Source organism: Salvia splendens, chromosome 3 (genome assembly GCF_004379255.2).
Source record: "Salvia splendens isolate huo1 chromosome 3, SspV2, whole genome shotgun sequence".
Lineage (NCBI taxonomy): Eukaryota > Viridiplantae > Streptophyta > Magnoliopsida > Lamiales > Lamiaceae > Salvia > Salvia splendens.
In genome coordinates, this window is record NC_056034.1 from 4,767,646 (window position 1) to 4,827,875 (window position 60,230).

General features: G+C 37.3%; 5 protein-coding genes and 1 pseudogene across 9 annotated transcripts in view; 2 read left to right on the top strand and 4 right to left on the bottom strand.

Annotated features, from left to right (window-relative positions):
• The window catches only part of LOC121794488, a 3,891-nt gene extending 1,058 nt beyond the window's left edge, over positions 1-2,833 (bottom strand). The window contains exons 1-2 of one of the 4 annotated variants that reach the window (XM_042192670.1): positions 2,659-2,833; positions 1-1,869 (exon numbers count right to left, since the gene is read on the bottom strand). The exon at positions 1-1,869 is cut by the window's left edge and continues 1,058 nt beyond it. In XM_042192670.1, coding sequence (XP_042048604.1) covers positions 1-445 — 445 coding nt within the window. In that variant the 5' untranslated portion in view covers positions 446-1,869; positions 2,659-2,833. The other 3 variants (XM_042192668.1, XM_042192669.1, XM_042192667.1) reach the window with 3 other exon arrangements.
• A 7,815-nt stretch (positions 2,834-10,648) lies between these two features.
• On the top strand, positions 10,649-17,405 carry LOC121794489 (annotated as a pseudogene).
• Positions 17,406-19,779: 2,374 nt separating this feature from the next.
• On the bottom strand, positions 19,780-23,820 carry LOC121794685 (cell number regulator 6-like). The gene is made up of 4 exons (XM_042192965.1): positions 23,499-23,820; positions 21,742-21,856; positions 21,077-21,345; positions 19,780-20,195 (listed from the first exon to the last, which is right to left on the bottom strand). Exons 1-4 carry the CDS (start codon positions 23,601-23,603, stop codon positions 19,968-19,970), a joined length of 717 nt encoding a protein of 238 aa, XP_042048899.1. The 5' UTR covers positions 23,604-23,820; the 3' UTR covers positions 19,780-19,967.
• A 12,047-nt stretch (positions 23,821-35,867) lies between these two features.
• Positions 35,868-37,786, bottom strand: LOC121795758 (non-structural maintenance of chromosomes element 4 homolog A-like). Its single transcript, XM_042194351.1, has 7 exons — positions 37,711-37,786; positions 37,549-37,629; positions 37,081-37,330; positions 36,909-37,020; positions 36,518-36,731; positions 36,348-36,439; positions 35,868-36,275 (listed from the first exon to the last, which is right to left on the bottom strand). The coding sequence occupies exons 1-7, from the start codon at positions 37,784-37,786 to the stop codon at positions 36,117-36,119; spliced, it is 984 nt and encodes a 327-aa protein (XP_042050285.1). The 3' UTR covers positions 35,868-36,116.
• A 2,837-nt stretch (positions 37,787-40,623) lies between these two features.
• Positions 40,624-43,293, top strand: LOC121793644 (octanoyltransferase LIP2, mitochondrial-like). 2 transcript variants are annotated; one of them, XM_042191683.1, is made up of 4 exons: positions 40,624-40,778; positions 41,266-41,321; positions 41,571-42,301; positions 42,868-43,293. In XM_042191683.1, exon 3 carries the CDS (start codon positions 41,574-41,576, stop codon positions 42,279-42,281), a length of 708 nt encoding a protein of 235 aa, XP_042047617.1. In that variant the 5' UTR covers positions 40,624-40,778; positions 41,266-41,321; positions 41,571-41,573; the 3' UTR covers positions 42,282-42,301; positions 42,868-43,293. The 2 variants fall into 2 exon arrangements, with proteins under 2 accessions (XP_042047617.1, XP_042047616.1); XM_042191682.1 differs by lacking the exon at positions 41,266-41,321.
• A 5,393-nt stretch (positions 43,294-48,686) lies between these two features.
• Positions 48,687-51,074, bottom strand: LOC121795759 (G-type lectin S-receptor-like serine/threonine-protein kinase LECRK3). The gene has a single exon (XM_042194352.1). It carries the CDS (start codon positions 51,072-51,074, stop codon positions 48,687-48,689), a length of 2,388 nt encoding a protein of 795 aa, XP_042050286.1.
• Between the last annotated feature and the right edge of the window lie 9,156 nt (positions 51,075-60,230).

Below are 60,230 nucleotides of genomic sequence, written 5' to 3' on the forward strand. Positions count from 1 at the left end.
CAATATCAAGGTTTTCCCAAACTCTTCCTTCTTCACCAGAACTCGGATTAACATTGTGGGTGCTCTGTCCACCCGAATCTCCTTGAGGCATGCCAATCTGTACCATGCTAGTTCGTGTGTTTGTGTGATTTGCATGATCTGTCGTCACTGTCAGGTCCAAATTCCCACTCAAAACAGAGTCATGACTACCTTCAGATGCCAAACTAGTTGCAGACAAGTTGTCTACATTTTCCTCTTTCAGTTTTTTAAAACGATCCAAACAATTTGAATGCCTATAGCTAGTATCACATATGTACGAGCGGCAACTCTTAACATGGGAACTGCAAATGAGAAGAACAGCATTGTGGGGGTGGTCCATGCATATGGGACATAAGGCTTCATCCAATTCCTTGTACAGATGAGACACATCTGAATCATGTGACATGCTTCTTTTCCTACTAGCCATTTATGTGCACTGCGATATATTACTAATATCGATTGCATTAGCACACAATTTTTAATGTACAACAACAAAAAAACACACACTGAAGACAACATTATGAAGTGTAAGTATTGATGCAAATAATTATCATTTCATAAAACAAATGGGAGTTTCAACTGAAGTGAAAATGAGGGTACACACACACACTGAGGGAGGGAGAGGAATGAACTATTGCAGGCATCCAGCTTAATTCTAGATAGCGATTAATTTTATACTAGTATCTCTTACTGAATTATCATTTCATCAGGTCATACACAAATAAGCATCAAACTCTATGTTATCCCAACCTCCAAAAAACTCAACTTCATAGCTGTAAGACCACAATTCATCTACTCTACATGTCATTACCAAATCCACAAAAAGAATAAAGATACTCAATAGATCTAAAAGAAAGCCCAAGAGGAACCTCTTTTTCAAATGAGGTATGTAGATATACAAAAACTTAAATTTTAATTTTAGTAGAGTGCCTCAATTACACAGAAAATAAAGGAAAAAGAACAGGACAAGAACAAGTTTATTAAGTTAGTTAGACATGTTTTATTCCATGCTGAAACATTGTGAATTAAACAAAATTACAAATTCAAACATTATTGGTCATCATCCAAAACACATAGCTGCAGTAAAATCAGACCATCTTTAAAAGAGAGATCATAATTTTACATTTCGCTATGACCCCTAACAGCAGGTAAGATATATGTGAACATATCACAAGTTTGCAAGGAATGATTCTTAGTGATCTGCCACTAGCAACGCATCTCTATATTGCATGCACCAAAATCACTAAACGAGTCCTCATAGGGGTAACAAACCAAAAGAGGTAACTACTTACCAAAAAATAATTACCACTCATCATCCCTTACTGATCTGAAACAGTTAAGGACTGGGATCTGCTTCATACACTCAATCCAAACCCCACCCCGGATTCCCAGACCATTCATAGGTAAAAACAAGGAGCACTGTGTTTATTTTAAACCACTACACAGTTTCAGCTGATATATAAATTTGCAAATATTCATATGGCACGGAATGTCACGTAATCCCATCATGTAACATAACTTGAAATGTTATGAAGGTAATAGCGCATTCCTGTACACATTGATATCAGCCATATTATGTTTACTCACCGCTAAAAGGCACTGAGATTTCTCTTTTACTGGCAGCTTCAGAACCTTAAAACAGAGGGTCTGAATCTTATAACGTTCTGATTTAGCAAATGACACAAAACAATATCTTTAGTTGACTTTATAGCATATCGGATGGCAAGCCTTGGTGAACTTTTCAAACAACTATTCAGACAAGCAGTGTCCTAAAATTCTTGGAGTAGTTAGGCGTCAAGTTAAGAATTATTGCATATTTGTGGATCCACAATCACCAATGAGTCCCACAACCTGCAGTTGTATTATGGAACAAAAAAGGTCATTTGCATAAGATCCAACTTTGCAATTAAAACAATGGCAAGGAAATATCACTCATAATTTATATAGATAAGGAACAAAGAAATGCAAACATTGAAACCAGAATGCAGCAACATCAAACACGCCAACAAAAGCTTGGTTCACTTGCTGAACTAAATCTAACCCAACTGTTACCATTCAGCAAAATTGCATCACATCTCATCTACAGATCTACAAACTCAGTAGCAAAGAAAGCAAACGCAAGTCCCCGTTCAATGCTACCGTTATCTTGTTCAAGGAAACATATTACAGGGGGGAGAAAGCCCATAAATCCTCTTCAAAATCATGAACTACGACTTCACCGACCTGAATTCAGCTCGGCATCTTGATTAAACTCTTCAGATTACTAACTTGCTTCAAATTAAACTTAAGTAAGGCGTTGGATGGTCATAAAATACTACGATTGTACGAGTTGTGCACCGATTCGGTAAAAATTTACCAATCCCCAACAAGATTCCAGAAACTCAAAAACCGAAAAATCTATTTCCCAATCCAACGTCTGTAAAGCTAATAATCTTAAAACTTTAATCAGTAAGATCCTCAGATTACCCATAAATAATAAGAAAAATGAAATCACACGACGTGTCAACAAGTGAGCAGGTAGGATTACAACGATCCGCAACAATTGAACGGGAAACATCAAATTAAGGCAAACTTAACCGAGGGAAGATAAGGGTCGACGTGAAGGGAAAATAAAACGATGAATTAAAGGTGCGGAATTACAGTCGGCGAAATTATAGATGGAGGTGCGATTATCCTTGATTGATTTATTGATTGTGTTGAAAGAGTATAGGCTTAAAAGAAACAGGAAAAAAAATTGGGTGGATTTTACGAGATAAAGTTCGATCAGAAAATAAGAGGGGTTGAATATATATGGCCAAAGACAGAGAGGTTGCGTCCCATATAAGGATTCAGGGTAGGAGCAAATGAAATGCAATGCTAGAGTATTCCGTTACTTATTTAATTTAATTAAAATGTGATAATGTAGTAATATAAGGGTTGTGATCCAGAATTGAGATGCATTATAAAGTCACTCATTTTTATTAAATAAGTGGTCCAAAATTTGTCACATGAAAAATATTTTTAAATTAATTAATTATGAAGTGACATAATGGTAATCTTTTAGTACATTTTATTCAATAAATACTTTTTTTAATTTAAATTTTATTTTAATTATTATTATTATTATTATTATTATTATTATTTTAAATATATTTTTTTGTCAACTACATATATAATTCATGTCAACTACACATATAATGTCAACTATGTGTACAACCCATGTCAACTACATATATAATTCATGTCAACTACATATATCATTCATGTCAACTATAAGTTGTTGACATTCATGTCAACCCATGTCAACTACATATACCATTCATGTCAACTACATATACCATTCATGTGCAGGCTATTGACATTTGATGTGCAGACTATTAACGATAATACCCACGAGTTGACATAATCTACTTGCAGTTGATATTTTGAAAATGTTATGGATGAGTGGCTGAAAATGCTCAATTCTCAATTAAGCTAAAAAATCTCAACCTAACAGAACACAATAATATAATACTAACATGCAAAAAACTATAGGGAAAAGATTTTCGTACATAATTTCTATGTACATATTGCCCTTAATTTTTTAATCAAACCGAACCGGTTTTATTTAAACCGGTTTTAGTATTAATTATATTGTTTATATACTAAATTACCTTTTATTTATTTTAAATCTCAACAGAAAATTAAACTTGATATTTATCTCATCGAATTGAATCTCCATATCTATTATCTTACTCCATCCATATCCGTTATCTACAGCTACGTTGGATCATTTTTTTAAAAGTAAAACGTCTCCTTTCATTTACAAGTTCTGTTCAAAAATTGTAATATGAAATTTTAGTTTTGATTAGGAATACCAAGTTTATATCTTAATTATTAATAAAAAATACACTGACTAATAATAGAGTTTCTTTTTGCAGCTCTCTTCTAAAACATACAGTAAACTACTCCCTATAAAATATTGTTTCAACTTAGTTTCCCATTAAATTTACACAAACTTTCTAATTTTTCAAAAAAGTAGGATTTATAATAATTAAAATTCTAGAAAGTAAAGAATTAAAATTAAAACTAGGACATTCTTAAAATTAAAACCCTAAACTAAATTATTATTAATATATCATATAACAAAATTTAATTAGTTGCATAATATAGTGAATATTTTAGAAATAATAATAGAAAACATTAACTACATTAAAAACATGCGATTTTTTTTATCTAGGTTAGAGGTAACGTTCCAAAAATGCAAAAAATATAGAAATTAAAATTTTGCAAAGTAAAGAATTAAAATCAAAATTATGAAATTCTTGAATTAAAGCCGTAAACACAAGTACTATTATTATATATCAAATTTTAATTTGTTGCATGACATAGTAAATTGAGCTAATAAACTGAGAAAATTTTAATCATAAAGCTTTAAGATACTAAATAAGAGTTAAGAACATTTGAATTTTTTTCGACGAGGCTTGACTATGAGTTTCAAGAATTAAAAATTTAAAGAAACAAAAATTTTGGAAAATAATGAAAGAAAATTAAAATCATAAAATTTTTAAAATAATCGTAAACTCAATTAGTAAGTATTTAGTAATATACTACTCCTCATATATCAAAATTTAATTTATTGCATGTTATAAGGAATTGAGCTAAGAAACAAAGAAAATAAGAGTACAATATAAAATACAAAAAAATACATGAGTTAAGAACATGTGATTATTTCTTGGATCGAGGTTCAATAGTACAAAAAAAAAAGAATTTTAAGAAATTAGGATTTTAGAAAATAAATAAGTAAAATAAAAATTATGAAATCATGAAAGTCAAAACCATAAACTCAAATAGTTTTAATTTGCTCCATAATATACTCGATTTAATTTTTTGCATGTTATAGTGAATTGAGATAGAAACTCTAATATCTTAGAAAGAATAAGAGAACATATTAACTTTATAGCTTTATGTCCAAAGAAAATAAGAGTACAATATAAAATACAAAAAAATACATGAGTTAAGAACATGTGATTATTTCTTGGATCGAGGTTCAATAGTACAAAAAAAAAAAGAATTTTAAGAAATTAGGATTTTAGAAAATAAATAAGTAAAATGAAAATTATGAAATCATGAAAATCAAAACCATAAACTCAAGTAGTTTTAATTTGCTCCATAATATACTCGATTTAATTTTTTGCATGTTATAGTGAATTGAGATAGAAACTCTAAGAGCACCCGCAACGGCACAGCACCCGCAACGCGTGCCGTTGCGGTGCCTTATTTCGTTCCGGAGGAACGGAACCGCGGCGGCACGCGTTGCAGCCGCCCGTTCCGTCGCCATTCCGTGCCGGTGCCGTTCCCGCGAGACGCGGCACGACACGTTCCGCCATGCGCCGAGGCGACGTGGCGGCCTCCCATTCGACGCGTGACGCCCACTCGCTGCCCTGCGAGTGGGCGTCGTCACGGTGACGCAATAATTCGATTTTTTTTAAAAAAAATCGAATTTAATAATTAAAAAAAAATTGCAACGGTATTGTTACCGTTTTTTTGCCGTTTTTTATTTATTTATTTTTTTTTAAATTTATTTACTCTATAAATACTCCTATTTCATACTCATTTCACTCACAAACACACATCTATTCCTCTCAAATCCTCTCTATTTCCACCCCAATTTTCATCTCAAATCAACTCTGTTTTTCTTCTCCCAAATTTAATCAAATTAATGGATCCTTTTGAACAAATGCGTCAAATATTGGAACAATCACTTGAAGAAGATCGACGACGGGAGGCGGAAGAAGCCGCGCCGCCCCAACGACGCTCCCGTACGTACATCCATCGTAACCGGGAGGAAGCCGCCGCAAGGTTAGTACACGACTACTTCTGCGATAACCCGGTTTGGGGAGATACGTACTTCCGTCGCCGTTTCCGCATGGGGAAACCGTTATTTCTCCACATCGCGAATACTTTGGCAGCCCGGGAAGAGTTCTTCCAGGAAAGGTTCGATGCGGTCGGCCGTCCCAGCCACACGACGCTGCAGAAATGTACTGCAGCAATCCGCCAGCTTGCGACTGGACAAACGGCCGACATGTTCGACGAATACCTCCACATCGGAGAAAGCACTGGGCGAATGTGTTTGCTCAAATTCTGCAAAGGCGTCCGGGCAGCCTTCACCGATGAATTTCTCCGGAGGCCAAGCACGACCGATTGTCAGTTCCTGCTCGACCTTCATGAAACAGTGCACGGATTCCCCGGGATGCTCGGCAGCGTCGATTGCATGCACTGGCAATGGAAGAATTGCCCGGTGGCGTGGAAGGGGTCCTACACGAGCGGCCACAAAGGCACCCACCCAACCGTTATACTCGAGGCCGTTGCCGACTACCGCCTTTGGATCTGGCATGCGTACTTCGGGGTCCCCGGGTCGAACAACGACGTAAACGTGCTCCACCAGTCCGACCTCTTGACCGAAGTTTTGGATGGTAAAGCGCCGGCCATCAACTTCGTGAAGACGTGCAGTGGGTCTTCTAACCCAAAGCAGGCTCTTTTTGCGCAGAAGCAGGAGGATGCTCGCAAGGATGTGGAGAGGGCGTTCGGGGTTCTCCAAGCGCGCTTCAACATCATCAAAGCCCCGGCTCGTACGTGGTTCATGGAGAACATGGTCGACATCATGTATACGTGCATAATCTTGCACAACATGATTGTCCAAGACGAAGGACTCGAGGCGGGAAATTGGTTCGACCCCGAATCCCCCGGAAGCTCAACCGCAAGTAGTCCGCCTCGAAGTGGAGCGCATCCGTCTATACAAGAACGATTATCTATTCGTGCAAGGACACACGACTCTAGCACCCACGCCCAACTCCAACAGGATTTAATTGAGCACATTTGGGCAAACTTTGGCGGATGAAATTATTATAATTGTGTAATTTTATTTTTTTAGGATTTTAATTGTGTGCTTTTTATTTTTTTTAAGTTTAAGTTGTAACTTTGTTTTAATGTTGTGTGTTTTTTTATTAAAGTGTGTTTTTATTAATTGAATTTGGTTGGAAATAAAAATAAAAAATGAAAATAAATGAATAGTAATTTAAGGAACGGTTAAGGAACGGAGGGTTGCAGGTTCCGTTCCTTAGTTAAGGAATGGAGTAAAAAAGTACAGTGGGCCCGCAAATAGTAGTTTAAGGAACGGTTTAGGAACGGTATAGGAACAGCGTCGTGGATGGCCTAATATCTTAGAAAGAATAAGAGAACATATTAACTTTATAGCTTTATGTCCAAAATAGACGAGTTTAAAACATATGATTATTTTTTTTAATCAAGGTTCGATGTAATGTTCCAAAAATTAAGTATTTAAAAAATAAAAATATTAGAAAGTGAAGAATCAAAATCAAAACTGTAAACTCAAATATAATTTAATTTATTGCATGATGTACTGGCCTGAGTTAAGAACTCTAATATTCTATAAATCAAAGAGAAAATATTAAGTTTATAGCCTTAAATATTAAATTAGTTAAGAATATGTAATTATTAGTATTTTTATTAAGGTCGACTGGTAAATTGACCTAAAAACTGTAATCTTTTAGAAAGAAAAAAGAAAGTATTAACTTTATAGCCTCAAAATATTAAACGGGTTTAAAAAATATAAACTTTATTTTTTAATGAGCTTGACATCCAAAAATTAATGGATAAAATAAGGGAGAGAAAGAGAATTGAAAATCATGACAACAACTATATCTGGGAATTTTTTATGGAAAGTCATAATACTAAAAAAATGAACTTACAAAATAAATATACATAAATATCAAAAAGAAAAAAATTGAATAATGAAACCAAAATAAAAAATCTGTCTAATTTTAAACTTTATTTATTAATTTTATAATAAAATATTAGTGAGATAAAATTAGTGCAATGTGGGGTCCATTACCAAAAGTGGTAAAAAATAAATGTAAAATTTATTGGTGAACAGATGAAAATGACAAAATAGAAAGTTTATTAGTGGATGAATGGAGTAATTTAAAAAATATTACGTTTTTTGAGAAAGTCTTATTTATTCTAAATCTTTAAATCAAAATGACAGAGGTGATTCATCAAACATTGCATATATTATGATTTTCGAGATCTCATCTACTTTAACTGTTTATTATGATTTTTTCAAAATATTAAGTTTTTCGTGACATCCTCTACATTATTCTCTCTCTTACTTTACTTTCATTATACTTTAGCTATCTATCATGATTTTTTCACAACACGTACGAAAAAAAAATGTGTCACATGAAATGGCACATAGGGGGTACTACTATTTAATTTATTCACTTTGATTTTTCAATTAATAATTTGAATGATATTTAATTACATAAGAAATTATAAATATGATTTGAGATAAAGAAATAAGAATTTCGTATATTTCATTTTGACAGTATAGACTTTTGCATAACAATTAACAAAAATATCAATTATATTTTATCTTGCAATTAGTATAATTAATTAAAATTAAATGTGCTACTGTATTATTTTGTTATGTGTATTATTTTTCTGTATTTGTTCTTAAATATTTTTTTTATTTTGTATATGTTTTATTTATCCTATTTTTTATAATATATTGCACCTTATTCTATGTGTACCGAAATAAACGTTTAAAATATTTATGAGATCTAAACATTTATTGCTTTACTTATATATACCAGTATAACTTTTGTACTTTTAATTTTGATTAAAATTAATTTTACTGATAATTTTATTTATTTTAAAATGCTTTATTATAACAAGAAGATAGATAAAGTTATTATTATTTAAATTTTTATATGTAATTTTTAGATGAATAATATATGTAACTGCGACCTTACATATGTATATATTTTATTTGACGTACGTGTTACCTAATTATGTATTTATTCCGGGCTAGATATATAATTCACTTTATATTAAACGTATATTATAAATTTGGTACTGCATTTATAATTATAACAGTGAATGAAACACAAAATTGGATACAATTATTATTTTTTATTATGTTACTATAACATTATAAAATTTAATTAAACTAATATTACAAATTACACGAAATAAAGAATATACAAAATAGATCTTATATCGTGATTAGACTTTATAAGTAAAGAAAGCATACAAATAATATGTATAACATAATTTGAATTTGCCAGTATTTTTATTTATACTAAGTGAATTTTATAATGTAAGTAGTACAACTTAATTTAATTTCTATAGTGTATGGCAATAAATAAAACACACGAACAATATACAATATCCCAGTTATAATTTTTAAGTATTTTAAATTGCAAGTTTAAATATAGTATTTTACAATATTATAATAACATAAAATAATAAACAAATAAAATGCATCATGCGTTTCATACTCTACTTCTTGCATTTTAAAATGCAGTAGAAGATCTCAGATTATCAGCCCATGGAAGATAGTGGGTGAGGAGAAAGAAGTTGATGAGAGAAAAAAATGTGGAAGAGATAGAGATGGAGAGAAAATATGGAAGAGAGAGATGAGAGAAAACTGCTTGCTCACACGTTTTTAGCAGAAAAATGTGGAAGAGAGAGGGATGAGTTAGTATAGTATAGAATCTATAGATCACACACGTTTTTAGCAGAATGTGGAAGAGAGAGGAGAGGAGTAGCTTTTATGTTCCATATTTATGATAAAGAGAGTAGCTTTTACATCAATCATTCTCTATATATTGAAAAAGAGAATGCAAAATATTAGTAGTAAATTGGTTTCTAATCGATTTGATTTGAGACAAAAGTCCATTTTTTTATACTAGTATATTACTACTATCATTTTGTACATTTTATCTAGAATATTATGTTTTATAGCTTTTGATTTTTAATATTACCAATATGTCTTTTACATAAATATTTTATTAGTAATAAAACACAATTTAATTACTAGTAAAATATTTTTTCTTTAAGTCGTGAATTCAAGTTACACATATAATAGATGAGAAACTAATTATCTTCTTTAGAATTAAAAATATTACAAATAGGTCCATATTAGATCCTAAGGTAAATATGTCGCTAATTTATGATAATCAATTCAATAATTATCCAACTTCGATTGGATAACTAAGATCACGCTTACGACTTATCATCAAAGATATGGTTGTTAAGAGTATTCAAATTGGATAGGCGCATCTCAGGGTCTATCTCATTTATTCCTGTCATATCAGCATTTTACCCATAAATATTTATCTGCAATGGAAGGGCCGCAGAGCCTATCTCACAGCCATTTCTTCAGCCCTATCGCCGCAAGGCCGATCGTGGCCCCATGGAGATCGGTCATGGCTGTTGGAACAACCCTTTGGAGAACGAGAGAGGGCCGATCATCGGTCCCTTTTTCGCAGTGATGGCCGATCTGTGGGCCTATAATGGCTTCGAGAGATCGCCATCCATTAATAATGCTATTACTGGAAGTATGATTTGAACTATTATTTCAATATTTTATTAAAAAATTTCACATATTATATGATGCATCATTCATATTAATTAAAAATTTCACATATTACACTACATGTGAAAATATCTCATAGTATAATTTTTGTGCAATAGCTACCAGACATAGTTACAGTATAATTAAAAAAAGTTTTAAAAAAATTAGATTTGTTAAATGGTTATATAATCCCGTTTTCTAAGCCATTAAAATGACTTGGGACTAAAAAATTACAGGACTCCCACTGAAGCTTTAAACAATGATCCTGTTAACTTTTTTTAAAGAAAAAAAAAATCACACCCCACCACCTGCATCCTCTGATTTCTTTAAAGCTGAAAACAGAAAAACAAACAGATGGTGAGTCCTCCTAGCTCAACCAAAACAGGTTGTGCTGCGTTAATTTCTCCGACGCGCTATCCGTCGCGTTGAAGATTGATTGTTTAGTAGTACAACTTTTTATGCAGTTGTTTTAATTTTGTTCCCACTCTTTTGAACGTGGCTGTGCTCCTAACTCAACACGCATCCCACTCACTCTCACTCTGTTATTCTCCGCATTCGCGCACCGATACCCGCCGGATTGCTTCCGGAAGTAGCCTGGATCTAGATTAGAAGCCGACTCAGTAGGATATGGTAGCGCCGACGATGCCGAAGCCGGATGAGGCAAGTTCTTCTACGAGCTCCGGAGAAGTTTCCGTCAAGTTTGAAGAAGATACTCCGGAGGTTTCTGGTGCGGCATCTGATAGAAGCGCCGATGCTTCCGTCTCCAATGGAGCCGGCAGCGGTTCTTCTGGTGAGTCGCTGTTTTTGCTTCGTGAATTGAGTTGATGAAATGTAGGATTGTGAGTTGTAGTTAATGGTGAAGTTGTGGAGGTTTCAATTTGCAATTGATAGCTTGAATTGTCGTTGCGTTCCAGTTTTTATTAGTTCGGTTGTATTATAAGTTTGTTGATTTGTGGTTAATCGTGATTGATGGTGGAAGGGAATGCGAGAGCTAATTTTCCTACGGGAAATACTATGCCGCCTGAAATCTTGAAATCCGAGAAAATAGAAGTGCCGCAGGGGTTAGAAAGATTGAAAGATAGAGAGGGAGAGATATACTACTAATGTTTGTGCTGACGAGGCTGCTCAGATTTTTGATGAAAGAATTCCTGTGCAGGAGAAGGTTGAGCCTTTTTACTAGATTCATGGTTTTAGTTGATGTTATGCATCATTTTCGATTATTAATGTCATTTCTGGATCCGTTATAGTTTATTCAAATTCTTATTCTAAATATAGAATGATGTCCTCGTCCATTCTAAATTTGGTATCTAAAATTATACTTCAAGTAAAGGAGTGTTTTTCATATCGAACTTTTTTTTGATTTACACACACCCTATGACTTGAACCCCAGACCTATTGGACGGAGGACAAATGTCTTGGTTAGTTTCGTTTCGCTCTCATTGCAAACATTTATAATACTAGTAAAACAATCACATTTTTGTAGTGTCAAATGAAAGTTCTCAAGTTAATACCTGACAGATTACTTCAATGTGAAGAAGTAATTATTTTCTTTATAAATTTTGTCTATAGCTAAGAGACTCTTTATCAGCATGTACTGAAGATTGATCAGTCAATTTCATTATTTAATAATTGCAATTTGTATATCCTTCTGATACCAGTTGCAAATTAGATTTTCATATAGTTGCATTATTCTGGTACATCTTCCGCCGATTGGCTATTCTACTCTGTCTTGCTGCAAGTGTATAAGCTGGAACTGTGCATGAGTGACTTATAAGCAACTTTTGGATTGTTTTGTAATTCTGCTCTTCCTATTCTGGAGCATGTCTCGTACTTGTACAAGTTGAAAGTAATATGGAAAACCCCTAAGACCTAAAAGGATATATTAGTGCAAAAACACATTATGTTGTTCGTCTCATCCGGGTATAAATGTCTTCAATCCATTTGCATCGATGTGTCGCACAGTTTGATGAATATATGCCATTTCTATGCAGAATACTTTTTGGGTGATTATTCAATTATGGTTAAAGTAATGGAATGGTAGAATAATATATCAGACTGTAAACATACCTGGGTTCTTTCGTTAAATATTTAAAACATTGCAGCTCAAATTGTTGAACAGAATTGCTACAGTTAAAGATGATGGAACTGTAGAATTTGAAGTTCCAGTTGATGTTGAACATCGTAGCCTTGGAGCTGGCTCCAATAGCGTATATGCAGAAGTTGATGAGGAGGTTCTTGATGCAACAGACATTCAGTATATTCCACCATTGCAGATTGTAATGCTAATTGTTGGAACTCGTGGAGATGTGCTGCCATTTGTTGCAATTGGAAAGCGACTCCAGGTTGAGTCAATATTGCAATGGAAACTACAGTATTTCCTTATCAATTAATTAGAATCTCATTTAGCAATCAAAAAGCGACATTTGGGTGTCTCAAACTATTTTAATCTGCTGTTTAAAGTTTCAATGCATTTTGGTAAACATATATTTCTGCTTCCACTTAGCCCAAATCTATGAGTGGTAAAAATCAGAGTCCTTTAGTACATGCACCGATTTCCATCCCCTGTTGCTGTATTCATCATTATTCTTCTACTTGATCTTTCTTTTTTGTGTCCGAAAAAAACTCTTTTTATCTCTGTAATCGTCTCTCCACATGTGTGATTCCAGTAGGGAACTGAGCATCTGTTCAAGGCAAAATGTGTATATGTTAGTAGCCCTTCAAAACCCTGGATAAAGATGTTCGACGATGTGTGTTCCGGGTGTAAGATTGTAGTATGCGTCAAGGATTTTTTTCTTTAGTACATTTGAAATCCATCTTATAAAGTTTTTACTGAAGATACTTAGTGCAGGATTATGGCCATCGTGTGAGATAGGCTACTCATTCAAATTTCAAAGAGTTTGTCTTGACATCTGGATTAGAATTCTATCCTCTTGGTGGGGATCCAAAAGTTCTTGCCGAATGTATGTTTCTCTACCTTCATTCTTAAAGCGGGTCTTCTTATTACTTGGGGACTCGGTTGTGGTTTATCTATTGTCAGTGAGACTTTGTTCTCCCCTGCAAAATATGATGCTTGATCTTTTCTTGACTTCAAGTCTTCATAGATTAAAAAAAGCATAGAAGTGTTTCTCTTTGAGTTATGGTCAAGTTGAAGTGACCTTTCTGAATACGAGGCTTGATATAACATCGCCACTAATCAATATATTTTTCCACTTCATTTAGTAGTTGATGTCAGAATGATTCTGTGTTAAGTACTTCTTGCAATGTGAATCTTGATATATGTGGTCTCCCCATGTTATAGTGACATTTGATCCTCTTAATGGGATGCATAAATAATGAATATAACTTCTTTCTTTACAGACATGGTAAAAAACAAAGGGTTCTTGCCTTCAGGGCCTTCAGAAATACCAATTCAAAGAAATCAAATGAAAGAGATAATATATTCACTGCTTCCAGCATGCAAAGATCCTGATAAGGACACTGAGATTCCTTTTAAAGCAGATGCAATTATTGCCAATCCTCCTGCATATGGTTAGATAATGCAACTTAGCATGTCTCGGCTCTCTGAAAACTGGTTTTTCAAGTTTTCATTACATGGTTGCATATTTGCATAATCTTCCTTGCAATTTTTCATGTTTTTGCACTTAATTGTTTGTTTGGTTCACGGAGAATGTTTTATCTCAAAGTTGTGGCTGGGGGGAGGGTTCTGCCTTTATTTAATTAATGGAAATTTTATTTCTCCATTCTGAATGTATATTAATATGCGCTAGATATATCCTGAATTAAGTATCCCCATTTTGAGAGTTGAGTTGGTTTCCATGTTCATGAGTGTATCTCCACCTGTTTGTTGTGTTCTATTAGTGCATGGATACACTGATATTGCTGATGAAATGACCATCTAGATTTGTATCAATTTATTGCAGGTCCCATGTTGCTGAAGCATTGAAAGTACCAATTCATATATTTTTCACAATGCCTTGGACGTAAGTATTTTCTATATCATTTTAAGCCACGGAGAAAATTATTATTATTCTAATTTAGCAAAAAAATAAGATATAGTGGATCTCTTAACAAGTTTGTCCCTCATGCTATCATGTTCACTTACTAAACAATGGTATTTTGCAGGCCCACAAGTGAATTCCCCCATCCTTTGTCTCGTGTTAAGCAATCAGCTGGATACAGAGTGCGTTTTAAGAGTTTGTTTAACTTGTATATCTTGCGGTTTGTGATTTTCTACAAAAATTATGATCAATCTATTTCTTCCTCTCTGATATCCTTTGTTTGAATTGCTTTACAGTTGTCGTATCAGATTGTAGACTCCTTGATTTGGCTAGGAATTCGAGACATGATAAATGATCTTAGGAAAAAAAAATTGAAGCTTCGGCATGTCACATATTTGAGTGGTTCACAAGGGTTTGAGTCAAATATTCCACATTGATATATCTGGAGCCCTCATCTTGTTCCTAAACCAAAAGGTTTTCACTTTCTTACTGCCGTTTACTTTAAGAAAGTAGTTTGTGCCAATGGATCAACCTTTATCATCTGAACATGATACCAATCAGTTCTCTTTCTTATCTTAAAGATCTGTTTCATTTCATCCATACTTGGTACTACTAGTTCTATGTAAATTTAGATAGTGCTACCTGAGTATCGTAGCCATGTTGTCTTGCAGATTGGGGACCCAAGGTTGATGTCGTTGGATTTTGCTTCCTTGAACCGCCTGAGTCACTTGTAAACTGGCTTAAAGCTGGCACAAAGCCTATCTATATTGGGTTTGGCAGTTTGGTTAGTACCCCAAGTTCCTTCACATCCCAAAAGTAAACCCCAGATAAAGAAGAAACATGAGGAAATGTGATTATTGTTCTTTTCTTTAGGGGTGGAGGTATCTTGTGACTGAGATTTTGTTAACATATTTCTTGAAGTTTTCTTCTCCAATATTGGTCTTTGAACTTTCACTGTGGGAACTGTACTAAGTTTTGTGATTCAATGAGAAACCAGTTCATTTTGTTTGAATAGTTTAAACATTCTAATAGGCAATGGTTGGCACTGAGTAATTAATTGGCAAAACTGTTCGCCATAACTGTTCGCGGTTGCAAATCCCCCCCCCCCCCTCCTTCCTGCAACAAAATATGCTGCACATGCAGTAGAGATATCTAAGTTGTGTCAAAGAGAACATTTTTTCATTTCAGCTTGTTTGACTTGGTCCTTTTGTCTCCCTCCGTCCCGCTTAAGATGACACGTTTTCCTTTTTAGTTTGTCCCAACTAAGATGATACATTTCCTTTTTTGGAAACTTTCACTCTCCAATTAATACACCCAACCACTTTTTCTTACTCCTATTAAAATATTCATCTTTCTTTCTCTCTCTATTTTAATACTTACACCCACCTTTTCTCTCTCCAATTAAACACTTTAACCAATAACTCCTAAAATCCCGTGCCGGCCAAGAAATGTGTCATCTTAGCCGGGACGGAGGGAGTAACATTCAATGTGCTGATTTTTTCTTCTTCTATCTCAGCCTGTCGTAGAGCCGGAGAAAATGACAAAGATAATCATTGAGGCTTTAGAAATAACTAAACAAAGAGGAATCATCAACAAAGGATGGGGTGGCCTTGGTAACTGTAAGTTCTCTTTTTCCTGACTTTTCCTGTCAATGATTTTCCAATCGCATATATATATCCTGAAAATTGGCTCATTTGACTAATGCTTCTTGCTTCAGTGGCTGAAGAAAAAGACTTTGCATATCTTCTGGACAATTGTCCTCATGACTGGCTGTTCTTGCAGTGTGCTGCTGTGGTAAGTTGTTCATTAGTAGTATTAGTTTATGCACAGTGGTCCTTTATCTTACTAAGTGCACCATCCTATTTACTGATATTTGTACGAAAGCAACATGTTGATTTTATGTCTTTGTGTTCTGGGGGTGATAAATGTGGTTTTGGTAGTGAAGTTTCCATTAAGTGTAGTAAAACCAGATCATCTAATTTTGCTTAGGTTTTTTGAGCAATAAGGTAATCTTTTTTGTGTACCTATATGTTTGCAGGTGCACCATGGAGGTGCTGGAACAACAGCTGCTGGTCTTAAAGCGGCGGTAGTGGCTTGGCTTGAAGTTTTTGTTGGTTCGACATTTTATGTTGACTCTTTAATGTATAATATTTGTTGGTAATGCAGTGCCCAACAACCATTATTCCATTCTTTGGTGACCAACCATTTTGGGGAGAAAAGTCCATGCCAGAGGCGTAGGCCCTCCACCAATTCCCGTGGATGAGTTTTTTCTCGAAAAGTTGGTTAATGCAATTAATTTTATGCTAGACCCCCAGGTACCACACCTTAGATACTACCATGGTTTCTAGTTGAAATGAAGGATGTGCAAAATTTATTTTTAAGTGTTGGATTGATTTGGAGATCATGTGATCAATCTCTTGCAACTTTTAGCGACGCATAAAGGGAGGAATATCTTATTCGTATTTATCAAATATATCATTATTTGATTTGAATGTCTTGGATATGGACCTTTTTTGCAGGTAAAGGAGTGCAGTTGAACTTGCAAAAGCCATGGAAAATGAAGATGGTGTTACAGGAGCCGTGAAGGCATTCTTCAAACACCGTCCACATAAAAAACTTGACCCCAACCCTGAGCCTACATCATCAAATATCTTCTCCATAAGGAGGTGCTTTGGTTGTTCTTAGGGTGTCCACTATAAGGTGGACGCGCCCAATAGCCCCGCCCCAGTTTTTTGTCCATAGCCCCAATTTTTTGTCCATAGCCCCAAAATTTTGTGTCCGCCACTATAGTGGACACCTCCAATAGCCCCAAATTTTATAATCAACTTTCATTTTATAATATTTCAAGTAATTAAGAACAAATTTATCGGACTCTTAGTGGATTAGAAGAAGCCGACTATACGAATTAAAAATAAAAATAAAAATAAAATACAAATTAAAATTAAAATTAGAATTACACACTAAATTAAAATTAAAATCACACACTACATTGAATCTAGTACAAATCACTACCAAGTTTACACAACGCCACTACCTCCCCTACGTGCCCACCTTCAAGCAAATCGGCCTGCAGTGTGTTATGTGATGTGGTCCTGCGCATATCAGCGAAGCGTTGGATCAAATATTCATTGCTCCGTGGTACGCCCATCTGGATCGGCGCGGAGGCGACACCGTGACTTGTACTTGCACCCTCTTCCGGCGCCCATCGCTCTGCCGCAAATCCTTCATCTTCTATTATCATATTATGCAATATGACACAGACTAACATAATATTCGCGACATCATCTTCGTGCCAAACTCGTGCCGGACACCGTATAATAGCCCACCGTGATTGGAGGACACCAAAAGCCCGCTCAACGTCCTTCCTAGCACTCTCTTGTTTGCGCGCAAAATATTGTTTCTTCGGTCCTACCGGTTGGCGGACAGTCTTCACGAATACTGGCCACCGCGGATATATTCCATCTGCCAAATAGTAGCCCCTACTATACTGCGTACCGTTGGCTACGAAGCTGATTTCTGGCCCCTCCCCCCGGCACTCCTCGTTGAAGAGAGGCGACGACTGAAGAACATTGATGTCGTTGTTCGAACCTGCCACGCCGAAATACGCATGCCAGATCTTCAGACGGTAGTCTGCCACGGCTTCCAGTATCATCGTTGGATGTTTGCTTTTGAATCCAGTAGTGAACTGGCCTTTCCATGCCACGGGGCAGTTCCTCCACTCCCAATGCATGCAATCGATGCTTCCTAACATTCCGGGGAAGCCGTGCACCGACCCGTGCTTATCAAGTAGGCGCTGACACTCATCCGGGTTGGGCTTCCGTAGAAACTCCCCACCGAAAATTTCCCGGATCCCCTTACAGAACTGCCTAAGCACCGTGAGGCTAGTCGTCTCACCCATCTGTAGGTATTCATCGAACATGTCCACTGGTCCAGCGTAGGCAAGCTGTCGGATTGCAGCGGTGCACTTCTGTTGTGTGGACAGCCCGATCCGGCCTGACGCATCACGCCGGAGGGTGAAGCACCGGTAACGCTCCGCCAAATTCGTCGCTATATAGTTGAACAGCCGCTGCGACATCCTGAATCTCCGGCGGAATATCTCGGGTGGATAACGGGGGTTATCCACGAAGTAATCATCCATTAAACGTTGGTGAGCACCGACGTGGTCTCGTGGGATTGTCCGCCGATGAGTAATGGTGCGAGGGATCGGATCCTCCGCATCCTCCGCCTCCTTCGCCAAACGGGCCGCTACCTCCTGGGCGGCCTGGTGTTGCACCTGTTGAATCAGAGCATTCCAGTTGTCTCTCCACAAATTGTTCATTTCCGACCCCAAATTGTAGTGAGAGAAATTTGTATAGATGTTGTGTTTGAATGGTGTGAAAATAATGAATGGAGTGGGGTGTATTTATAGGTGAATTGAAGTGTAAAAAATAAAAAAAAAATTCGCATGCAACCGCCGCGGCTAATCTTCGTGCCACTATAGGCGCGGCTATAGCCACCCCGCCGCGTCCTCGCCCCACTCGCGGCGAAGCCTCGTCCGCCGCCCTCCCCCCCCAGCCGCGTCCACCCTCGCGGCGAACACCCCCTCCACTATAATAGCCGCGCCTACCGCCCCGCTTCCGCCCCGCTCGCGGCGTCCACCTTATAGTGGACGCTCTTAGAGGTCTAGGTAATCTTTGCTTGCTCATGATTTCTATTCTTTATTTGTATTACTGTATGTTATAGTAGTAATGGTTATGACTCGAGTAGTAGTCTTTGTTGTTATTTATCATATTGACAAAATTTTGCTTCGACACAAAATTCCAAGAATTATCAACTCTTTCCTCGGCATCTTATCACTTCTCAAGTTCAAGTTTGTGCATGAATCTGTTGCTTGTATTGCAAATTTATCTGCTGTGTTCAGTAGATTTGGGTTCCTTGGGAAGTTTTAACTGTGATACCAGATGTTCTTTCGAAGCTAGGGAAGGCAGAGAAATGACAAATTTATTATAATAGGCGTTGGTTATAGGAAAAAATGGATTAGTATTTGATGAGAAAGGACCAAGTAGGAAGGACATCAATCATTGATTTAAGGATGGTCATACTCATACGTATCATTGTATCAACTTTCATGTGAAATGCAAAGCCATGTAGGGGTAGCACAAGAGCGTATGTCAGCCAAATTAAAACCTCCCAGCTTGGATGAAATTGGGAAGCAATAAATCTCTCTTTTACATTTTGCCTTGCTGATTATGAGGTATCAGTGGAGTTCAAAACTATAGAACTGTAAAATACAAGCTCATCGGCTCCACATCAGAAAAAGGCCGATCCTCCTTCGTTCTAATGCAATGCATAGATGCCCTTTCCATGCAAATCTCTTGCTCAAAATTGTCTTAAATCTTTATGCAAGTCGAAACTTGTTATAGAGCTCAAACTACCCCAGCTAGACAGAATGCACGACATTGAAAATGTACAATGTCCTGTCCAAAGGAAATGCCAAAACCAGAAAATTCAACTCTTAACAGGCATGATACTGATATATACTTTGTCGTTGTTACATCCTCTATCGTCAAGTCCTATAGAGCCTGCATCTCAATTTTAACTTGCTCAGTTCCATTTGCTGAGGTTGATGCTGGATCCCGACCATTGTCAGCGGCACTCATCTCCTGAACTGGAGGTGGATTGACTACGGTCATTGGTTCGACAGAGACCTCTGATAGGCGTGACCTCATCTCCCGGTGCTCCTGGCACAAGGCACACCAATGCATGCAGCAGTGCACCAAGCAAGGGTCGCATGGCGAATTCTGTAAGAAAATTAAAATAACTGAAGTTAGAAAGCTTCCTAATGACGGGAAAACAAAACTGATCTTCGAAAGCATGACTAAGCTAATTATAGTGGCTAAAATCATCATAGCTTTCTGCCCCAAAAGAACAATATGACAAGAGTATCAAACCAGCTCAGAAAAGCTCATTGGTTAGTACAATAGTTTGTACAGACAAGAATAACTTCTTTCCCTTCTTGGACCCCCTTTCTTCCAAGACTAATTTTTCCCTAGATGAGTTTAATATACATCTATCTGTTAATTGCTACTTCCCTGTAATTAGTTTCACATTTAATTAAAATGCTAGTACTATTTAAAAAGAGATGCTACCTTGTACCCAGTATCACTGCATAGCAGTGAACTGAAACCCCAAGTGGAGTTGGATTATCAGTACAACTGGTGAAAGTTTTAGTGCCAAAAAGCGCAGATTGAGAGTTTAATGTACCAAGTGTGTTGCAAATTAGCACCGTGCAGACGTTTTTAAGACTAAGTCCCAAACTCATATTATATGTGTCTGCCATTTGTTAGTAATTGGCAAGAGCTGATTTTGAGAGCAAATGCAAGTAAGAATGAGGCTGACAGCAAATTTCCTAGGAACAAGTAAAACAAATTTTGTGCAACCACCAACCAGTAATACATTTTTCACTTATGACAACTTTCAGATGAATTTCAAAGAAAATGCTTGAGAATTCTCCGACAACAGAAACAAGTTAGCATTCAGCAGTTGTGCAACAAAATTAATACATTTTCCAGAAATAGCAGCTCAATGAGAAGGTTATCTGAAAATGCAAATTCGAAGGTGGTGAAAATAGGTATCAGAACCATTTCATTATAAAGGCTGACTCATAATAAACTTAGATCACCTTGAGATGATATTTCTTCTGCAGCGATTGCCTAACTAGGCCAGTGTAAATCCCACACATCCACCAACTGAAAAACAAACCTTCACCAATGAGAAATGTTGTCCTTGGGTCAATAAAACCGTGTAGAGCAGCAGTTGCTGCTGCAAATGCTATGCCACCCTCTATAAAGATAGCATGACAAATGCAAGGGCCAGTCCACGGAGTATCTTCTCTCAGTTGCTCAACGTTGCGGCCAAACAGCACACAAGGGCAAAATAGTCCCGTCCTAACTATTGCAGATCAAAGCATAAAATTTAGAACCATCAACCAAACAAAAGCAGAATTGAGACCCAAATATGAAGATGAATTTTAATTCTGTTTAGTGAAGGACTTCAATATAAAGTAAAATCTCATAAATACCCTTGGACTTACATAGAGTCATTAGTTAGTTAAGAGAGGTTAACTGATCAATATATTATAAATCTTTCAATGATAAATGTATTGAACTTATTATATACATTAAATCAACTCAAAATATGTGGAAACCTTATTGTTAAGATTGTATGGTAGACATTTAAACTCCAAGAAGACAGATAATTAGATGGCAAAACAATTGTTAACTGTCTACAGGTGTTATTAAGCTTTAGAAATTGAACTTCTCTTTCACTGAATGCATGATAACTTACAACTTTCCACATCTTCTGCACAACCAAATATTCCAGTAGTCCAGGGTTCATCAGCAGGAGCTTGGTAACTTTCAGGTAGAGGCTGCCCACATTCATTACACTTTTGAACATGCAACTGCAAAATGAACCACAAAGATAGCTTCTTAACTATAAACATGTAAAATAAAAGGGTTAACCGAGCAAATACGGAATATCTGAAAAACGAAGTTTAATTTTGCCTAGACGATCAAAATTAAGAACTACTAATAGGAAAAGTTTGGGCAAACTACTCATGTTATGCTAAGACCAAATGTTGGTTTGGATAAATAACCAGATAATTTATCTAACCAGTTGGACTGTTTTTAACAAACATGGTTCAGAAAATGGAAATGTTAGAATGTTTCCATATTATCTGACAAGAAGAAAAACTTATATTTAAAGCACCAAACTAAACCACCAAACTTCTCTTTTCCAGTGGTTCACCAATGTTCAATATTAACCTCCATTAAAGCATCAAGCTCAACCACTACCGATTTACACTTTACCAGCCAGCTTCACACCTAATGTTGGAAAGGTCTCAAGTGATTTCAATCTTTTAAGAACCACAGCTAATGTCAGCTAAAATAGGCCATCCATTTTCAATCGTGAAATAACTTGAGGAGCGAACAAGAATTCATATTAATAGATAAGTGAACCATTGTTTCTGTGGTTGACTAAGACAAGAGCTCTAGAGAGCAGTACCAATCCAATTAATCTAAAGAAACAAGACTTCCTTTTTAACTTCTAGTTCTAGGGAAATCATTACAGGAAATATCTTCCGGATATTGGCATCGAATAAACAAGAATAGAAGACAACGGGAGAAGGAATATAAAAGAAAATCCAATATGTTTACACTCTTTTGTTGCAAGTATTTTCCGTTAAGTAAATAACCCATGTGTTGGTTGCATGTGACGTCATTTCAACAAGAGTGGAAGAGAAGAAGCGTGCCAACTTAAGAATCGTGAAGCCGATTTTGTCATGTGGGGAGAGCAAGGATATGATGCCACGTCAGCTTAAGAGAGAGAAGGGAAGGAAGGGAGAATATAAATAGAAGTAGCAGCTTTCTTCAATTCAGTCATGAAAATTGTGTGAATGTGTGCTTGAGCACCTTGGGCTGAGGATCGTGGATCCGAAGCATTTTATCAATTCTCTTTTTCGTGTTGCTTTCGTTATCATTTACTTATCGCATTGTTTCTCTGATCTCATTATCAATCTACATTCAGTGTTTATCTCGTTCCATTGCTGCGTTCAATTGTTTATTGTGTTGATTGTGTGGTTAGTTGTTGTGTCGATTGGTTATGCGTTGCGATCTTAGCTGGATCGGGCTAGAATCGCAACATCTTTGAATTGGACAGATTAAAGACAATGAAACAATGTCACCTAAAGTTCAACATTCGGGTAAAAGCACCACGGGTTTAAGTGTTTTCTGTACATTACAAAAGTATATGAAACAAGCAGGATCCAATCACCTGATCTAAACTACCCTGACACAAATACGAAGATACAAGAGTTCAAGTGTGCAAGAATCAAGATTAACCCAGGATTTCTGTGCATAAACCCAAATCAACAGAAAAAATCTTCACTCGATCTTTAGGACACAGACGAGAAGATCGTAACCGAACAACCGTGCATCGAAGATGGATCAAAATTGTACAGAGCATATCACATTTACAAAGAAAATTATAGAGATATAGCCATAGAGAACATAATTAAGTGACAACAAACGCACAAATTGTACCTGAGGCACATCAATCGGCTGATTAAGCTCGCCGGGTTTAATGTCCTCCATCGGCGCTTGATCTTTGGTTAATTTGACATACCTAGAGGGGTGATCCTCCGCCATTTCTTCACAAAATTTCAGAGCAGGATCAGCTCAATCGATTCAAGCACGAAGAAGGAATAACTGAAAACGGATCCGCACGCACAAACACACACTACACAGTCGGTTTGACAGTATTAGTCAACAAATATGGAAGAGTAAAAGATGGGTAAACCAAATTAGCAGTGAATAACAAATTGACTTTACAATGAAAATGGGTTTAAATATTTAGAATTTCCTTTTATCTTTGACAATTTAATCCGCATTGCTGTCTGAATTGCTTCTACCTGTATATTTGCAATAGACTATAGACTATTCACGCTTCGTTATATTTATGGGATAAATAATCCAATAATAAGGACCCAACAGTAATTTTGCTTAAAATAAATTAATTTATAATACAAATTTCAGAGCCAATTTTAAAAATGCCCTCCAGGTGGAATATCCATTACCAATTTACTGGGATAAATTGCATAAATCCGTATATTTTAGATAAAACAATTTAGTAGTACAGTTCAAAATTATTTTTTATCTTGTACTTTTAAGAGGTTATAGGTTATTTTGCAGCTAATATTTTTTTTATCAAAATGTTTGCTTTGGAGAGAAAAATAAAATGAACAAGTTCTCATTTTGTGCTATACTAATGCTAAAGCCTAAATGCATACAACAAACGCATTTGATGTTGTGATTATTACCGGTACTACCATATTTACCTCTTTTTAATAAAATTTTATGCTCCAATGGAAAAGGTATTTGGGGAGGTATGATACGACGTTGATCGTATCGGAGAGAAGGATCGACGGCGAGGGAGGCTCTGCGGTCGACGTATGCAGGCGGAGGTCTCCTTAGTCAAGCAGTTTGCTAGATTTGGAGAGAAATGAAAGAACATCATTGTGAAAATCCTGCCAAGTAACAAAATCATTATTGGAACAATAATGTTTGATCCATTTAGCAGCCGGGAACGACATAGTGAAGCCCATTTGCATCCGGCATCATCATATGATCAAAATAATATTGAATTTTGAAAATTCAATTGGCCGTGTCAGTACCGTCGAATCGAGGCGGATCCAGACGAACATTTCTGTGTTGTTGATGGGGAAGATGACCACGGGGCTGTCGATCTGCCGATGGGTACCAGCACAAGGTAGGCCTAGGACCGGGTAAAGGAGAGTATGCCGGTCGATCCATTGGCGAGTGCTGGCTGAACTGCTGCTGCATATGGGAACCTGTGTGAAAGTTGAAGTTGTAATGCTGTGGCTGACCGGAAGGATCAGAGTAAGCCCACGGTGGCAGGTTGAGGGATTGAGGCGGTTGTTGAGTCATGAAACTGTGTGGCGGTGGTCGGTTATGGGTAGTTATTTTTGGGAAGTGGGAAATGGTGTTGTGGGTAGAAGTTATAAACGGTTGAGGACGTATGTGAAACTCATTAACCGCTGAGTGAAGCGGGTGTTGATGCATCTGCGTTTCACGAACCGCTGCGGAGGGTCTGGATCCGGTCGTGGTGGCACACGGTGGTCCACCGGTCGACGATCAGTTGCAGCCAAACGGGATTCCAATCTGGCAATAGTAGACATCATCCAATCCAAATGATCAGATGGAATTACTGGCGGAGTTGCTGCCACTGTAACAGTAGCCGCACCTGGTGGTGTCGACCCCTACTGTTCCCGACTTGGAAGCAGCGTGTTGTTTGGATTTATTGCCATGAGAACGTCAATGAAGGCACCAGATGATACGACGTTGATCGTATCGGAGAAAAGGATCGACGACGAGGGAGGCTCTGCGGTCGACGTCTGCGGGCGGAGGTCTCCTCCGTCAAGCAGTTTGTTAGATTTGGAGATAACTGAAAGAAAACAACGTGGGAAATAACTTTATCATTTATGAAAGAGACGTTGACAAGTTCCCTTTTTATATTCTAGGACCGTAGGGTGGTTCGACCTCTTATCTCCCGGGAAAGAACCACAAAGAAAACTCGAGATAGAACTTATAAATACGCTCGACTTCCTACTCTATTACATTAGATAAACGAACATAACTAACTATAAATAACTACCTCCTTACTTAGTCTTGGAAACGGATTGGAGCATAGAGCGAAGAACCAACGATAGCGTCTTCTGTAGAGTCACGGCAGGCTCTTCCGATGTTGGGTTCTTATCAATGTATTATATCTTCTTTTATTTTGAGAATGTATCTTTACCTCTTCTTGGAAGAAAATGTAAAAAATTAGTTATTTTTTTTTTGCATTCTTAATTTACTTTCTTCTCTTGAAATCCATTACTTTTTAAGAAGTTACCTTTTTGAGAAGTTAAATAAGAAATATACATTTTCAACTTACCTTTTTCCCCCTGGTTTATGACATTTTACAATTAGTCACTAATACCATTAATCATCTCCATGACATTTTACAATTAGTCACTAATACCATTAATTTTTCCCCGAGTTCTGGACATTTCTTTAAATAATTTGGTTGTAAATATTTAGATGTTGTTGTCGATTTTCTACAATCATCAAAATTGAAACTGGCGCAACTAAATTAAAGCTGAAATGTCAATTTAAGTACTGAACAATTTGTAGCTAATATCACTAATTTTGACATAATCTAAAATTTTCCCACGAAGTTAAAAACTTGATAGTATATATCATAAACTTTATTGTTGTTGACATTTTCCATAAGCCACAAAATCATGAAGTGTCAATATTTATAATACTTATATTACATTTTTAAAACATACACACTCTGAATGACACATATTTTACCGTGACATTGGTAAAGTAGGAGAGAGAAAAAGAAAAAAAATGGGTAAAATATTAGAGAGGTAGAGAACAAATATATATAGGTTTTAATGTATAATTGGCAAAATAAGAGAGAGATAATGGTAGTGTAAATACAACTAGCTTGTCCTAGGAACAATCAAAAAGAATTCTACTGCTATAGTGGGATTTGGATGAAATAGTGGTCTAGACATGGAATACTGATAGGAATAATGATCCGAATCAAAATTGAGAGCATACGTTGCAGCAAAAATAATGAAACAAAAGTAATCGAGAGCTTAAAATGAGAAAAAGGTTTTTATTTCTTTAATTCTCAATGACTCGATCTATGGGGATTCTCTAGTATTTATAGAGAACCCAAAAGACTTGACTCAATTCTAAAAGAAAAAGGAATGACAAACTAAGGAAACAATTAATCAAAAATAAGGAAATAAATCAAAAAGAAATCAAAATAAGTTTATCTCTAATGGCTGATGAAATCTCGATATTTGGGGGGCCGAGACGCGGTCCTCTTCGGTCGATCCTTCTTTGTCCCTCTATTCTTGGCCTGACCTCTCGCTCTTGGCTCTTTATTCTCTTCCACCTCCGACGTGTCTAGCTGCATGGGTTCATGCAGCTCTTCATTGTTGAACGGAGAATTATTAGCAAGGGTCGTATCAACTCCCCCCTCTTAGCGACGACCTTCTCCTCAAGGTGAAGGTCTGGAAAATGGGAGCGCAATAGCTGCTCCGCCTCCCAGGAGGGGTTCCATTTGGCGTCGGCTGACCAACGTACCAACCATTGAATTTGAGGAATTTTATTTACCAACACCGTGCGCCGTCCCGTCACCTCCATCGGGGTATCGCACGACTGACTCTGATTAAACTCCGACGGCAGAGCTACACCCATTGTCTTGCCCGGAATGGACGCCTTTAACAGCGAAACATGGAACACGTTATGTATTTTGCTGTCGACGGGCAGCTGTAGACGGTAGGCCACCTTCCCAATTCGTTCCAAAATTTCATAAGGTCCAAAATAGCGACGTGCGAGCTTGTTGGACAACGGCTTGTTCACCGACTTCTGCCTGTATGGATGGAGCTTAAGCAAAACGGAATCACCCACATTAAACTCAACATCCATCCGTTTTCAATTTGCGAACTCCGTCATGGCGAGCTGGGCACGCTGAATCCGACTTTTCAAACACCCGGAGTGTCTTCTCGCGCTCCTCGAGAAGCTCTGCCACCTCCTTGTTGTTCGAGGGTCGTGCATAGTGTCAAACAAACTCGGTGGCTCCCGACCTTAAAGGGCTTGAAAGGGCGACATTTCGATACTTGAATTGATGTTGCAGTTAAGAGCCAGCTCGGCCCACGGTGGCAGCGCAAACCAGCGCTTAGGGCGCTCGTAAACGAAAGCGCGCAAGTATTGTTCCAAGGCACGAATTGTTACCTTCGTCCGTTTGTATTTGAGAGTTGGATTAACTCAATGCTTTGGGAGTTAGAGATGAACCAATGCTCGGATAGTAGTGTTAGAAATAATGCAGCCTTTACACGGACAAACTCTTATATCACAAAAGAACAACAAACTAGAAGGTAAATAAAACAAAGTAAATACAATAAAAGAACAAGATGCAAACTATGGTCTTCTTCAAGTCGAGTCGAGGTATCCCTCTCTCCGCAAGATGAAATACGCCCCGACTAGTGCTCACGGATTGACGAAATATCCCCAAAGATGAAACGACTTTCCTCCTACCGAGTTGAAGCACCTCAAACTCGTAGGCACCGGCGAACTTGAATTGGAGGCGAGAACCGAGCAATGCAATGCTCCTAATGTGCACACTAGAATGTAGACACTAGAGAGAGTAGAGAGAATATTTGTTGTTGGTGTGTCCTTCTCATCTCTCAAACCCATCTATTTATAGGATATGAGAGACCACTTCAAAAGTCTTGGCATTAAGGATCCTCATAAACCACTTGGAGGTTACCTTAAGTTGAAAAGCTAAAAGACTTAAGAAAAGGAAAGGTTTTGGGACCCTCTAATTTCTCACATGTTTTTTTCACAATCCCTCACATTGGTTAGAGCGCTGCAAGCTCAAACCAACACATGACGTGTATGCATACACGCAGACTCTTTTGCTCACTTCTCAAAAAACGATACTGTATTTGGAGAGCTAACTTGTGGTTTTGAACCTTCCATAATCAACACTATCGGACATACCGGCGGGCTAGTGGACGCGATGCCTTGAACTATTCCTCCTTGGTGTATGCCTAGTCAATAGCATTAACACAATATTGTCTCAACTCCATCAGTTCTCACGTTAGTGTCCGTTTCGGCCGTGGAACACCTCTTTGGAATTCATAAGTGACTCACACACACACGAAGTGGCCTCACTTCTCACTTACATAGGTGATTCTTTCATGAGTATCCTGCCATACTGCATCTCCTTGAGATTTCAAGAATCTTTAAAAGTTAAAAGACTTAACCTCTTACCACGTGCAAGTTACAACACTCAATGCTTTCTAAAGAATGGGCGAAGATTAAAATCTTCTGAGTGTTACAGCTAGATTTGTATAGCTTTGTTTTCCCATTGAACCAATCCCATGGGATCTCCAATCGTATGGTTGGTTTACCACTATACTCATCTTTTAAGATGTGGTTTTCAATCCCATCCCTTTTAGCAATTTATGCATTTGATCACGGTTTAAACCTTTTGTTAACGGATCCGCTAAGTTATCCACTGACTTTACATAGTCAACTGATATAATGCCACTTGTGATCAACTGTCTTATGGTCTTATGTCGCCGACGAATATGTCGAGACTTACCATTATAAAATTCACTTTGTGCTCTACCTATAGCTGCTTTGCTATCACAGTGTATCAATACTGCGGGCACTGGCTTCTTCCAACATGGAATACATTCTAGGAAATTTCTGAGCCACTCGGCTTCTTCCCCTGCTTTATCCAATGCGATAAACTCAGATTCCATGGTGGAACGAGCAATACACGTCTGTTTCGTTGATTTCCACGAGACAGCGCCACCCCCACAGTGAACACATACCCACTTGTCGAGAATGAGTCTTTTGAATCAGAGATCCAATTTGTATCACAGTACCCTTCAAGTACTTGGGGATATCTTGTGTAATCATCTATAAATGTGATGAAGTACTTTTTACCACCTCTAGTTTGCACAAATTTTAAATCACATGCGTCTGTATGAATTAATTCTAGATGTTTTGTGCTCCGTTCTACCGAGCGAAACGGTAGCTTGGTCATTTTTGCTTCAACACAGACTTCACATTTCTTTTGTGAGTTAAACTCGTGAACTTTTAGTAAATCAAGATTCACTAATCTTTTTATAGCATTTAGATTTACATGACCCAATCTATTATGCCATAAATCAGAGCTTTCAGGCAAATAAGAGGATGTGTCATCTTCCTTATTGCTTATTCTTTTTCCACGGTGAATGACCGTAACATTCAGCTCAAAAATCCCTTTCACTTGGTCTTTCCTCACCTATAAACTTTTCATACATGGTCAATATAACCTTTTCACACTCAAATTCTAGTGAAAATCCATGATTTACTAGAAGTGAGTCTGACACCAAATTATTTCGGATGTTGGGGACATGCAACACGTCCTTAAGGGTAACAACCTTTCAAGATCCTAATTTTAGGAACACATTACCCACACCAACCACCTCAGTGGTTTCCCATGCATACTTTTCTACCTCCAACAGATTTGTAAGTAGGAAAAACGCTTCTCTCGGAGCACACATGTCATGTGGCACCCGTATCAACAAACCATTCATTTGGATTGTTACCATGGTCCACGTCAGAGACCATTGCGATCACCTCGTAATCTTTGTTGTTTATAACAACAGGTTCAAATAATTTGCACAATATTGTTTCCAACAATAAGTACACAATTATATTGAACCATATGTGCATTGCTATATTCAATAACCTATGCATCCCAATTACTACTACCAAGTCTAAATTGGTCTTGCTTGTCAGATGACAAATGATAAACACCATTCTCAAGAGAATAGATCTCAAGGAGTTAACCACTCCATAGCGCATCGACATGATTTCAGCAAGAGTACAATATTTCGTCTTGCGATTGTTAGAAATAATGCAAACTTTACACGGACAAACTCTTGTATCACAAAAGAACAACAAACTAGAAGGTAAATAAAACAAAGTAAATACAATAAAAGAACAAGATGCAAACTAAGGTCTTCTTCAAGTCGAGTCAAGGTATCCTTCTCTCCGCAAGACGAAATACGCCCCGGCTAGTGCTCACGGATTGAAGTAATATCCCCAAAAATGAAACGACTTTCCTCCTACCGTAATATCCCTAAAAATGAAACGACTTTCCTCCTACCGAGTTGAAGCACCTCAAACTCGTAGGCACCAGCGAACTTGAATTGGAGGCGAGAACCGAGCAATGCAATGTTCCTAATGTACACACTGGAATGTAGACACTAGAGAGAATATTTGTTGTTGGTGTGTCCTTCTCATCTCTCAAACCCATCTATTTATAGGATAGGAGAGACCACTTCAAAAATCTTTGCATTAAGGATCCACATAAACCACTTGAAGGTTACCTTAAGTTGAAAAGCCAAAAGACTTAAGAAAATGAAAGGTTTTAGGACCCTCTAATTTCTCACATGTTTTTTTCCACAAGTAGTTGTGCTTCGACTGAGAATCAATTGGTGGGAAGATGGAACTCATAGTGGGTTGTATGGATCAAAGTTGAGCTTACGTGAATCGATCATAGGGTAGTATGTGTCACCTATTTTAGATCATTTTGTATGATTTAAATTGTGACTAATCCGCATTAGATGCTAAATTGGCAGGAATAGGGGATTTTGAGTGGTGGATTTTAAATAGTGCATATGTGGATTCAAATGAGAGAGAGAATAAAAGTACGTAGAAACTGCATGTGGAAGGCAAGAATAGATTTAGCAAGTTGCCTAAGTTGTGAATTTGGGAAATTTGGCCCAACCACTCTCGAGTGTTTTCTTTCTCTCTCTCAAGTTGTGTGGGAAGGGAACAAGACCATCTCGTGTTTAATTTAGCCGAGGGTGAAGAAGTATTTAGTATAGTTATTATCTCTGTTGTTGTGCGCTTAATTCACGTAATGTTTCTGTTGTCTAAGTAGTTCAACATTGAACGACCCACCAAACCTGTAAGATTTTATTTATTTTTGTTGAAAACATGTTCTGAGTCGTGTATGCATAGCGTGAATAAAATAAAGTGCAAGAGTTGTATATATAAAGTTGAAATAAAAACTGCTCGGTGGTTGCTCGGTACACGCACGGCGCACAATAGACACCGTGCGTGCACCGAGCCGCACTCGGCCATGCCTGTCATCTCGGCGCCCTCGGACCTCCGCGTGACGGCTATTTCACAATAGGCGCCGTCGCGACCTTCGTTCCGCTCGGCGGCCGGACAGGCGCCTATTGTGAAAAAAGCTTCTGACAGACAAGGTAGATTTACCTCAATTTCAATTGGTAGTTATTTCGAAAATTAAAACTTCATTACATTCCAGAAATGTAAATGTAAATGTAAATGTAAATGTTGTGAACAAATCGAGAGCTCAAATAAAAAAACTATTTGTGGAGCAAAAGTCTCCCAAATTAAAACTCAGAGCTCACAAATCATCTTCACTTCTTTCAGTGATCTCCTGCACCCTTTTTCACCGTTCGTAGGTGTCGCAGCCCACAAGCATTGCACAGTGTCTGCAATAATGATTTCAGAAATACAATAAATCAAAACTGATAAAAACTGAAATCTTAAGTTGGTGCAAAAACGTGCAACTAATATAAATTTAAAAAAGAAAACTTAAAATTAGAAAAAAAACTGACCTGTGGACCATCAGGACCTTTCCTCCAAAGAGGAGTGCTCTGAGAGCCACAGACTTTGCAAGCTTTATCATCATCTACCATATGTCTTTTATGGGTAGAAGTGGTTATAGTATTGTGAGGGACAGAACCCTTATGAGCAAAGTAGTTGTAGGTTGAAGGTGCAACTCCTACAACTACTGATGACGATGAAGAACTATTATATGGTGCATTCCAGTTTCCCTGTCCACATGAAATCCGCTTACCACAATCAACATAAGTTAACCTTATTTTGTTACTTCACATTGATGGGAACTAGGAAGATGTAATAGCTCAATATAATTTGTAAAGATAATTACTAAGTTGGAGGAGAAAATATAAAAGACCCATCAAATTGAAAGTATATGGAGTAGTATGTATATATATATATAGAAAATAATAAATTATGATTAAATTATTCTCTTAAAAAATATGTATGAGGTTAAAGAATTTATTTTGGAAAGCTTAGAAGGTATTGGAAGCTCAGACAAACATGCCAGAAATAAAGTTTTCATACAATTGAGACACTTTGCGTATTTGACAATATTTTAAAATAAATTAACAAATTTGATTATAGAGATGGTCGGCCTCAAATTTATTTTGCTGAGGTACCAATATGTATAATATAGAACAAATATTCAGTTAGTGCGGAAAGGGAGTAAAAATTAGTACCATATCATCGTTATTTTGTTCATCTTGATTCTCGATATAGTAATCCGATGGTCCCAATTTTAAGGTAAGATCGATCTCCTTAAATTCATCATTTTTCGAGTGCGAGTTCCCATTGCGTTTATCCATTATCTGCAGTTAAGATAATGTATACAATTATTAAACCATGAAACAAAAAGGAAGTAGAGTGCACATTTTATCTATATATCGTATACTACTACTGTGCACAGCATATGAAATTACTAAAATGATAATTACTAGTTGAGTGTATGAAGGATGACTATGAAATTTCAAAGTATCTGTGTTGTAGAATAAACTAATTACCTAATTCCAAAAAATTAATTTAAGGAGAAAAAGACTTGCGAAAATGTGATCAAGAAGTGGCAGAACGCCTACAAAAAAGTATACATGTGATAAACCTCTCCATATACTACGAATACATGTAAAACAGTAAAAGTGTGTTCAATGGTAAAGACAAACAACATATAATCGACAAAAAAAAGTATGGGTGAGAAATTAAACAAGATATATATGATTACTTCAATGTCTGTGCCGAATTTATGTTATGTATAATACATGTATATATGAAATGTAATAATTACTCACTTTTTTAGATCTATAAGCAGGTAAGTGAATCAAAATAAACATAAATCTCACTCTTGAAAGATGCTATGTGACGTATACATCGCGACAAATATAAACATCTATATATACGGCAACGAATATATATGTGTATTCAACGGTAAAGACAAAATAACATATACTAATCGACAAAAAAATCTATGAATAAGAAATCAAACATGATATATATGATGACTTCAATGATTCGCTTGTGCCAAATTATGCTATGAAAAGTACATATATATATGAACTGTAATTACTTTTTTAGATCAATAAGCATATAAGTGGATCAAAATAAACATAAATCCCACTCTTGAAAGATGCTATGTGATGTATACATCGCGACAAATATAAACATCTCCATATACGACAGCGAATATATATGTGTATTCAACGGTAGAGACAAAATAACATATAATCGACAAAAAAATATATGGATAAGAAATTAAACATGAGATGTGATTAGTCTTTTAGATCAATCAATAAGCATATAAGTGAATCAAAATAAATATAAATTACCTTCTTGATATATGCTTAAGAACAACATTACTAATTTTAATCCTTTTAACTATATGTATCGATTTATTTCAGATTGATCATGAAACAAGATCCATGATGACAATCTAAGATTGCACCAACACTAATGTTGATATTCACATCCATTAATTAATTTATCTTTCCAAATAAACTACAAAAAAGAACTTTAAAACAGAAGAAATATAAGCACCTCTCTCCACACACACACACACACACACACATGAAAGAACTCTAGGAACATATATATGAACATAACACACACACAGAGATAGACTCACATGTATTAAACCTAAATGATGTGGGGATAATGAGCTCTTCCTTCCAATGGAGACAGCTGCAACTGTGGTCACAAAATATTTGCAGAAGATACAATAGAATTGAGGATCGAGCCCTCACTATTTAGAGAGAAGAGAATGAGTCTGACCTGTCATTTCCAAATAAATGTGTAAAGTAAATTCATGGCTGTTCATAAATGTGTAAAGTAAATTCATGGCTGTTCATAAATGTGTATGCTTTCTTCTGCAATAAATGTGTGAGTTTGCTCATACTCACAAAAGCGATGATTATTTAATTATCATACTAATCTATTTATGGATTTTAAGATAGTTCCAAAATCCAACAACATTGCACTCGATTTCTTGATTACAAAACACAACTACAAACTTGAAATTATATCCACTTAATTTCTTTCACATTTTAGGTTCTGTAAATGATCAAATTAAGATAATATCAATTTAATTAAAAGTTTATAATTGTTAGTTTCAATTTATATGTAAAAGTTGTATGATCAAATCATGCAATCTAGACTTAATTATATGCTTTATATATAACATAATTTTAGATCCAGCATAATATGGCATGTTTACTTAATAAAAATATACTGTAACATTATTATATAGTAAAAAAAGTGTGAATTTTTTCTATAGCGATTTTATATCACCTCTCTACATGCTATATTTACGTATGATTGATCCATGTAATTTGGTTATAACCAATATTATCTTTTTGGAAATGTTGATTAAGGGGATCAAGATTCATTTTCTTATTTCTAAAACTTTATAAAACATTTATTTCTAAACTATGACACTTTTGAATTTTGATGGCATAATACTTTAATTTTATTGATTAAGCAACGTTAAAACTTAGTAAAAAATTGGATCAATTAAACTAGGCATACCAATTTCGCAAAATCTCTATAGTTAATCTTAATTTCGTCACTTCAAATCGGCGAAATCAACTGTCCAAAAGCAAAACAATAAAGTCGGGCAACGATATGAACACATTAATTTAGCCAGTTGACCTCTATAAGTTTGTTGAATTATATACTGATATATGTATGCTACCCAATTAATATTAGCAGAGCAAAATAAATTGTCAATGAGTGGGACAAATTAGAATACACTTATAAGTAAATTGCAAGTCCCAAGGGGTTCGAGTGCATAAATTTGAAAAAGTCACACTAACTGATGCATTATTCTAAATGTGTAAATATGAATTTTTTAAATCCCAAACTAATTCCATTTTATAATAAATATCTCAAACTATCATACTCCTATTATAAAGTGCTAATAACATAAATCCCAAACTAATTACATTTTATGAAAAATATCTCAAACGATCGTATTATATATTAAGTGTCAATAACAAAAAAAATACAGTATACTAATCCAGCTTCTCGTATTGTACAAATCAATGACGTTTTGTTTCTCTCTCTTTATTCACTCGTATCATCAAAACAAGTCAATGTCATTTCAAATTACTAGAATCGTCAATTTATTTAGTCATAATCTTCATCCCAGATAAATTTGCCACACAAGACATGGCACGCAAATTTTAATTGGTTTGAAATATTTCACTGAGAAAATAAATACACACTTAAAATAAATACACACTTCGCACCAATCAACCTAATATTAGCAAGCAATTTCAACATCAGGCCAGAGGCTATGTACATAATTCACCACTTGAGAGTTGAGACAAAAAATACTAAATACATGACAAAAGTTGCTGGCAGCAAAATCTTCAATTTGCAAGTGATGATCACAGCATGGTATGGCCATATATGGTTGCTTGAATGCTTCTAAACCGTGCAAACAAACTGGGTCTGGGTATCAATTGGAATCCCTTCTGGTATGCCGATACCATCTTCATCAATCGATTTAGCAGAACATGAACTGATGTCAAATGCATACCTTTGTGGCATCACTTCTTTTTCGTATGGCACGTATTCCTTCATCTCCTGCAGTTTCAGAGATGGTGAATGTTTAACGACGAAAACAAATATTTGATCAAGTTCAGTGACAATGTTTACCTCCCAGTCATTGAAGTCAAGTCTGAATATGAATTGGTGGTTTGTAGCTACTCCAGTCCTGATTTCTTCTGCGCTTGGACCATTTCTTGGAGCTGCAACGAATTAATAGTAAGAGATATAAATGGCAAAATATAGCTAAAAAGTTTTGCATGAGCAAGATGGTTACTAACCAACGACTCTAGCACCAGTATCGTTTACATATATATGAACTCTACCGTCTTTTACTAAGAACGCCATTGCAAACAAGTTCTCAATAGTCTGTGAAAATGAATCCCTGTTTAAGATGAGGGTTTCAACTCGAACTTTTTTCCTTCTCTTCAATACCTCAAACATCACATGAATGTTTCGATCAGTGTCTGACATCAAATCTACAGCAATCTTGAACTGTTGCAGAAATACAAGAACTAGTCAGATAATTGTGCATAACACTGAAATGAAAGCTTCATATACAAGCAATAATGTTGAAACAGGAGCTTGTCACATGCTATATTTTTCAAATACTAAGATATGGAGTAATCATCAATGCAGAATGGCTGAACAATGAAAACTCATCAATCCGACCTCTTCTGGATGCGTTCTCTTCAATGATCTGGCTCGCTTTGCACGAACAACTGGCTTCCGTTGCTTGAGCACAGTTAGCATAGGTCCGTTCCTAAAGCAACATGTGCATACACTTTGATATTTACAAATAATTTTTTCATGTCTTTATGAAGATGAAATATATTTGACTTACATTGTCCGGCAGCCGGAACCACTCATGAAAATAGGAGAAACGCAAGAGCCAATATCTAGCCACGAGACAGTATAAGAGTTATCTGAGAGCACTTTATGCCTTTTCAGCAGCCCGAATTGTTTGATCAAGCAAGAAACAAATTCCGGTGGGGTAGCACATACTGCAGTATTTGACCTAACAGAGTCCATTAATATGTTGGTCAGCCCTAACAAGGTCTCTGCATCAGCTACCTGCTCTCGCGGCTTTGTTACTGCACATTATAATTTATACATTAGTGGATTGCCATTTCAAGCAAAAATTATCACGGTCGTAAATAATTGATGAACATTAAAAAGCTAGAACTTCAGCACATACACGCACCCTGATAGCGATAGCTCGGAGAAGGTAAAATTGTAAGAGTGCAACATTGCTTCACTACTTTATAAAAACATTAGACTTTAGTGAAAGTGAGTAAAACTGTAAAAGTACCTTCTGTATGGATGATTTCTACTTGGTTCATTATGGAGACGAACTTATTCGATGTCGCATTTGCTATTTCATCTTTCTTCTCTGCAAATAAATGAAACAAGGTAGTAGAATGAAACGATAAATGATGAAGTATTAAAGGTTTAAACTTGGAAATATATGTACCCTTGATGCGGTTTTCGATTTCACGGTAGCATGAACGAATGGTCCTACTTTTGTCCTCCTCCTCCTCCTTCCCCATTGCCCTTGCTCTCTTGGTGTGTTCCGTGTTTGGCTGTAGCGTATGGTAGAATATGAAGAGTCTGCTAAATGAATGTATCGAGAAAAGTGCCACGTGCGACGTGTGATGTTTTCACGGTTTTGGCTTCTCATTTTCCCTCCAAAACAAACACACAATTACCCTAATAAATAAAATCATTACTCTAAACTTCAAATTTTGAAAATGAATTGCATTAGAATTATCTGAATTAAAATTTTAATTCATTTAAGATGTAAGATACTCTTTTACGTTTTAAATGATTTCTTTCTCATTTCCCTCTTTTCAGCTTCTGCAACAATTTTGACCATTTTTATTTATTTTCATCTCTCTTCTTTATTGTCTTACTTCTCTCTCTTTAATTAATAATCTTATTTTATCCTAAAAAGTCAACTTATCAATAATTAGATATATGCTTCGAATAATAAATTTATTCTTATTTTATTAATTTTTGGGGAATATGTAAATTTTATCGTTTAATTGATTTATATTAACTTTTTATATTTTTTGTAATTTCAAATACATATAGTATATTTTAGTGCGAAATAAATTAAAATGTAGCATTGCATACGAAATTTTAGTTTTATTTTATCAAATTTGAACTATATAGACATATTTCTTTCATCTAAAGTTATAATATAAAATTAAAATATATAAAATCCATATGAATAAATATATTTTAGATTATAAAACAAATTATTCATATATCTAAAATTATTTTTATTTTAAAACACATAAATGCTAAGAGAGATCAAACGAGAGGATGAGAGAACAATGGGCATAAAAGAGTAAAATAAGAATAAATAGAAATGTACAAATTTTCATTTGAGAAAGATTAAATGAGAAAGAAATAATATAAAAAAAGTAAAAAAAGATCTTAAATAAATTAAAAGTAAATGAGATCTCTAGACTCTAGCGCGATTTATATTGTACGCATCCGATTAGTGCGAACGGATAAAAGTAAGAAACTAAATTTTCCATCCGTGCCGATATGTAAATTAAAACTCCGGCCAATTTTGTTTGATAATAAATTAGCCAATAATATTTGTTTTTCAGGGCCCGTTATGTATCCAAAATAAAAAAGGAAAATACATCTGATTTATTTATCTTATTGAATAAATAACTTTTTTTTTATCTCATTGCAAAATACAGCTGAATTACTTACTGAACTTTGTAGGCAGTAAATTTACATTTCTGATATATAAAATGCAGTATACTATACAACATTCAATTGAAGCGTAATTGTTGTTTGCACTATTTAACCAAAAAAATCGTGGAAGAACAGTGACAGAACCAGAAAATTATATAAGTCGGGAATGAAATTTATTAAAATAAATATTAAAATATTTATATTTACATGTAATGCATGTTCAACTTTTACAACACACTTCGAAATCGCTGAAGAATAATCTCATTTTCAATTTCTTTGAAAAACTCTCTATCAATACTCAATATATACTACTACTACTAAGATAGCATTCATTCATTCTATCTCTCATTCTATTGCGTAAATATTACTATGTTTTAACAAGTTTCATTGAAGCACTTGCAGTTGAATAATTCCTACAATAAAATTCCGATGCATAACTATAATCAATAACAACAAGATTTCTTAGTGTTGGAATATATTATTTCATACACTAATAATTTTACTAACTACTAGTATTACTTGCAAAGTACAGATAATTTTATATTAATTCTAATTCAACTACCAAGTGGTCCAAATCCAAATACCAATTAAATTAATAGGCATTGAGGCAAATAAAATATATTAAAAAACATGAGACACACTGCACTACGCTGTTATTGCAAATAAAATTAATTTTACAATTCTATCAAATAGTGAAATACATTTCCTGATACGGACACACGACAACTGTGCTTTGTGCTTAGAGCATCTCCGAGGGGAGGTGTAAACTAATATAACTACCATATTTACCTTTTTTTATAAGATCATTATCTAAAATGAGAGGTATTTGAGAAGACATTATACATTTTCTCATTTTAAAGAGATATCTTTACCTCCCCATTAATGAAGAGGTAAAATCTTATAACTACCATATTTGTCTTCTTTTCATAAAAAACCCTTATCCAAAGGGAGAGGTATTTGAGAATGTATTACACTTTATGTTTTTTAATGCATTTTGTATAATTATTTTATGGGATATTGGCACCTAATAACATGGAACTTTCAAAAAGTTGGGTTTTCCCACGAAATTTAAAATTGACAAATAATATCATGAACTTTACCTCGAGTTTGTTATTTCCCATCAATGAAAAAATTCCGGCAAATAATATCATGATACATATTTTTTTCCCGTAAATTCTCGACAACAACTTCGAGAATTTCAAGATTTTCAATCTTTGGGAATAGTTTTTCTTGAAGCACACCCTCCAAATTTGTTCTTCAACCTATTAATATAGCCGGATTTTTCTCAATGGTGGGAAATAACAAATTCGAGGTAAAATTCGTGATATTATTTGTCAATTTTAAAGTTCGTGGGAAAAATCTAATTTTTTGAAAGTTCCAGGATATTAGATGCCAATATCCCTTATTTTATTTTTAAAAAATAATTTACCTTTCTATATACATTTTTCCTTTACAAGTTACTTTTTAAAAGGATATATTTCACTTTTTAAGAAGGTAAATATATAATACATAATATACCTTTTTTATATATCTTCTCCCCTTAGAGATGCTATTAGGCAATAACATTAGTTTTATCATAGCCCAAAAAGACAAAAAACAAAAGCCCAACAATAAAATATCTGGGCCAAAACTAATAAGCCCAAGTTGTCTCAGTGGCGCTGCGGCTGTGGAGTGTGGATTCTGGACGGTTGGAGTGCAGGGCTGCTTTGGGGCGGAGACTGGTCGGAGGAAGGCCGTATAAGGGTGGTCGGGGTCTGGTGCCTGCCAAGCCCCCACTGGCGCCCTATGTGGTTCCGTCGCTGCTGAAGAAACATCATCTAATTTAAGGTGAGTTACATTTCTCATTTATATTCATATTATTTGGTCTTCCTTTTCCGAAAATTTTCAAAATAAACTTTTACTTTTTACAAATTTGATAAATTTCTTCCGCTTCAGAAGCTGAGCTTCACAGATTCATACATTTTCAAACTTCCATTGTTTACAGATTATCGAATCTTTTGTGGAATATAGATAACAGTCAGTTTATTTTTAGCATATTTTTTTATAATTAATTCTGTTTTATCAATTTAAATTTGAATCTATTGATTTAGATTATATATTGTGTGGATGCGTTAATGATCCAGATATTGAGGTAGGCATCCAAGGTTGAATGTGTGGAGTGGGTAGATGCAAGTTATATATGCATTTTTTTAAAGCCACATACATATATCTCTAATTCTGGATGAAATGGTGAACATGCAGATAAGGTGGTTGATATAATTTCTTGCTTAAACACCAACATATTTTTTAACTACTCGTCTCTTGTAAGATACAGTTGGAAGGTTATTATACATGGAAGGCTGCTTATGCTGAACATGGGAGCAAAATAATGTAAATACCATGTTTCTTTTTTTTTAACAGACTCATAGGCTTTTGTTTTCTTACTTCAACTAAATTGAGTAAAAAATTGTTTTGTTACTGTATTCAGTTTCTTATGACTTTGATGCCTTTTGTCTTTTTAAGTCCAAATACACAATCTTCCCGAAATTGCTATAAACCAACATAATACCTGATTATGATATTTCAAGTATACATACTCTTGGATGAATATGATATCTATTGAGCATTTTGATTATTTAGGAAATGAGAGGTCCTAGAAGCATTGAGATATGGAAGATGGGTGCTGTCAATTATTTGGAGGCACTTAAGCTGCAAGAGAAATTGGCATCTGATAGAAAAACACACAAGATCAAAGACACCTCGTTGTCTCTACAGCATCCACCCACATTCACTCTTGGCAAACGGCGGACTGTTCACAATGTATTGGTTTCCGAGGCTGAGCTCAAAGCAATGGGAGCAGAGCTTCACTATACTGAAAGAGGAGGCGACGCTACATTTCATGGTCCTCATCAGGCCATTTTGTACCCTATTATCTCCTTGAGAGATATTGGCATAGGGGCCAGAAAATACGTGGAGAATCTTGAGTCAACAATGATTGAGTTGGCTTCTCTATATGGCGTTAAAGCTCGTGCTGGAGAAACGGGTGAGACGGGGGTTTGGGTTGGCCGGAGAAAGATTGGGGCGATTGGGGTTCGCATATCTTCTGGAGTTACATCCCATGGTTTGGCTTTCAACATCGATCCCGACTTGAACTACTTCAAACACATTGTGCCATGCGGGATACCGGATAAAGAAGTCACTTCTTTGCAAAAGGAGGTGGGGCTGGGGCAGAAGCTTCCTTCTGAACAAGTCATTCATGAGCAATTGGTTTCATGTTTCACAAAAATATTTGGCTATACTGATATTACATGGAGAGACAAAACATCGGTATCCTCGGATGGTCATGAATGAACCGCAACATACTGAAAAGGGTTAGCATTTTTTTTCCCATCTTTGATAATAATATGGTCCCAATAAACGGACTGCTGAAATTTATGCGTTTCCTCTGGTTGGATCGGATCAACTGTTATATTTTTGTTTGGCATAATTGAGTTTTAGTTGATTGTGCATCCATGGATGGTTGGAATATGTGGAACCCTGTTTTGTTTATCACTAAGAAGTTACATGTAGTTGAACCCAAATAATGTGTGTTCACTTGCACTAGTATAAAAAAGAGAAGAAAATGTAATAGGAATGTGTTGTTAGCTGCACATGACTCAATCTGGTAGCCTGGAAATCAGCCTCAATATTTATTCGAATATTTTATAAACAACACATGTTTCTGTCTGGCTAAAGCACGAGCTCAGCTAGCTACAAGAAATGGGCAAATGCTCACACTATAAACTACTACCATTCTCAGCCTTTTGTCATTTCCACCTATCCCTATTCCAGTTTTCTTGATAAAAGATGAGTAAGAGTAACAATCACACAACAAAACTTGTATTTCTATTCTTGATGCTCTTGCCTTTACTCCTCTCTGCCTCTGCTGTGCATGTAGCCAATGCAAAACCACAGTGGAGAAAGCTGTTACTCTCTTCAAATTCACTATTCGTGACCAAAGCCAAGTCGAGTGGATCCACGCTGGAGCCGGAGAAAGCAATGGAAAACGGCCTGAGGAAACGGCCTCCAAGCGCTTCCAATCCGACTCAGAATAAATGAGGTGTTGCAGTAGGAGACGCACAGATCAGATAATGATCTAATTCTGTCATTTTTGCACTTCCCTTTCATATTACTTGTCAGATTTCTTAGCTTAGTTCTTAGCAAGAATGTTGAACTTAGCCTTAGCTCAATAGGATTATCTCTTTTCATTTTTCTTTCCATATAAGAATTCGTTTCTCTTTTTTTTTTTTGCATTATTTGTAATTGTAGGGGTCTAGGGCAAGAATGAGATGAAAGTATCTAATGAAACTTTTACTATCATCAAGGATTAATGTTTGTTTTACTTAAAAATTGTAGTACTACTATCTTGCACTAGGTATGTCGTAAATCTATATATCTTCTTGTTCTAGTTTTATCTTTTGTTTATAGGTATTTATGTGTATTTAGCAAATCTAAATATGTACTCATAATTTTTTAAAAATAAAAGTAAAAATAAATGACGAAAGTTGAATACCATCTGCACTGATCCATGCGGATACACACAACACAAATCTTGGTGGGCTTCAGAGCTTTACAGAGAGGAGGAATATTTCCTAAAGCATACATGGGTGGCAAATACTACCTTTTTTGAATCTTTTGTCTATACCTGCACTCCTTCAGTCTCCAAAAAAATATATACTTTGGATTTAGCACGAGTTTTAATGCAAAATTGGTAAATTAAGAGGGAGGTAGAAGGAAAAAGTAATTAAGGTATTGTTAGTGAGGAATGAGTTTCACCTCATTAGAGATAAAAGAGTTTCCAAAATTGTAAAGTGCATATTCTTGTGGGACGGACTAAAAAGAAAAGAATGCATATTCTTGTGTGACGGATGAAGTATTTGTTTATTGAAAAAATTCTCCCTCCGTAACCCACTTTTCTTTTTAGTTTGTCCTACCCAAGATGTCCCATTACTAAAAATAGAAATTCATTTATCTCTACTTTCTTTACTCTCTCTTAGTAATATTTTATACTCTTCACCTAACACACAAAATAAACTGCATAAAATCTTGTGTCACCTAAAAATGGGTCATCTTACTTGAGATGAGATATAATTTCTTCTTTCCCTTTGTTTTACTATCTAACTAGACCTGACCTATGGAGCAGAGGAAGAAAATGGAATGATCAATGTTTTTACCAGTAAAATGTTTTATATATTGAAATCAACATGACAACAAAATTTTCCAAGCTAACTGATTTCCAAGATCATATGATTGATTAAAGCATTGAGATATTGTCCTGTTAAAAATTTGATTTAGAGCTGACTAATTTGATATGTGTTCTCTTTGCTCAAAATCGAGTTTAATCATTGAAAAATGAATTAGACAAACATGTAGTGAGGTTTATTTTAATGTCTTGGTATTGGGCCTTAGATTTTGCCTACTAGTCATGGGCTGGCCTCAATATATGTATAAAAAGGTTTTTAGTGAATAATATTCCCGTTAGTTATACTACAAAGTTCTTAAAATAACTGTCTAATCAACTAAAGAAAACTCCAATATCTTAATATTATTTTTATCAAAATACTAGTAATAATAGAAAAACATGTCAAGTGTGCTTTAAAATTCAATCTTTTCAACAATATAGATCATGAGCATAAAACAATTCATATCCGTAGTACTAATATGTTGACATGAGTAGACCCGTTACTAAATTTAGACATAGAAAATGACACCAATATGGTTTTTTTTATACTGATATTTTATACTCTATTAGTCAAGGTATCGAACCTTTCAACCTTATACACTTCAATTTTATGGTTCCAATTATACTTGACTTATGGAGGTCTTTGTTGGAAGATAAAAGCCAAAGTTCAATATTCAAATGCAGAAAATCAAATAATTTGACAAGTTACATGATTTAAAGAATAGAACAGTCAGTTTCCTTGAAAGTTCTAATCAATGTTTAAAAAAATATTGTGTGTAGATCATAGACAAGATATAAAACATTTTAATCATTACTTTATTTAAAAATAGTTAATTTAAAGAAAAAATAAAAAAACATAGAAATATCTGTAAACAAATTTAGCACAAGAATTGATATTTGTTCCATAACATCTCTTGCTGTGTTTTAGGGCATCAGTAACCCCGTCCCCATTTCCGGCCCCAAGTCCCCTCCACGTCATCATTCCTCTACAGTTGCGGCCCAGGCCCCAACTGCTGTAACCCTGCAGGCCGCAACTCGGGCCGCAACTAATAAATGACACTATTCACAACTCCAACCTATTTAACTCGAAAACGCAATTCGTTGAACAATTGAAACCGGGAAAATGCATTGTTCATTCGAAATTAACATTACATTACTAGACGAAGCAAATTTAAAATACAAGAAACCCGGGCCACGACTACTACTTCTTCATTTGGGCGCGAAGGTAGGCGATCATCTCACGGTGCAACTCGAGCTCCTCGTCCGACATCTTCGATGTATCCCTCGCTGTCAACTCCGTCAGCTGGCTCATCCGCCATGTAATATTCATCTCCGACAAAGTGTCGGACATCTTATCCAGAGACGGATTGGTCGGCGGTGGCACCATAGCGGAGTTGCTCGCAGCTGCCTTCCCCTTTGCTTTCCTCTTGGCCGCCTTTGTTCCTGTCGGGCGGCTCTGAATGCTAGGAGAGGAGTAGAAGACATCGTCGTCCGTCACGTTGAGGTCGATCGCCGGACCTCCTTCGCTCGAAGAGTAGTTTCCGGAGGCGGAAACTTTGGTTCTCTTCGCCGCCCCAGTTGCCGCTGGCTCAGCACCGCTGGTGTACTTCGGGCTCTTCTCGACGAGCTTCCAAACTTCGAAGTACTTGAAGGTCTTCTTCCCGTCAGTGAAGAACGCTTCCTTTGCCTTCTCGACGAGGTCCGCCTCGCTGTGCCCGCTCGGCCACATACGGACTACGTTGGCCCACTTTCCGTTCCACTTGCTCATATCCGCCTGGACCCGGCCCCAATGCTTGCGCAGCTTCACGTAGCTACGCTCGCTCGACCCTTCCGGACGGCCAGCGTTATATTTCTGCGCAATCCGCTCCCAAAAAGCCTTGCCGGTCTGCTGGTTGCCGATGATAGGATCCTCGGAGACGTCGATGTAGTTCCTCGCAAGCCACATTGTCTCGGGCGGAGTGTACTTCTTCGGCCCATCCTCCTCCCCGACCTTCTCCTTTCCCCGCTCTTGAGCGGGCTCCATCTCACTGACCTCGAACTCGTCGGTGTTGACCGGCGATGTAATGTCGCCGTTGCTACCGACTCCCGGACTAGGCTGTGTCTGCGATGGTTGCGATGACGGTATGTACCAATTGTTCGAGTTAACGAACTCCTCCATCTCACGTTGATCGCTGTTGAACCAATCCATTGACGCCGAAAATACAAAGGGTATAATAGAGTATTGAAATGGAACGCGGGATTGAAATGGATGGAACGCAAGCTCGTATTTATAGACATCGAATTTAAAAAAAAAAACAAAATTGGATTTGCGTCCCGGCCCGAAGACCGTGTAATGCTGGGCCGGGACGCGGGACTTGCGGCCCGTCACCGTGCAACCCCGTCCCGGGCCGGGACGCGGGACGCTCCCCAGGCCGGTCACGCGTCACCGGGACGGTCCTGAGCCGTGCCGCACTTCCGTGTAATGCATGGGACGGGCCGGGACTCGCAATTTGCGGCCCGGCCCCAAGCGTTAGGGCATCATTAACCCCGTCCCCATTTCCGGCCCCAAGTCCCCTCCACGTCATCTTTCCTCTACAGTTGCGGCCCAGGCCCCAACTGCTGTAACCCTGCAGGTTGCGGCCCGGGCCGCAACTAATAAATGACACTATTCACAACTTCAACCTATTTTATTCGTAAATGCAATACGTTGAACAATTCAAACCGGGAAAATACATTGTTCAGTCGAAAAAAGAAAATTACAAATCCTAGAAAAAAAATACAAATCCTAGAGAAAAAAAATTACAAATCCTAAAAAAAAAATATTAAATCCTAAAAAATAAAAATTACACGTCCTAGAAAAAATATTGAAATAATTTAGAGGATAGAAATGGAGAAATTGGTGGAAGAATATTGAAGAAATGGGTATAAATGGACAAAAAAATAAAAAAAAAATACATTTTGGGGGTTTGCGGCCCGTCCCGCACCGTGTAACCCTAGGCCGGGCCGGGCCGCGGGATGCTCACCAGGCCGGGAACGCGGCCCTGGGAGCGGCCTGGGCCGTGACTCGCCTCCGTGTAACGCATGGGACGGGCCGGGACTCGCGATTTGCGGCCCGGCCCCTAGCGTTACCGATGCTCTTACGCATGCTCTTATAGTACCATATTTGATGATCATTATTTCTGAATATTTTTATAGCAAAAACACAGGTTTTAATTGGTAAATGTAGCAGTTAAAAAGACAAGTAAAAGCAACATATAACAGTTGGTAAGCATACTATAAAATTCATATCCGTCATTTCTAACTTTTCACTTTGTATTTTTAAGTAATAAAATATGTAATTCATATCCGTGACTACTAACTTTTCACTTTGTATTTTAATTATTAGAGAAAATTTATCTTAAAATATAACTATACTATATAATTATGAGTTACACGTATAAAATGACTCAGTTAATATGTATGTTGTGTCCCCAAATCTATAATTACTATTAGTATTATAAATAAATTTTAAAGTATTGAGAAGAGGCATTTTAAAGGAGAATTTAATAAATTTTTTAATTTATAGCAAAATTGTATGGATATAAATTTTTGAGGAGAGACGTTCATGTGGTTCCCGCCTATAACGTGACAGTTGAAGATTAGAATATGGCTGAAATTTTTGAGATATTATGAATGCCATTAAAGGAGGTAGTCTTTTTCGTTGAACTTTCAGCCTTCATACACACATCAATTCCATGGTTCCAATTTTCCATTTTGCTTGACTTAAAGGAGGTAGTCTTTTTCGTTGCTGCCTCTGCATGTCAAGAAAAATAAACTAATCATAATAATTTAGGGTTAAATAATTTATTCTTCAATAGTTAGTTATTCAGATAATTTTTAAATTATGAAATTTAATTAAATTCTATTTAACAAATTATTATACCTGAAATTTTAATTTTAGCAATGATTCCATTTGTATGCAAAATCATTTATTTGGGCGTTGTTTCATTGAAATAAGTACTACACTGATAAAATTTAGGAGGTCTATCAAAATTATTCTCTATCTATTTTTAGTAAATTTTTACTCTATTTGTTCCATAGTAGTGAATGTATTTCATTCCGGCACCAAGATTAAGGAAAAAATGTGAAATGTATTAAATTAAAAGAGCAATAAAGTAAAAGAGATGAAAAAACACTATTATATCTCTTAAAATTTGTCACATTTTTCTATTTTAGAATATCTCTCAAATTTTATACTCCTCTCATTTTATTGACTATTTTGAATAATGAATCTTACATTACATTACATTAATTCATTCTATTCATTAAAACTAAAATATTAGGATTATATAAAAAAGTACTCCTACAACTTACTATATTACTAATTTTTTCTAATCACTTTTATTCAGAATCATTGTCATATCTAAGAGGGCCAATTTTAGGGGACAAAGGCCGTGTCATAGAGGGGCAAACTTGGAGCACGAATGATACTCCAATTTTTATAGCAAACCACATTTTTTTGGTACATGTAATATTCAGAAAACAAGAGATGCTATATATATATGCATCGATAAACATCAGAGAAGTTGAGAAGAAGGATCCGGAGGCGGCGGGACTTGAGCTGAGCCCTCTAGCATATGAACAACTCTCTTCATCTGTGGCCTCAACTCTGGATCTTCTTGAATGCACCACATTGCTATCTTCACCATTTTCTCAAATCTCATCATCTCTTCATCCTCCAGTTCCACCACCATCTCCGCCACTGTCCCGTCGCTGCAGCAGTCATAAGCCCAGTCGCTAAGAATTCTCTTTCTCTCATCCTCAATCTCCGGCTCGAAGTTCTTCCTGCAGCACAGCAGCTCCAGCAGCAGCACCCCGTAGCTGTAAACATCAACTTTGACGGTTATAGGCATGTTTCTGAACCACTCTGGTGCAACATACCCTCTCGTCCCCCTTATCCCCGTCGTCGTCCTTGTCTGATCGGACTTTAGAAGCTTGGCTAATCCGAAATCGGATATCTTTGCAGTGTGAGCATCGTCCAAGAGCACGTTCTGAGGCTTGATGTCGCAGTGTATGATCTGCGTGCTGCAGTCTTCGTGCAGATAGCAGATTCCTCTGGCAACCGAGAATGCAATTTGCATTCTCGTGTGCCAATTTGGCTTCAACTTGTTAACGAATAAGACGTTGGCGAGAGAGCCGTTGCTCATGAACTCGTACACCAGAAGCCTGTTTTGGCCTTCAGCGCAGTATCCCAACAATTGGACTAAGTTCTTGTGGTTGGTCCTGCTGATTGAACTCACTTCGGCTTTGAATTCTTGATCTGCATCATCTGCCATTCTGGTCAGCTTTTTCACCGCGATCACCTTTCCATTCTCTTCCAACAGAACCCCTTTGTATACTGTTGAGTAAGCGCCGTTGCCCAGCTCTAGGCGGAATCCATCGGTGGCTTCTTCCAGCTCCTTGAAACTGAAGCACCTTATGTTCAGTCCGGGATAAACTCTGCTGCCTTCATCCTCCACCTTTTTCGATTTCTTCCCGACCAAAAACAGCTTTGATGCAAACAGAACTACGTTGAGAAACACTGAACTAGCCAACAAAACAGCACCGGCTATGATCAGACCTAACCTGTTTTTCTTCCCTGACTTACTCCCGAGAGGATCCGGAACGGTGGCGTTTCTGGCCCTCACCTTTATCAAAGCCTTTCCATCAACTCCGGAATCGATCTTCCCGTTAGAAAGAGGGAATCTCTTCTTCCAACAGTCGGCGTTTCTGTATATAGCAACATCACAGAAACAATCAGTGAGGCACTGCTGTCGGCACCAGTCCTCCGAGACAGGGCTGAAGTGTGCATAATCGGAGTCGGGCCAATCCGCATCAGGCATTTCCTTGAACACGAAGAAATCACTGTCCTGCAATTCAGCGTCGCATCTATGCGGAAGGAAATCCTTCTTGCATCCACTCCACAAGTCATTAGGATCGATGGGAGAGTAGTCCAAGGGGCAGCTGCATCGTGGCCGCTGATCGTTTCCCATGGAGCAGAGACTGTTGAGACCACAAGCACCGCCGCCTGTATCCTGTCTTACTTGAGTGCATAAATTCGAAGGTAAGAAGTCCTGAACGGACCACGCCCTCGGCCGCCCATCAGTCCAGTTATCAGACTTGGGATATACATAATGTCTTAGAACGCCGTCGTATTCCAGCGTCAGCCTCTGGTAATACTGTGTTGATGAAGCTCCGAGGTTCGAGAAGAGATTGCTGAGTAGAGTCCCGTTTCGCGCAACGAGGTTAAAGTATCCGGTTTGGTTGAAGATGAGGCGGAATCCATCTCCCACCGTCATTGTGGCCAAATACGCTCTGATGATGTCGTTCATGGGGAAGTTTCTAGTGTACCACACAAGATTCCCATCGGTCTGCAGCGTGAACAAGAATCTTCCACGAGAGAAATTTTTGTCGGAGAAGCTGGAGATCAGCTCTCCGCCTTGGTTGAGTATCTGGGTTGGGAGTAATGTGTCGGTGGGCTGGTCGAAGGTCTGCCACAGGTTTGCTGAAGCAGAGGAGAAGAGCGCGAAGTTGCCGGTGTCCAGCATAGCGGCGTAGGAAGCGGCGCTGGACTCTGCGGCCCAGATCTGTCGGCCGCTGGGATCGTTGAGCTGGAGCCTCCCATTTGCTGCAAGCTGGACCCGTGAACCCTCTGGGGCCAGATCGTCGCGATTGGCGGACCAAATGATTGTTTTTTCTGGTATTTGATGGAACCAGATGGCGAGCAAGTAGCCGCCATTGGGTGCGGTCTGCTGGAATCCGAAAGCAAATTCAGAAGAAGGCGAGAGCCAAGTTGAATTGGCAGAGTTTGCAACGAGGGACGACCCAAGAGTTACGTTGGTGCGTGGTTGTGCAGATGCGAGGATTGGTAGCACTAACATGATAGTGATGAACATCATGTCCGTTCCGCTTGGCAATGAAGCCATTTCTAGAGAGTTTTTTTTTTTTATAATCAGAGGAAAGAGGAAGATGAAGATGAAGATGAAGATGAAGATGAAGATGAAGATGATTTTTATTAGAGATGCGTCGAAGACTTTTACTGGGACTTGGTCTTGAGTCTTCCTCTTTGTGATAATGGTCCACAACCAAAAACATTTGACTATATTGTCATTCTAATTCAATACCGTAGTACATATTTTTATATAAATTGTCTAGTATTGTTTTATTAGAGCATCCCCAACGGCGGCCGTCTCGATGGACGTCCGCCATTAGGCAGCAGAGAGGCGAACGCGGACGTGCGTTGCGGACACCGGAGTTCCGCGGCATTCCGGGGACGTCCCGATTTTTAATTAAAAAAAACTCAATGTATACGGCTCGTTGAACTTCATTTCATTCGCACCACTTGTTTTAATGAGTTTCTCTATCTTTACTTTCATTTCTTTTGAAGATAAATGGAGCACCACGATAGTGATTCCCCCGCCACGAGCGAGTCACAAACGCCGACTTTTCCAGTTAGAGTTGGGGGAAATGCCGGCGGAAGTGCACCGATGTCCGAGATGATGCCCAGAATGGTGCCAATGATGCCCTAACCTCAAATGGCGGGGATGATGCCCGGGTACTACAATATGTACCTACATGGATTTATTGTCTAGTGATTCCCCCAGAGTACTCCTCTGGAGACTCAGTTCACTGGCATTGAGACTTTCTCTTTTGAGGAGTTGGGGCTATCTCCGGTCAGGGAGTCTCCCACTGAGATGCCACCGGCGACAGGGAGGATGCGGAAGCAAGGGAGAGGGAAGGGCAAGGGCACTACCTCGTCCTCGCCTGCGGGGAATGAGGGTGGGGCGGGGCCGAGGAGGAGGGAGATGAAGCCGGCGGGAGAAAGAGGACCATCTGGAACATAGGGGAGTGTGTTGCGCTGGCGAAAGTCTGGATCAGTATAGTCAAGGATCCCTACGTCGGGGCTAACCAGCATATAGATAGAATGTGGTGGTGCATTAGCCAAAGCTACCTCCAATTCAAACCGCCAGGTGGGAAGCCTCACGATGGAGAACAATGCCGGAAACAGTGGTAGCGGCTGAGGAGGCAGCTCAGCTGATTTGTCGGCATCTACCAAAACAACCTCCGCACGACAACCAGCGGCATGTCCGCCGATGATGTGAAGCTTCTGTCTCACCAACAGTTCCCCGACAGTGAATTGGGTTTCAGGGAATTCAAATATTGTGAGGTCTATCTTGTGGTGAAGACTTCCGCCAAGTTTAGTTCGGGTGTTGAAGCTGGCTGGCTGAAGCGGACGAAGATCAATGCCTCCGGGGAGTACAGCAGTAGTGCCGGTTCCCACGAACTCCCTGATGCTGAGGCAGAGTTCCCGACCCTCAATCGTCTTCCCGCCGCCGTCGCCCGGTTGGGCAAGCGCCAGCGGGCCCCCGAGGTCCGATCGCCAGCTCCTTTGTTAGGGTTTTGTATACTAGAAATCACCTTTCGAGTGATTGGATACTGTAAAACTCTAATTGTTATTTTCCAATAAATGCAACAGATTATTTTTTGTCATAATGTTGTTATGTTTTACATTTAATGGTTGTTTATTGCATATTTAAATGTATAAGCAAACGTAACATAGTCTAAGTCTTTGTTTTAGTAGACCGGTTGTGGGCGTCGTCCAATTTAAGGTAACACGGTTAGTTCTAAACAAAGAAAAATAAGAATTTCACAACCTAGATAGGCCTAGACTACCTAACGTGAAAGGTTGCAATGTCAGTCCGATTATTTCTATGCCTTATTGAAATAAGATGACGTTGGTGTGGTATAGCACTGAATGGATCTAACAGCAACACGAGTCTTAATGCTATCTACTGAAAGACGAGGTCTTGATAATTAATTTCTTAATCAATGTACGTTAGCATTGAGCATACGATATTGAGTATCTACTACTTTGACTTACCAAAGGTGCGGGTTTTTCGTCACCCAACGATCCAGGTATATTGGGTAGGTAGTGGCGATCATTATCTAGCGGTGCTAGGATTGCTATTACGTTGAATCGTGCTCGAGGGGAGTCTCGTTTGATAACATCCACAAGAGGAGCTCGAAACAAGGTTTTATTATTCGGAACCTAGCTAGTTGGAGTTTAATTACTCCATGAATAATAAATAAAAGTTTCTTGCAAAGTCCACTCTTGGAGATTAAAATATGTTAATTAATTAAGTCCGTAGCAGACAATAATTAATTAATGGATGTTTCTATCTTAAGCGCGGGAAATAAATTAAATGCAATTAAAGGAAACCCGGAATACTTGTAATTTCGGATTTGGAAGGCAGTGCAATATTACTTCTGTAGTGGCTGCTTGTAATATTCCAGTATAAGCTTATATTAAATTGTGGGTTCAATGTAATTGGTAAAAAGCTAATTGGGTGAGGCTTGTTCCAAATTCTTCCTTATATCTCTGTCTGGGCCCAATATGTGACTTAATATAAATAGAAGAATAAAGGAGACAGAAAATAACACATTATTACTCTATCAAATTTTCGTCCCCCTCTAAGAAAGAGAGAGCTCGAAATTTTGCCTCCTCCATGAGCTGAGTTCTGTCTTCGTTATTAAAGTCCTAGTACGTTGGTGAGATTTGCCCACACAAATATCAGCGTATAGTCCGCGACACCAGTCAGAAGATCCAAGGTCGAGTATTGAAGATCTTCACGTGGAGACGGAGCAAGCCATCATCGATTCTTGATTGAATCAACAAGGTAAATTGGCTAATTTCGTAGTAAGCATGTTTTAGGGATTTTTATATGCTAAAGCATGTTTTAATTCAAGTTATGAGCATGATACATGTGATAACTACGCGAATAGAATTTGTCTAAATAATCTGCTAAATAGATCAAATTTATGTGATCATTAATTGCTGCACGCTTCCGCTGCCAACCCCTTCATCCTTCCCAGATCGATCCCGAGCTCCCCTCACTCGCCCGCATACAACAGCATCAGACCCTGATACACACCATGGAGAAGTGGTATGCAGCGACTGACCCCTTATACAAGTTGATACTGAAGGATGTCATCGATAGTATGCTGCGCGATTTGGGGATGACATCCCTGTCCATGAGTGACGCCGGGACCGGCCACGGGCACGACTGTACTGGCGGCGGGGACGACGAGGAGTGAGACTTTGTCGAAGTTTGAGGTTGTTTTTTTAACTATATATATATATTTTTTTAATAATTATGTATGTTTTTTGTTTTAAATAAAGTGGTTGCATTTTCTCCGTATTCGTGTCGAAATTTTAATTCCGTAAATTGTTTAATTTGGTGAATTTGTAAATTTTTATTATTATGGATGTCCGTCGGGATGTCCTTGGGGATGTCCGCCATTGTGCAGTGGGATGTCCTTATGACGTGGGAGGATGTGTTTTTGGAAAGTCCGTCGGGATGTCCGTCGAGACATCGGTCCCACTGTGGATGCTCTTAGGGAATAAACGACGACAAATTAGATCCCAGCCTAATCAATTATTGGCTAACTAAAGCTTCCTTCATAAACCAAACATAAAAGATTTTACAATAATTTAGTGATACTTTCATAAAGAACAGGTAGTCGATAACTGAAGCTGCAGGTTTTCATTACGCTGTGTGTGCCTAATTCTTAGGTCTAGAGGATTCACTAGAGCACATGGTCTAGGAGATCGTGAACCTTCAGAATACAGTCGTTGTTGTAACAACCTTGTCTCAAAACCTCAACCCTCTACACTATTGGTTAGTATAGGGAAGTCGGGATCGAATCCACGAGGACGGAAGGGTTGGAATGCATAGAGAGAACTTTTGGAGGGGTTTGGTTACTACCACGCAACATGAGGGTCGGGTTTTAAACTACTAGGCCTGGGAAATAAAATCTAGTCTATGCTAACTACCAGATCTGGAGAATTGAAAGTACGTAAAACGTAAATGCATGCATGATTTGTATCAAACAGTAATTTGAGAGTATTCGCAAAATTCCTGGGTCAAGTAAAAGAGTTTCCTAAATTAACCAAACACAAGGCAAGCAAAAGTAAACAGCAAAACAAATTACTCGAATTAGCTACTGACAGAAAGCTGCAACTAACAAACTAAAGCAGTACGACTACAACTACCGATCGACTTCATCTTCTCCAACAAACGAGCACTGAATGAACAGAGCAGAATGAAAAAACAGAGCATACCTCAAATCAAACGCCGAACACTTCAATTAAACAGAAAGCTATCAGATCTAAACTACTAGACTAAGTAAAAAAGCGGTAACATAGTTTTCCATGCAGATCCGAACACATGTATTCCAAATTCGAACGATTAACAGAAATCTAAGCTAGATCTACCAGAATCAACACCAAACAAATTAGATCCACCATTCTCAACATCATCCCAACTCCGATTCAACCCCAATTCGGAAATCCAACTCCGATCAACACCAATCTCAGCCCCGATCAACAAAACAATTGCGAAAAGCACCCAAAGCAAAAATCAGAGCAGTAAACGCCAAAATCAAACGAAAACAGAAATTTAAACTAGATTAAACATAAACTGAAATGAGTCACAAAGCAATCGCCGAATTTCCGGCAAGGAAATCGGCGAGGAAAGAGTTCGTGCATAAAGTAAATTGTTTCTTCACTCCTTCTCGGAGTGGTGTTACACCTTCAGCAGAACAAAAACAAATCACCACTAACTACCCCAAATCTCCATGGAACCAAGTGCGCGAGTGAGTGTGTGAAGAGTGAGCCCAAAAATACTAAGGAAAATTCTCTAACTTCGTGTCTTCCCCACTTTGTAAGCTTCTTGGTATTTATAGGCGTGGCTCAAATCCCTATGGCAACGGTCATCTTGATTTGACGATTGTACCCTCGCGGAATTCGCTCATTTTCTTCACTTTTCTTCTCTATTCTCTCTGCCCTGGTAATCGTCTTTCATTCCTGGATTTGACAGATTTTTCACGCACCTTGACTTATAAATGCATGTTAGCACCTTAGAAATCACAGAATTCATACGTAAAATAGATGCATGAAACGAGCCTTATCAATAACCTATGCAACGGGCCCTCCTATATATTCTTAGTAATAAATAATTTTGGGCCCAAGCCCGCTAATTGGAATAGTTACACCATTAATACCCAACTCACTTGTACTAGCAATCACTATCTAATTGAAACAATCACTAACTTCGAAATTTCTCTTTATTTTCCTCTCCTACGATAATATTGATAGTTTGGGTCTTTGTGAATGTAAGAGCATCTACTATAGGCGGACGTCCCCAATAGCCCCGCCCCCTTTTTTGTCCACAACCCCAATTTTTTTATCCACTGCCTCAAATTTTTGTTTCCGCCATTATAGGCGGACACTTCCAATAGCCCCGATTTTTTTTCGTTTATTTTAATTCAACTATAAGTAATTAAATTTATCAGACTATACGTAATTATAAAAAAATGGCTATAAGTGAAGAAATTAAAAATTAAACACTACATTTTCGTCGTATTAAAGTAGGGGAAAATTATACAACGAAAAATTAATCTATTGAACATCATAATAGTGTTCACACTGCGCTGCCACCTCCCCTACTACCCAAACTTCTTCAACCAAATCGGCCTGGAGTGTGGTATGTGCTGTGCTCCTGCACATATCACTGAAATGTTGGATCAAAATTGCTCCGTGGTATGCCCATCTGGATCGGCGCGGAGGCAACACCGTTACTTGTACTTGCGCCCTCTTCCGGTGCCCAGCGCTCTGCCGCAAATCCTTCATCTTCTATTATCATATTATGCAATATGATACATGTTAACATAATATTTGCGACATCATCTTCGTGCCAAACTCGTGTCGGGCACCGTATAATGGCCCACCGCTGTTGGAGGACACCAAAAGCTCGCTCAACATCCTTCCTAGCACCCTCTTGTTTCCGCGTAAAGTATTGTTTCTTCGATCCCACCGGTTGGCGAATTGTCTTGACGAATACCGGCCACCGATGATATATCCCATCTGCCAAATAGTATCCCCTACTGTACTGCGTGCAGTTGGCTACGAAGTTGATTTCTGGACCCTCACCCCGACACTCGTCATTGAAGAGCGGCGATGACTAAAGAACATTGATGTCGTTGTTCGAACCTGCAATGCCGAAATACGCATGCCAGATCCGCAAGCGGTAGTCAGCAACGGCTTCCAGAATCATCGATGGGTGTTTGCTTTTGAATCCAGTTGTGAACTGGCCTTTCCACGCCACCGGACAGTTCTTCCACTCCCAATGCATGCAATCGATGCTTCCTAACATTCCTGGGAAACTGTGGATCGAACCGTGCATATCCAGCAGTCTTTGACAATCATCAGGAGTGGGCTTTCGTAGGAACTCCCCACCAAATATTTCCCGAATCCCCTTACAAAACTGCCTAAGCACCGTGAGGCTAGTCGTCTCACCCATCTGTAGGTATTCGTTGAACATATCAGCTGGTCCGGCGTACGCAAGCTGCCGGATTGCAGCAGTGCACTTCTGAAGCGTAGACAGCCCGATCCGGGCAGTGCAATCACTCCGGAGGGTGAAGCACCGGTAACGCTCCGCCAAATTCGTCGCTATATGGTTGAAGAGCCGCTGCGACATTCTGAATCGCCGGCAGAAAATCTCGGGTGGATAACGGTTATCAACAAAGTAGTCCGCCATTAGACGCTGGTGCGCTTCGCTATGGTCTCGTTGGATGGTCCGCCGACGACTAGTCGCACGAGGGATCGCGCCCTCCGCCACTTCCGCCGCGCGCCGCTTTCCCCTCCTCGGCCTTGCCGCAACCCGTTAGGGTCAGACCCGAAAATCCGATGGGCTGACCTGAAAACCCGATAAAATTTCTATTGTTCTATTTGTTTGACTCCTAATTGGACAATTTCATTGATTATTTTTATAATATAGATAACTAAAAAAATAACATTCAATTTTATATTAAATATATAAATTATATATTAAAATTTTATTAATATAATAATAAATAAATAAATTAGAAACTTCTAATTCATTAATAAATATTTAAATTTGTAACTCATGTTTTAAAACATGCTTTAAAATATTTAAATATTAGTATTTGATCATGTTTGTGTTTGAGTGTAAGTATATATATCTCAAATTTATCATAATTAAATTTTTATATTTTATAACTATAACTAATTTTCGTCATTATTTATTGGATTGATCGTATGTTAATTTTATCGGTAGCAACCCGATTAACCCGTTGGGCCAGCCCGAAACCCGAGAGTTTAGGGTTAGGACTGAACTTTTATAACCTGATTAGCCCGCACCCGATTGACCTGCAACCCGAGTAGGGTTGGCCAGAAACCCGGTGGACCGTGCCGATTGACATCCCTATTTAAAACTAATATATACAAGTGTGACCTCTATTTCCCTAATTTTTTTCTACCCACTTTTCTTAACATTTCTGAAAACTCGTGTCACCATGGGACTCCTAATGGCGGACGGAGGGAGTATAATTGAGTGCCAAATGATACGTTAATACAAAACAACAATATTTCTCTCAGTTTGAGGTTATTTGATAGTATAACTTTTCTTTTACGTTGTCCACGATTAATTAGACAAATTGACTTTACTATATTTGGTAATGCATCCTACGCATTAGCTCATTTACATGCATTTCATTATAAAATTAATATAAAAAACTAGAGTAATATTGAATTCTACCAACTTTATAAATTCACTTTCCACTATATTTCTTAAAATTCGAGTTGAGTCAACTCATCTTGATCAATCATAGACGGATGGAGTATAATGCAAACAACATTAGTGGACAATGTAGATAGCGAATTGCATCATAGACTATCTATCTTGCATTATAGCGTTTTCACTGTAGTACATTATACAGTTGTTATTTTGAATTATACGTGACACGTAGCAACATGAACATAAAAACACGTTATAACTAGTACTATATAAGATTAGTTCATTTGCCCTCTAGTATTTGTATATCCTTAATTATACATGCTAGTGTATAATTTATTTACTCAACTAGTCCAACTTAAATGGTTTCCTGACTAATAATCATACATGCTGTTAGTAAGTTATTGTCGGAAAACCATTGGGTAGTAGGTTCAAGAGCGACTTATTTTATAGACTATTAACATTTATACTATTCGTTCTATTTTTCAATGTATTTTTAATTCATTGTATGTACATATTTCGTGCACGTATTTCATGTTATTTTGTTGATGGGTGTGACTATAGTATAGTAAAATATAGTATTCCTCCGTTCTAAGATAGTTGAGTTATATTCATGTTCAAGTTATCTTTTTTATGTTTTATTCTCTTCACTTTAACTTTTTAACACATCAATTTTTTTAATTTTGTGCCTAAGAAATGTCTCAACAATCTTAAGACGGAGGCATTATAATATTTTACCATGTTAGTCATTTTTTACCAAGAACTTTTTTTTCTTTTTAAAAGAGGATCAACAATGGTTCTCATCCACTGCCGTGATGACTCAAACCCCGACTTATTGGTTGAAGAGGAAACGTCTTACCAACTGAGTTGCGCTTCATTGTCAATCATTTTTTTACCAAGAATGTCACATGGTACAATGTATCAAATCTATTTGTGCGTTTCTGATCAACTACCAAATTTGATGATCTTATGAAATAGATGAATTGGGTAAAATTGTCCACTTATGTTGTTTTATTTGCATATTACATAAGCTAGTAGTTATTTAATTTATAGATTAAGATCTAGAGAAATTATAGGGATTACAAAAATGAATGATACCTAAATTAGTAGGAATCTTTTGAATTCAGTTTGTATTATGGAGTAAAAAAATTATTTTAATAGAATAATGGAGTCTATATTGAGTAATAATATCATGTCTAGGCTGACTATAAATTACTACTATCAAAAGCTAAATATCTGCTGGGTGATAATTGGTTATGTGTGTATAGCCACTCACGAATACATTTAACGTTTAGTATTATAATTATAAATATGATGTAAGCTGTAAATTAATATATACACTAACATGCATAAGATATGATGATTGATGCATACAAGATTTGGAGGCTAAATAAGTTTATTTTGGAACCATTTAGGTTGAAATGTTGGAGACTAAACAAGTTTATTTTGGAATCAGTTAGGGGGAAATGTTGGAGAAGGACTCTATCT

Bases quoted from the DNA above. Each gene is read 5' to 3' on its own strand.
- LOC121794685 (XM_042192965.1), bottom strand. From the start codon at position 23,603: ATGGCGGAGGATCACCCCTCTAGGTATGTCAAATTAACCAAAGATCAA. The intron at 21,857-23,498 runs GTACAATTTGTG...TTCATTTTGCAG, and splicing joins AGCCGATTGATGTGCCTCAG to TTGCATGTTCAAAAGTGTAA. The intron at 20,196-21,076 runs GTGATCTAAGTT...ATTTTCTTACAG, and splicing joins AGAAGAAATATCATCTCAAG to AATTCGCCATGCGACCCTTG.
- LOC121795758 (XM_042194351.1), bottom strand. From the start codon at position 37,786: ATGGGGAAGGAGGAGGAGGAGGACAAAAGTAGGACCATTCGTTCATGC. The intron at 37,630-37,710 runs GTACATATATTT...ATTTATTTGCAG, and splicing joins AATCGAAAACCGCATCAAGG to AGAAGAAAGATGAAATAGCA. The intron at 36,440-36,517 runs GTTAGTAACCAT...AATTCGTTGCAG, and splicing joins TACTGGTGCTAGAGTCGTTG to CTCCAAGAAATGGTCCAAGC.
- LOC121795759 (XM_042194352.1), bottom strand. From the start codon at position 51,074: ATGGCTTCATTGCCAAGCGGAACGGACATGATGTTCATCACTATCATG.
- LOC121793644 (XM_042191683.1), top strand. From the start codon at position 41,574: ATGAGAGGTCCTAGAAGCATTGAGATATGGAAGATGGGTGCTGTCAAT.